Raw genomic sequence first — 70,950 nt, 5'->3', positions numbered from 1 at the left:
CTTATTCTACAATGGATCTGTTAATCTTCAAGGTGCTGCAAAGTTTTGTTTTGCTGCAACAGACTTAACATAGCTACAGATATACATATATGCTCATCCATTATACATCAGCTCCCTTTGGTAAGAAAGTAACTTGCTTTCCTCTGTAAGCAAGTGTAAGGCATGGTTAATGTTCACACTGATGGTTGCAATGGATGGAAACTCAAAACTCAGGTTTGAATTTGGATGGCTGCAAAACTATTTAGTGCATAATTCAGATTACCAACCCCCTGTTCCTTCAGATGGGACCATCAAGTTGCATTTAGTTGACCTGAACAATGGCATTGGTTGTATTCTCCAAATCAGTGTTTTTACATGTGAGCCAGGGGCAAATTGAAACGTTCAGGTCTGCTGCGTAGGATCTTTGCTGAAAAACCACAGCATTAAGTCCCTTTGTAACTTTTTTGTTCGAAATTCCTGCCTGCAGTTCTCCTGGAATTCTTAGAATTGTAAAGTTGGTTTTTCAACTTTTTTGCCTTATTGTCAAAGGATCTACCAACAAGTAGATCTGCTGGTGAGATTACACATTAACAGGCACACAATGTGGTGACAGGCCTTTTCTCGGTACCGTATCAAAAGGCAGGTTGAATTCCATCCTGGCACTTTTGCAGCAGAAAATAGTGTGGTTTGGCTTAGCTTTTTCAAGTATGCTTTTCACAAACAAAGTGTTTTATTTTTAACATGGCCAACATTAAAGTCAGTTTGTTCGATTTAGGATTAACCTAAGTTCACGATCAATGCTCATATAACTTGGGAACTGCTACCGTAGCTTCCCACTAATGTACTGAAAAAAGAATTACGAGCAAGTAAACAATGCAATAGGGACGCGGGTGGCACTGTGGGTTAAACCACAGAGCCTAGGACTTGCCGATCCAAAGGTCGGCGGTTCGAATCCCCGCGACGGGGTGAGCTCCCGTTGCTCGGTCCCTGCTCCTGCCAACCTAGCAGTTTGAAAGCACGTCAAAGTGCAAGTAGATAAATAGGTACCACTCCGGCGGGAAGGTAAACAGCGTTTCCGTGCGCTGCTCTGGTTCGCCAGAAGCAGTTTAGTAATGCCAGCCACATGACTCAGAAGCTGTACGCGGCTCCCTCGGCCAATAAAGCGAGATGAGCGCCGAAACCCCAGAGGTAACCTGAGGTAACATTTCTGCATTAGTGGAGTCTGTAACCTGAAGCGTCTGTAAACTGAAGCGTCTGTAAACTGAAGCGTATGTAACCCGAGGTACCACTGTATATGTAAGCGCGTCTGTTAATGATTAAATGTTACCTCCCTCAAGACTTTAGGGCAGAGGGTTTCCCAAACTTGGGTCTCCGGCGGTTTTTGGACTACAACTCCCATCATCCCTGACCACTGGTCCTACTAGCTAGGGGTGATGGCACTTGTAGTCCAAAAACAGCCGGAGACCCAAATTTGGGAAGCCCTGCTTTAGGGATCAGGGTGGTTTGAATCTGCTAGTAATGAACAGGCCCGATGATGCCTTTTTCCAGTATTATTGCTGTTGCTGTTAATACATTGCACCTGTATCCCTCCTAAATGGTTTTCCTTCCCGCCAACCCTGTGAGGTTGTTTCGGCTAAGAGGCCATAGATGGGGCTCTGTTGTAGGTACATTCCAGAGAAAAATAAATTTCATGTTTCCAGCTTTGATTATATTAATAATAATAATAATAACAACAACAACAACAGCAACAAATAAAAAATAATAATAGTAGTAATAATTTATTATTTATTCCCTGCCCATCTGGCTGGCTTTCCCCAGCCACTCTGGGCAGCTCCCAACAGAATATTAAAAATACGATAAAACATCAAACATTAAAAACTTTCCTACACAGGCCTGCCTTCAGATGTCTTCTAAAAGTCAGATCGTTGTTTATTTCCTTGCCATCTGATGGGAAGGCGTTCCAAAGGGCGGGCGCCACTACCAAGAAGGTCCTCTTCCTGGTTCCCTGTAACCTCACTTCTCGCAGGGAGGGAACCACCAGAAGGCCCTTGGAGCTGGACCTCAGTGTCCAGGCTGAATGATGGGGGTGGAGACGCTCCTTCAGGTACACTGGGCTGAGGCCATTTAGGGCTTTAAAGGTCAGCACCAAAACTTTGAACTGTGCTCAGAAACGTACTGGGAGCCAATGGGAGGTCCTACAGGACTGGTTTTATGTGGTCTCGGCGGCTGTTCCCAGTCACCAGTCTAGCTGCCACATTCTGGATTAGTTGTAGTTTCCGGGTCAACTTCAAAGGTAGCCCCACATAGAGCACCTTGCAGTAGTCCATGCAGGAGATAACCAGAGCATGCACCACTCTGGCCAGACAGTGCGCGGGCAGGTAGGGTCTCAGCCTGCATACCAGATGGAGCTGGTAGACAGCCGCCCTGGACACAGAATTGATGGCTGACTGCTTGGGATCGGAGGACTTTGATCTGAAGGATTTAAATTACGTTGTTCAGACCTTTGTTGGTTTTGGAAAGAGGATTAGATGAGTTTGTGGAAGATCAGGCTATCAGTGACTTGGAGACACAATGGTTGTATTCTACCTTCACTACTGGAGACAAGGCTGCCTTGGGGTAGCAGTTGCAGGGGAGCTCAAGTGCACCTGGGCTCTGCTTGGGGGCATCTGGCTGGCCTCTGGGAGAACTGGACCAGTTGGGCCCTTTGGTCTGATCCATCGGGAAAAGCAGTAGGCTGATGCCATGCTGGAGCTGAGCCACCTTCAGCTGAGCCACTGCTGCACATGGCCACAGGAGAAGGGATGGAGGCAACATGGGAGGGCTTTTGTTGTAAACAAAAATTGGCCTTCTCCCTTAAGGGGTACCCAAGAGCCCATATAGAGTCCTTACATAGGTTCCCTATTGGTAGGAGAGAATAATAGAGGCCAACCAGAGAATACTGAGAAGCAAAGCACCTAGTAAGCTTAGAATCATAGAATCATAGAGTTGGAAGAGACCACAAGGGCCATCGAGTCCAACCCCCTGCCAAGCAGGAAACACCATCAGAGCACTCCTGACATATGGTTGTCAAGCCTCTGCTTAAAGACCTCCAAAGAAGGAGACTCCACCACACTCCTTGGCAGCAAATTCCACTGTTGAACGGCTCTTACTGTCAGGAAGTTCTTCCTAATGTTTAGGTGGAATCTTTCTTCTTGTAGTTTGGAACCATTGCTCCGTGTCCGCTTCTCTGGAGCAGCAGAAAACAACCTTTCTCCCTCCTCTTGATCTTTATTGATCTGTTGCAACAGGGTGCTCCCCTCACCCGCAGAAGAGAGGAGGGACCCAGAAAAATGGCGTGCAAGGCCTTATAAAGACTTTTGAAATTGCCACCCTGTAGTGGTGGAGTCTCCTTCTTTGGAGGTCTTTAAGCAGAGGCTTGACAACCATATGTCAGGAGTGCTCTGATGGTGTTTCCTGCTTGGCAGGGGGTTGGACTCGATGGCCCTTGTGGTCTCTTCCAACTCTATGATTCTATGATTCTAGATCAAGACCACCCCCGGAAACATCATACATATGTACATCACAGAAGGGGTGTAACCAAAGACCACCCCTCAGATACATCATACCCACATCACAAAAAAGGCACAAAAACATAAATTTGAATGTTGTTTTTCTTCTGTCGTTGTTTATCTCCTGTCTGGCAGGTTACTTGGTTGGATTGCCTGGGGAGCCTGGCCAGTCTTTTGTAATGATAAATACTTAGTCCCTGGGCCAGGCCACAGGCTCACACCCTATTCATATCTTAAATGTGCCTTTAAGGCAGGATTTGTGAGGAAAGAGACAATGGGGAGGTTTCCCACTTTGACCTTGCAGAGAAATCATTTGCTCAGTTTGGGAATCAAAATGGTTCCAGGTCGGTCTTCCTGTGCTGATCTATGTACGTGCTTGGTTGGTACGCTTAGGAACATTACCATATATCTAAGACCATAAAATTCCTATCACAATATCAAAACCATTCCCCATGTCCCGCAATGCAGCCATGCAGGTGAGTGGCGCAACCTCAATGCACCATCTGCTGCTGCAGAAAAGAAACCCCTGCAAACTGTTCCATAGTATCTGAACCAAGAACCACGAAAGAAAAGGCAGGTGCATATTACAGGTGTACAAGAAAATGATCATTAGCAAGGAGAGAGAAAGAGAGAGAGGCTTAATTGTACTAGCCAAAGGCCATGACCAAACCATACAGACGCTATCAAAGGAATATATATATATATATATATATATATATATATATATATATATGTAGGTTTTGGTGTCCTCGGGTGTCTTCCCGTGTAAAAGTTGGGGTGTCTAGGCGACGTTTCGACGAGGTCTCACTCGTCATCTTCAGGCTGGTGCTTTCGGCTTCTTGTTACTGGAACAGAGCAGGATCTCAGTGTTTGAGTTCCTATAAATACTGTAGAGGGGGTGTGGTGTATAGCCTCCAATGTTCTGGGCAGAGAGGAAGTTCCCAGGCTAGTGTGCCTTTTCTTCTTTTGTTCCTTAATTACTTGAGAGATATCTTGAGTGATTTCTTGAGTGATATCCTGAGTACCACTTAGGTGGGTCATTAGGTGTGGATTAGTTGTTAAAGTCTTTGTGTCTTGACCTCTTGAACTTTGTGAAGAGTTTTCCTGAGAAGATGGCTGTACTGTACTTAGTTGTGCTCTGGCTTGGCTTCGTGTATAGGGGCGAGCTGTGGTTTTGTGGCTTGTGTCAGCCAGGTCTGTGTAGGGATTGCAGGGGGGTGCAGCATCCGGAGGTGCCACCATGGATTGGCTACTGGATGGTGTCTGTAATTCATCTGTGGAGAGGGTCTGGGTTTGGGTCTGGTGTGGTTGATTGGTGTTGGCGTTCTGTGTGCCTCTGGATCTGGTGTCAGATCCAGAGAAACGTCGCCTAGACACCCCAACTTTTACACGGGAAGACACCCGAGGACACCAAAACCTACATTCCTGTACCCGTGAAAATCTACGAAAGCAAATATATATATATATACACACACACACACACACACACACACACAGTGGTGCCTCGCAAGACGAATGCCTCGCAAGACGGAAAACCCGCTAGACGAAAGGGTTTTCCGTTTTGGAGGTGCTTCGCAAAACGAATTTCCTATGGGCTTGCTTCGCAAGACGAAAATGTCTTGCGAGTTCCTGCGGGGTTTTCCCCCCTCCCCCCTTTTTTCTAAGCTGCTAAGCCACTTATCTGCTTATCCGCTAAGCCGCTAAAAGCCGCTAAAAGCGCTAATCCGCTAAGCCGTCAATGGGCTTGCTTCGCAAGACGAAAAAACCGCTAGACGAAGAGACTCGCGGAACGGATTAATTTCGTCTTGCGAGGCACCACTGTATATATACATATATATATATATATATATATAATCTTTATTTGGCAGGGGAAATGGCGCTTCAGAAGGAAATCTGCAAACTCCGACATTTTAGCTATTTCTTTTTCTTTTTTTTCCTTCAATTTTTTTTATTAATTTTCACAAAATTATAAACAAACAAAACACACAAACAAACAAACAAACAAACAAACACAAATCGTAACCTTATTAAAATTACACTTATTAACATTGTTAAGTGACTTCCTCGCTTCCCCTTGGTTGAATTTCCATGCACATCCTTATAACGGCTTTCCAAATCCTAATTCTTATATACTTACCTTAGTCCATTAACATCCTTATATCTTTTCAATTCAAAATTGTACATGTTAAACATCACTTAGCTTACATAAATTCCTAAGCCAATCTGTTACCTGCAAGCTGTTTCCAATTAGTTTAACTTAACAAATTTAGCTAAATAATTGTTGAATTTTGTCCATTCTTCCTGATACTCCTCCTCCTTCTGGTCGTGGACTCTTCCAGTTAGATCGGCCAGCTCCAAAAAATCCATCATCTTCATCTGCCATTCTTCCACCGTTGGTAATTCTTGGGTTTTCCACTTTTTAGCTAATAAAATTCGAGCAGCAGTTGTGGCATACAAAAATAATTTAACATCTTTCTTGGGCAATTCCAAACCTGTTATTCCAAGAAGAAAGGCCTCTGGTTTCTTTATAAATGTATATTTCAACATTTTTTTCAGTTCATTATAAATCTTTTCCCAGAAATCTTTCACCTTGGGGCAGGTCCACCACATGTGAAAAAAAGTTCCTTCCTTTTCTTTACATCATTTTAGCTATTTCTTAACCAATTTTCCTGGCATATATGAGCCAGGGAATAAAGCTCACCAGAGACATTCCCTGTGCCAGATTTCGGACAGTTGGGACGAATCATTTCTGATTTTCAAAAGAACATAATGTTCAAGATTTATAATAGGGCTCTTTTTACATACTCCATCTTAACTATAGAGGCGTTCCCGTGCCTGTATAATTTTAATTTGAAGAACCTAAGCCCTTAAGGCACTTACACTTTAAAGAAATTCAATCCATGGAAATACATGCAAAACTTTGAAATTTTTGCGCCTTATTTCTGATGTATAGGGCTTAGCACAGCTCGGTACATTTTCTGGTAACTTGGGGAGAACGTCAACACTCAGCTACCTTTGCATAAGCCTCAAAACCAAAAGAGCTAGGTGAGGAGAAGAGATTATGAGTGTGGATTAATGCAATAAGCCATGTGAACACCCCAAGCATAAAAGATTGAGCCTTTCATGAATTACGTGAAGAACTGGCTAACAAAGTAAAAGACTTTTCTGGAGCCAGCACCCTAAGAGGCAGAACAGACGTGAGCTTATTTTTGCATTATACTACTAATGAAAAAACAGCATCCTACAGTAAACATTAAGTTCCTTTATATATGTTTTATACCTTTTTGCCCTGGTAGCTCACATTTTCTGTGTGCAAAAGAAGTCAGAAGAATCTCATTTCTGACCACAGTTCAAAGTGTTGGTGCTGACCTTTGAAGCCCTAATTGGCCTCGGCCCAGTATACCTGAAGGAGCATCTCCACCCCCATCGTTCAGCCTGGACACGGAGGTCCAGTTCCGAGGGCCTTCTGGCAGTTCCTTCACTGCGAGAAGTGAGGTTACAGGGAACCTGGCAGAGGGCCTTCTCGGTGGTGGCACCTGCCCTGTGGAATGCCCTCCCACCAGATGTCAAGGAAATAAACAACTCTCTGACTTTTAGAAGACATCTGAAAGCAGCGCTGTTTAGGGAAGTTTTTAATGTTTGATGTTTTCTCTTGTTTTTATATTCTTTTGGGAGCTGCCCAGAGTGGCTGGGGAAACCTAGCCAGGTGGGCAGGGTATAAATATATTATTATTATTATTATTATTATTATTATTATTATTATTATTATCATCATCATTATTATCATTATCATCAAAATAAATAATTTAGCATGTTGTAGTGGAGGGAGCAGTGACGGCCCTCCATCAGGCGACAGATGCCAAAGCAGGCTAGGGAGAATTCACACAAAGCTCTCCTGGTTCCAAGTACTCATGTTCAGCGGTGCTATTGGAACAGGTCTTCTGGGGCAGAAGGACCACCCAAAGAGCACCTCCACTGCAGTAATGTAAATTCTTAAGTCGTGAGTCTGTCAGATGAGTCTGAACAGATGTGATAATATCGTAGGATTTGGCTGCAGAGAACGAATGTTCACGGTGTGTTCTGAGTAGAGGCTGGAAGCGTGTAAAATCTGTGTAACAGCTGGTTTTCTGTATAAGGTGGTGCTTATATGACCATTATGGAGTTGCGCAGCAGTTTCCAGGAAGTCTTTAAACTGTAATACCCACTTTAAACTGTAATACCCACCCAGTGATGTGGGCAGAGAATATTGGTGGTATTGAGGTCTAAGCCAGAAGACACAAAGATATGAAAGAACCTGTTATTGCTTACTGTTCCTAGAAGAAACAGGGACACGAATGGCACTGTGGTCTAAACCACTAAGCCTCTTGGGCTTGTCAATTGGAAGTTCGGCGGTTCCAATCCACACAATGGTGTGAGCTCCCATTACCCTGTCCCAGCTCCTGCCAACCTAGCAGTTTGAAAGCACACCAGTGCAAGTAGATAAATAGGTACTGCTGCGGCGGGAAGATACGATACGATGCGGTACGATATCTTTATTGTCATTGTCCCTTGCGGAACAATGAAATTGAAAAACTACATAAAAACTACATAAAACTACATAAAACTACATAAAACATTCAAAAACCTCTAAAAAACTCTAAAACCCCATTTTAAAATACACTATAAACAGTGTTTCTGTGTGCTCTGGTTTCTGTCATGGTGTCCCATTGCACCAGAAGTGGTTTAGTCCTGCTGGCCACATGACCCGGAAACCTGTCTGTGGACAAACGCCAGCTCCCTCGGCCTGAAAGCGAAATGAGCTCCGCAACCCCACAGTTGCCTTTGACTGGACCTAACCATCCAGGGGTCCTTTACCTTTACCCTAGAGGAAACAGTTCAGATGTTTCATAAATGGATTTTACAACCCCTCTTAGGCAATGACACTCCTCTCTCAGAGATCTTAGGTAGTTGGCGTGCATTTGCTTGCAAACAGTCCCCCAACTAAAATAAGTTACTCACCAGCATCAACAGGCTATATAACCAGAGGTAATGGGCACTGGGACCGAGCCTTGGAGACCCAGATGCTAACTCTGTCCTCATGCCTACCCTAGCAGCACTATTACAAGCCCTAATACGATCCACAGCATCAGCGGTTTATTCAGCTGCTCACAACTTCCAACATGATCAATGCCTTCTGCCAGCAGTGCCCTCTCCTGCAGTCTACATAGGGTAAACAGGCCAGTCTCTTTACAAGAGAGTAAGTAAAGGTAAAGGGACCCCTGACCAATAGGTCCAGTCATGACCGACTCTGGGGTTGCGGCGCTCATCTCGCTTTATTGGCCGAGGGAGCCGGTGTACAGCTGTACATGTGGCCAGCATGACTAAGCCGCTTCTGGCGAACCAGAGCAGCGCACGGAAACGCCGTTTACCTTCCCGCCGTTTACCTTCCCTATTTATCTACTTGCACTGGCGTGCTTTCAGACTGCTAGGCTGGCAGGAGCAGGGACCGAGCAATGGGACCTCACCATGTCACGGGGATTCGAACCGCTGACCTTCTGATCGGCAAGTCCTAGACTCTGTGGTTTAACCCACAGCGCCACCCACGTCCTTAGAAAGTGGAAAAACACAGTCACCTTGGTTAGTAGCCATTGATAGCTGTCTCCCCTGTTCATTTGCCTAATCCTCTTTAAAGCCAGCTGAGTTGGATCAAATTCCCTAGACTCTGTGGTTTAACCTACAGCGCCACCCGTGTCCCTTTACAAGAGAGTAAATGGGCACAAATTGGACAGAAATTGTAATACAGTCATACCTTGGGTTAGCCGCTTCAGGTTGTGTTTTTTCGGCTTGCGGACCGCCGAAACCCAGAAGTACCAGAATGGGTTACTTCCAGGTTTTGGCGGTAGGGCATGCGCTAAATCACACATTGCACATGCGCAGACGCACCAAACTGCAATCCGCGCATGCGCAGATGCACCACTGCAGGTTGTGGACACTGCGGGTTGTGAACATGCATCCCGCAAGCATCACGTTTGCAACCCGAGCGTCCACTGTATTGGGAAGGCGGTGGACGAACATTTTAACCTTCAAGGACACTTTGTAAGTGATCTTAAGAGTGGCTGTCCCTGGAGCAAAGGATCTTCAGAGGGAGAGTGAAATATGAAACTGGTGAATGAACAATGCATCAAAAGGTTCAATGCTAGCACCTTTGGACTGAATTAAGACGAGGATCCTGGCCAAGATGCCAGGATCCGAACTTAAAAATGGAAAGTGTAATGCCGGTGGTCAACAAAAGAGGTTTAAAGACTCTCTGAAGGCAAATCTAAAAAAATGTAGTATAAACACCAACAACTGGGAAACACTGGCCTGCGAGCGCCCCAATTGGAGAACAGCCTTTGCCAAAGGTGTCAGGGATTTTGAAGACGCTCGAACTCAGGATGAAAGGGAGAAACGTGCTAAGAGGAAGGCATGTTTGGCAAACCCTCACCATGATCAACCCGTCCAGAGATCTATTTCCCCACTGTGGAAGGACGTGTGGATCCAGAACTGGCCTCCACAGTCACTTATGGGCTCACTGTTAAGACAGTGTTCATGGAAGACAATCTTACTCGGCTACGAGTGATCGCCAAAGGAGTTAATCAAAAACTGTTTTATGATCCGCCACTGTTAATTATGTAATTATCACAGTCTCCTTTCTGACCTCACTGTTTATAGCCACCACCATGCGTCACTCAGAATAATGCTTCATGCCTCTGTGATGAAGTGGGCAGTGGTCCACAAACTCTTACGCCATCCTAAATGGGCTAGTCTTTCAGGTGCCACACGACTCCTGGTTGTTACAATTGCCTGACTGCACCGCTTAACATAATTTACTGGGAAGAGGAGTGGCCAGCGGTCAAGGATGGAACAGGGGCACATGGGGCCATCTGGTGCGGATGACGGCCAGCCTCTGGAAGGAGATAGAAAGGGCACATTCACGGCAGGAGCAAGGCTTCAGGAAACCAACATTGGGAACAGGCTGGAAGCGGGCATGGAAATTCCCACACAGAGCTTCTCCTGGCTGGGCGTGTTTATGTTTTTCTTTCCTCAGCCAGGCCAGGCACAGAGAGAGGCGCAAACTGTTCGAAGCCTCTTCGCTGTGGCAGCTTCAAATTCCAGTTTAGGGGCACTTAGGGTTCCCTCTTTATTTCCTAGAAATGCCGGTAAAAGAAGTGGGATGCTCCACACATGGGGAAAATTCTACCAAACAAAAGCCACTCCGATTCCTGTGGCGGCCGCTCACCAGACATTACACTGTATTTTCTCTTATCTGATACGGATAGTCAGATAACAGAGAAGGTCGTGAGGTACATCGAGAGAGCTGTGAAATTGAGGGCCACCATCTGAGTGACAGACTTGTTCATCTGACGGACCTCCTTTTGCCTGCTCTTTTCTTCTTTTTATTCTTATTTTTATTTTTAATTCTTGTATAGCTGTGGCCTGTTGGCTTTGCTAATAAAGTTTTGATCTGATCCGATTCCTGTGGCTTTCATCCTGAGGAAAAGGATGAAGCCCTGTGAAATATACGTCAAGAGTGGATTTCATGCTCTTTATTCAGCTCATAGTGGTGAGGAGGAATGGAAGTTCCCCCAGAATGTCTGCTTTATATACATTATTAACACAATGGGCCCCCCGTGATTGGCTAATTCCGGGATTCACCTGTAGGCCAATCAGGTTGCGGATTCCCTTCCACCTGGAGTTGGATTGGGTGGCTCCTGTGGACCAATCAGACTGCTTCATTATGGACCCTATTGTTCTAGGACCAACCAGACCTGCTGCATTCTGAATCCTATTGTTCTAGGACCAATCAGACTGCTGCATTCTGAATCCTATTGTTCTAGGACCAATCAGACTGCTGCATTCTGAATCCTATTGTTCTAGGACCAATCAGACTGCTGCATTCTGAATCCTATTGTTCTAGGACCAATCAGACTGCTGCATTCTGAATCCTATTGTTCTAGGACCAATCAGACTGCTGCATTCTGAATCCTATTGTTCTAGGACCAATCAGACTGCTGCCTTTTGGATCCTATTCAACTCAGTACATAACACTATGGGAATGCAGGTGTGTGGCTATGTGTGCACACTTAGGCCTCAAGAAGGTCGAGAGAGGTCCCTCGCCATGATGATGCTTGCTGCTCACTCCTTTTGTAAAACAGGACATCCTTCCTCCTCATGATCTGATATTCCTTGTGAAATGCAGAGGAGGAGAGGGTCCTTGCATTCTTCACATGAGTGTCTGCTTGGCAGAAATGTACCCTTTTTTAAAAATGGATCAAGATGCATTGGGTTTTTTATTCAAGCCTGGTGCATATTATAGCATCTTGCAAGGAAAGGCCCGATCAAGGGCATGCTTTATTATTGTGTTAGTGTTTGTGACGGTGTTTCTGTTTTTAAACCTCAGTTTTATATTTGCATTAGCGGGGTTTTTAGGCTGCTGTCCTAAACCCACTCCCTTGGGGGAATAAGGCCTATTAAACGTTCTGGGACTCTTTCGTAAGCTTGTGCTCGGGTCATGCCGTTACCTGCCTTAGATCTCCTAAATAAGTGAGAAGCAGGATATCAGGGTTTTGATGAGCAAACACACTTGCACTTTGAGCATTAAGAGGCTACACTGGGGAGGAAGAGGGGGCCAGCTGCTTAGTGTACAAAACATGGCGAACCTGCAAGTATCTGATGACCCTGGCTTTGCAGACTCCCCAGGAAGCTGGCTGGACTCGACCAGCAGCCAGGAGTGAGTGGCGTGCGATTTGTCTAGTGAGTCACCATTTGCTGTAAATCCCTGGGATACCTCTGCCTCTGGATGAGCATCTCTGCAAGACAAGTTGAAACCCGGGGCCATCTGCCTCTTGCTGACCCTCTGCAAGCCCCTCCCTCTGTCTCTGCCTCACCTCTGTCTCCACGCTCTGTTAATCCAGCTGGTCAGAGTTCAAAGGAGCTGCTTGGAGCTGCAACCGCCACTGCCGGGCTCCATCAATGCTTTGCAGCTTCCACGGCTGCTGCAGAGATGAACGGCAAAGCTCTTCTCTTCATGCTCCTCCTGGCCTTGGTTGTGATTTTTGCCTTGGTTTGCGTCTTGTTGACCAGAGGCGAAAATGCCACCTGGTGCGGTTACCAGTCGCAGAGCTTCCCGGAGCATCTTCACAGCGACTGCAGCCAGGTGTTTGCAGATCTGTCACAGGAGGAAATGGCCCGTGTGGCGCGGTACCTGAAGTCCAACCTTGGGGCGAGCTTGGAAGATGCTTCGCAGGCAAGACCCTCCGACAACTGCATTTATTCCATTGACTTGCAGTTGCCAGCCAAAGCCGAGTCCCTCGCCTTCCTGGATCATGGAGGAAACCGACCTCCTAGACAGGCGCTGGCTGTGGTGTATTTTGGAAACCAGCCTGCTCCAAACATTACCGAGTATGTGGTGGGACCTCTCCCAGAGCCGACCTATCACCAGGATGTGACGGTGCAGAGATATGGAGGGCCGCTGCCTTATTATCGCAGGCCCCCGCTGGATGCCGAATACAAGCAGATGGCCCGCTTTCTGCATGGGGTGGCGTTCCCCACAGCTCCGAGTTTCATGCAGCAGGTCTTGGACTACGACGGGACCAACCTCGCCGCCATGACCACCTCTCCGCGGGGACTGAAGTCCGGAGATCGCTCAACTTGGCTCGTCCTGTTCCAGAACGTCACCGGCTATTTCCTACACCCAGTTGGGCTGGAGGTGCTTCTGGATCACAGCAGCCTGGACCTCTCCCTCTGGGCTGTGAAGAAAGTGTTTTACGGCGGCCGGTATTTCCGGGACTTGGCAGAGCTGGAGAGAGAATTTGCTGAGGGACGCCTGCAAGTGGAGAAGGTGCAGAAGGTCCCGGCTGAAGGAGGTTTTGCTTCGTTGAAGCCTAAGCTTTCCCCCGCCGGGCCGGGCCCTGTGAATTACGAGCCTCAGGGGCCACGTTACAGCGTGAGGGGCAACCAAGTCCTTTCCTCCTCCTGGAGTTTCGCCTTCAGGATGGATGTGAGCAAAGGACCACGTCTCTTTGACATCCGGTTCAAAGGCCAAAGGGTCGCCTACGAGCTCAGTGTGCAGGACACCATGTCGGTCTACGGGTCCAACAGCCCTGGGGGGATGTCGATCCGCTACATGGACGGGAGCTTTGGCATTGGGAGGCTCACCTTCCCCTTGGTTCGAGGTGTCGACTGTCCTTATTCCGCGACCTACCTTGACGTCCACTCCCTAGCTCAAGCGGAAAGGCCCCTGGTCACCCGCGACGCCCTGTGTGTGTTTGAGCAGGACCTGGGCGCTCCGCTCCGGCGCCATTACTCCCACCTCCGTTCCGTTTTCTATGGGGGGCTGCCTGCCACCGCGCTGGTCTTCCGCTCGGTTTCGAGCATAGGCAACTACGACTACATCTGGGATTTTGTCTTCCACACGAACGGGGCCATTGAAAGCAAAGTCCGAGCCTCCGGTTATATCAGCTCCTCTTTCCTCTACGGCGACGGGTTAGATTATGGGAACCGGGTTGGGGACCACACTCTGGGGAACATCCACACCCACTTCGTCGGCTACAAGGTGGACCTGGACGTTGGTGGTAAGTGTGTGCATTTTTTCACCTTCACACACCTGGAGCTGTCTCTGTGTCTTGCTGCAGTGTCCCGTTCTTGCTGTGGGATGGTTCTTGGTCTATGATGGAGGCTCGAATGGATCACCCTGGGATAGCTCAGCTGGTGGAGCATCAGACTCTTAATCTCAGAGTCGTGGGTTCGAGATCCACATTGGGCAAAAGATTCCTGCATTGAGGGGGTTGGACTAGATGTCCCTTGGGGTCCCTCTTCCAACTCCTACGGCCGTTTGCACCTAGTAGGAGAAGACCAAGAATGCTACTCAAAAAGAGAGCACTGACCAAGCAATTCAGCCTCCCTCTCTTAATTTTAGTGGTACCTCGGGTTACATACACTTCAGGCAACATACGCTTCAGGTTACAGACTCCGCTAACCTAGAAATAGTACCTCCGGTTAAGAACTTTGCTTCAGGATGAGAACAGAAATCGGGCTCTGGCGGCGCGGCGGCAGCGGGAGGCCCCATTAGCTAAAGTGGTGCTTCAGGTTAAGAACAGTTTCAGGTTAAGAACGGACCTCTGGAACGAATTAAGTACATAACCAGAGGTACCACTGTATTAGTTTTCCTTGTGCTTGCCTGTCAGCGGACTCTCTGTCCTTTCCGACAAATTCATCAGTGGGTCCTCTGAACCATGGAGAACTCAATAATGTCTCTGTCCCTTGCAGTGAATCTGCCAGGAGTAGGGATGCAGGGCGGAGGGGAGAGTCATTGGTATATTTTCCTGTTCTGCCAAGATACTGGCTCATGTATATGCTAGAAAGATTGTCCAAAGTCCTCGCCCCACCCCAACTCTCAACTTCCAGAGGTGGCCTCTTGGTGTTTATTTTGCGAGGCTAAGATAATAGACCCGGTGGCCTGTGCTGTTGAACTATCAGCTGTGCTGCAGATCAGTTGCCCAGGGGGCACAGCCCTCCCATCTTCTGAAGCAGGCTTCCTTATCATCTCTGAAGGACAGGAACACTGCAGCTTTCGTTGCTTTGTAGGCAGTGCCACCTAGTGGCTAGTGAGCAAGGCTTCCTGTTGCAGATTTACAAATGAATGGATTCCTTTTGAGGCAGGAGATACACTTCCGAGTGGCCTTGATGACTTGCTTCGGACTCCTCAGAAGTAAGCCCTAGTGAGGGCAAAGGGATTGGGTCCCATACAAATGTGCTCCTCCCTGCCTGTGCCCCTTGCTCACTTGCACTTGCCCCAAGGCCTGGTCCGTGCCTGGGGAGAGTCGGTGCTTAGAAAACCCTGGTAGTGATGGGGCAGGGAAAGGCCTCAGCTGAAAGCCAGAAGGCAGGAATAGGATGGCAGTGGTGTTCTTCCTGGGTGGCTGCTTGCTGCTGCCTGGAGTGCCCTCTTTTCAGTTGCCCAGTTCCTTGCCCTGCTGGGCCACTGTCCTCAGCACCTCTGGGAATGAAGAGCACTGGGCTCAGGCCCATAAGCGCCACCAATGAGTGAGCTGGGGCTGGAAGTGGGCAGCGTCAGAAAGAGGTTGAGGCGGAGAGGGATGGAGTTTGTGTTACGGGTACCACTGAGGAGGTGGTGAGTGAAGAGCAGAGAGGATCTGAGACAAATGAATAAATGTTTTATGCCAAACACACCTTACAGGGGAAATCATCGTGGTATTGTATCAGAAAACCGTTTCGCGTTACTCCCGGTTAGGAGAAAAGCGTTTTTTGCTCCAGGATATCTTATGTGATGGGATGCGGGTGGCGCTGTGGGTTAAACCACAGAGCCTAGGACTTGGAGATCAGAAGGTCGGCGGTTCGAATCCCCACGACGGAGTGAGCTCCCGTTGCTCGGTCCCTGCTCCTGCCAAACTAGCAGTTCGATAGCACGTCAAAGTGCAAGTAGATAAATAGGTACCGCTCTGGCGGGAAGGTAAACGGCATTTCCGTGCGCTGCTCTGGTTCGCCAGAAGCGGCTTAGTCATGCTGGCCACATGACCCAGAAGCTGTACGCCGGCTCCCTCGGCCAATAAAGCGAGATGAGTGCCGCAACCCCAGAGTCTGCCACGACTGAACATAATGGTCAGGGGTCCCTTTACCTATCTTATATGAACACTGCAGCAGATATGTCGATGTGGTTCGTACCTGGAAAAGGCAGGAAAAGGCAGGCCAAAAGCTGATTTTTGAGGCGGTGAGGATAGGTCCTAGGTTTCCCTGGCAGCGTGTCTGCAAAGCAAAAAGCATGGGGACTTCGTGAAAAGTCAAGCAGAGCTCAGCTGAAGGGTAAAGGATTGTGGGGAACATGCAGTGATCGTTCCAAATGAATTCAGAATGAGCTATAGACTTGAGATAAAGACAGATCAGTATGGAATCCAATGATGCTGTGAGCAGGACATCCTGTACTTAAAGGATAAACAGATTCCTTTCCAGCTTTTCCTGGGAAATTTCCAGCAATGGACATTCAGCCATCTCCACAATCAACTTGTTTTCAGTGCAGAAGTGTTCGTAAGAATGAAGGTAACCTCCCTCCCCAAGTGTTCAACTTAAGCCTAATTTCCAGTACTTCGTAACATTATATTTTAACTTGTCCATATAGTAGAAGGCAGTTCAGTGGATCTGGTCCCCCTCCTCGCCCCCATTTTTCCTGTGATATTTTTGCAGAATGTGTGTGAAGCAGCGAGGATTTGCACTACAGTGATACCTTGGGTTAAGTACTTAATTTGTTCTGGAGGTCCATACTTAACCTGAAACTGTTCTTAACCTGAAGCACCACTTTAGCTAATGGGGCCTCCCGCTGCTGCCGTGCCGCCAGAGCCCGATTTCTGTTCTCATCCTGAAGCAAAGTTCTTAACCCAAGGTAATATTTCTGGGTTAGTGGAGTCTGTAACCTGAAGCGTATGTAACCCGAGGTACCACTGTACTTGAAGCCTCTCTGCAAAGGTATCTAAGGATTTGGAATTTAGTCGTGCCAGTCAGATGTCGCCCAGCTCCATTTATCATTTCCATCCCAGTTAGGTGAGGCTCTGGAAGCGCAGAACCAGTATCTGGAATCAGTAATGGGCTGCTGGTCAAGAAACAAAGGCAATCCTGATAGGTGCTGTAGTTAATACAGGCTCAGAGATAATAGTTTTCAGCCTGTTCTAGATGTGGTTGCCATCTCACTCAAGCTGAGATCATACCCTCTGTCAGAGCCACCCGTGGTCCCAGCTCACAAGAGACCAAAGTCCAGTCCGGCTTATGTACAAAAGCTTTTATTGAAGAACATTCTTAGCTTTACATCCGAGCTCCATGGCTCTACGTCTGTTACGCTTAGACCGCCGAAGTCCCCTCTGAGTCAGTCCCGCCTCTACACCAGTTTAAGAGGCTTGTACTGGTCCACCTCTTTCTCTCCTTCCTTTTCCGCAGGGTCTTTCTGCCCCCCTGTGTTCTCTCCCTTCGGGACTCTCCAGAGGCTGAATCCTCTGGCGCCTCCTCCCCCCTCCTTCGCGCTTTGGGACCAGGCTCCTCTCCAGGACTCTCTTCACTTCCGCGCGCCTCCCATTTTGAACTTGGCGCGCGTACGTTGCTTCTGACCTTCCCTCCTACAGTTACACTGCTCTCGGTACTACTCTCCGCCCCTTCCGGCAGGACGTCTTGCCCCGATCTCCTTCCCCTCTCTGCTTCCTGTTCTGCTCCTTCTGACACACTGGTCACTCCACCCCCTTCACTCCGTTCCGGCGGAGAAGCCGGTCCCGATCTCCAACTCCCCCTGGGGGTTCCCCCTTCGTTTCCCTGCTCCTGACTGCTTCCCCCTCTAGCTCCCCTTGGCTTGACCAGAGGGGCTCCCTTTTGGGAGTCCTCCGATTCACTGGACGGACTCATGGACAATCTTGGGTCATTGTCGTCCTCTTCCTCGTCACCCTGGAATCCTTCCCCCTCGCTCTCTGTCTCCTCCCTCATCTGCGCCTCTCTCCTTGAACCCCTGACACCCTCCAACATTTCTCTGATGAAAACAGGGCATTCTGTTCTACGTCAGGAAGCATCTCCCGCCTTTGATCCTGGCGCACACATGTGCGTCATATGCACACCTACATTGGTCGCTCTGAGCCTGTTACAACTTCTCCACCGAGCCTACCTCACAGGGTTGTTGTAAAGGAAAAAAATGTGTGAGGGAAGGGAATGTGTGCAGCACCTTCCACAGATGATTGGAATGGGGGGAAAGTTAACTGTACGATGCCTTGAGTTCCTGTCAGGGAAAAGGGCAGGAATAATAATAATAATTAAAAAAAAACAACTGGGAATGATCAGGAACATACCAGAGAGTAAATCCTATTGAATTTAGTGGGACTTAAAAGGTAAAGGTACCCCTGAGCATTAAGTCCAGTCGCGGACAACTCTGGGGTTGCGCGTTCATCTCGCTCTATAGGCCAAGGGAGCCGGCGTTTGTCCGCAGACAGCTTCCGGGTCATGTGACCAGCATGACTAAGCCGCTTCTGGCAAACCAGAGCAGCGCACGGAAACGCCGTTTACCTTCCCGCCAGAGCGGTACCTATTTATCTACTTGCACTTTGACGTGCTTTCGAACTGCTAGGTGGGCACGAGCGGGGACCGAGCAACGGGAGCTCACCCTCTTGCGGGGATTCGAACCGCCAACCTTCTGATCGGCAAGTCCTAGGCTCTGTGGTTTAGACCACAGCGCCACCCGTGTCCCATTAGTGGGACTTAGTTCTGAGTAAAAATAATTAGGATTGCAGTGTAAGGCTGTAGTTTACACCTTACCTGGGAGTAAGCTCCACAGAATACAGTGAGGCTTACTCCTGAGCAGACAGTGTAAGGCTCCTTCTACAATAAAGGAATAACACTCCCTGTGTTTCCTAAGAAATGGCTGGCTGCTGAAACATTCCAGTTGAAGAATTCAAAGTGGCTTGTTGATCTTTTCCTTCAGAGTTATAGGAAGGACTTTGTATGTCACCGTTTCATACATTTGGGGCAGGGATTTTATTTTCAGTGTGAACAGGACTTGCATTTTGCACCACTTTAAATTGCTCTCTGAAGGAATAAAGGAAAACTAGGACATTCCGGGATCAAATAAAAAACCAGGGCGGCTTCTGTAATTCCGGGACTGTCCCTGAAAAATCGGGGCGCTTGGAGGGTCTGTATTGGTGACCCCACAGATCTGGCTCATGGATGAACATCGTTCAGCCGCTAATATCTTGTACCACCAATATTTTCCAACCCGCAATTGCCGGACATTGCAGATCAATGGGTAGGTCCACTCATAGACCTCAACCACGTTGGGCCAGGGGAGTGTTTTTACAATGTTTTGAGTTCAAAAAAGGCCTCGCATTGCAGCTGGGAGCATCATCAGGTTCTTTGACTGCAGTCTCCCAGCCAGCTGTCCCTCCTCAAAGGCGACATGTTGACATCTAGGCCCCACCAAGCTGGGGCTAGACTCTGGAGGATATATTGTTTTGTTCTTGTCCAGGGCAGGGGAGGTTGGGAGGAGGGGAACCTTGTACCATTGCTCTAGGAATGAGGTAAGGTTCCCAAATTGCAGCCTTCCTGCTGGTTGTTTCCTGGAAAGCTGCCCTGAGGACAAAAGGCCCCGAGAGGTGCTGAGGGCCCCTCGCTTAGGAAATAACAGGCTACGTCAATTCTAAGGAGAAGCCTTTGAGCTTTCATTGGCTGGTTACACCCACACCGAACGCACGCCTGACGCATCCGGGAAACCAGGGCCGGCTCAGTCATTAGGCGGTGTGAGGAAACCGCCTCAGGTGGCAGAAGTCCCTGAGGCGGCTTCCTTGCATGCGCTGGAATCGGTGCTGATTTAGGGCGAGATCTCCCAAAAATCGGCTCCCGTGACGGCACCCTTTATCCTTGTGCTGGCCTGGTGTTTTTCTAACTTTTCACCCTTTAAATAGTTGACCTCCGCTCAACCCACCAACGGCACGTTACAAACTCCTTTGAAATCTTCCTTTCCCAGCGTGAGGTGGGCCTGCTGGGCTTTGAGAAAAGGAAAGCCAAGAACCTTTTCAAAAAAACCAAAGAAAAAACTAGTCCTGCAGTCTGTTGGATCCTTGCCTTAATTGTATTTCCATGTTTTGCAGTTCATTCCGCTTTTTCATCTAGTGCTGGCTTTAACTATGATCACAGATCTCTGAATCGTTTCCAGTTTTGTTCGCCGGCTCCTTACATTGTGGTGCCTCAAATCTGAACACAATAACTATTGCTCAGCTGAAGTGTTCAGAAACCGTGGGTGCTTGTACCTCCCCATCCTCAAATTCCCAGTTTCTAACTGTCTTTTTTGTGTGTATGTATGTTTTTTTTTAAAAAAATATATTAAGTAATTTCCCCCCAGAGGTTCCTTTCTTGGACCCATTGTTATACTTTGATGTATTTTGCTGTCTTGAACTGAATGAGGCCTGTCTTCTGTCTCAGGGCTGACAGCCAAATGTGGTTCTCAGGACCTCTTTATTCAGCGCTTACATACCCTCCAACATTTAAGGAAGTACTCCTGCTTTTTCCATTCAAACTGTTTCCTGCATCAACCTTAATTTATGCCTTGACCCAAGCTGCAAATCTAGGCCCCTGAACATGTTTTTCACTAATGATATGTTTCAACACTGAAGACCAGCATGGCTGACTCACTTAAACCAACTGCCAGTAATTCAGGTTATCTCCTGGTCTGTGCACAGGTCCAGCTTTAACTCCTGCAGTTTTTCTTCCACTTGGTCCCCAGAGTGTGAACAAGCCAAAAACGAACACCTCTACCTCTGAGTCTGGACTTCCAAAATAGACTGTGCTTTCCCAAGCTCCAACTGCTGCTGTGAATTCGCCTCCTGCCCAGTGGCATAATGTGGGTTGCCAGGGCTGCGGGAGGGAAACAGACAGAGTACACATGCTCATTCAACTGCCTAACAGCATCCATGTTCACCCAGGAGAGATTGTAGCTGCAGAGATAAGAAAATAAGAGTCATTCCGTTGTCTGGAGAGATCACTTCCTTCTTTTTTCGTTGGGACTTCTTGTGATTTCCAATTCTTAGCTAACAAAATTCTTGCTGCAGTTGTGGCATACAAAAACAATTTAACATCTTTCTTGGGCAATTCCAAACCTATTATTCCAAGAAGAAAGGCCTCTGGTTTCTTAATAAATGTATATTTCAACATTTTTTTCAATTCATTATAAATCTTTTCCCAGAAGTCTTTCACCTTGGGGCATGTCCACCACATATGAAAGTACCCTCCTTTTCTTTACATTTCCAACATAAATTATCACTGTTATGGTAAATCTTTGCTAATTTTACAAGAGTCAAATACCATCTATACATCATCTTCATAATATTTTCTTTTAACACTGTACATGCAGTGAACTTGACCCTTTGGAGAGATCACTTCCTGGCTCGCATGGAGAAAGCATTTTCAACAAGGGCAGCACCAGGTGTTGTGCCAATTTTGCACCCCTAACAATTTTGCACCCGGGGCAACCACCCCTATGCCCCACCACACTACGTCACTGCCCCTGCCCCTTAACCCTTCCCATTTCTCCAGCTTTTTATGCTGCTGACCCACACACCTAGACACAGAAAGCATCACGACTCTGCAAGTAACTGCAAAATTCCTAGTGCTCCATTCAGGCCAGGGCTTTGGAGCAGAAGTCCAGATTCCCACTTGACAGAAGGAGTTTGGCTCACCAAATTCTGAAGCCGTATGTATTACCATCTCAAGAGAAGGGTTCCTGGAAGACCATTGCATCCAGAATCTAAAATTTCCTAACTGCAACACCAAAAACTCCCCAGTCCCAGCCTAAAAGCTGTTCATCCATCTTGTTGACCTCCCCAGGCACTCTGCAACTTGACTTCTGGGTTTAATTCTTCAACCCATAGCAGTTGCTGACAAGCACATCTGTCATCTACACCCCTCCAGGCTTATCTCAAGCTTTTCCACAAAGGGCAGCTGCAGTTCGGCTTCCTATCACCTGGTAATGTGTTCTTCTGATTTTGTTAGGAGGGCTACTGCCGTTTTCTGGGACTCTGTTCAATCACATCAGCACACCCATTTCACCCAAAGGGAAACAAAACTGGCAAGTGGTTCAAAGGAAGAAGAAGAAGAATTTGGATTTGATATCCCACTTTATCACTACCCGAAGGAGTCTCAAAGCAGCTAACATTCTCCTTTCCCTTCCTCCCCCACAACAAACACTCTGTGAGGTGAGTGGGGCTGAGAGACTTCAAAGAAGTGTGACTGGCCCAAGGTCACCCAGCAGCTGCATGTGGAGGAGCAGAGACGCGAACCCGGTTCCCCAGATTACGAGTCCACTGCTCTTAAGAAGAAGAAGAGGAGGAGGAGGAGTTTGGACTTGATATCCCGCTTTATCACCACTCTAAGGAGTCTCAAAGTGGCTCACAATCTCCTTTCCCTTCCTCACCCACAACAAACACTCTGTGAGGTGAGTGGGGCTGAGAGACTTCAGAAAAGTGTGACTAGCCCAAGGTCACCCAGCAGCTACATGTGGAGGAGTGGGGAATCAAACCCGGTTCACCAGATTACGAGTCCACCGCTCTTAACCACTACACCACACTGGCTGGACCAAACATTCCCTTGCATGTCCACTCTAGCAAAACAAGGAATGTTGTATTTGACTGCTCCCAGCGGATTACATCTCACAGTGTCTTGTTCAGTATTGTTGTCTGGCAGGCAGCTCTCTGGGGAACTCCAACAAAAGTCTTTCCCAGCCTGACTTAGAGGAGCCCAAAACAGAGCTCTGTGTACACAAAGCCCGTGATCTTCTACTGAGCTACACCCTGTCCCCACATTCCTTATTGGACCAGAGTTTGAGCAAATGAAGATGCCGAACAACAGCATCTCCACATTTCCACATGCAAAAAGGAATGGGGTGAGATTACAAGCAAGCGGTAAGCCGTTCCCAACCTTGTCAATAGCTAAGGAGAAGTGGGACATTCCATGATCTAATCAGAAACTGGGACGGCTTCTCTAAATCAGGGACATCCCTGGAAAATAGGGACATTTGGAAGGTCTGCTGTCTACACATAATCCACTTGTATTGGTTTGGATATGCTTCTCCAATGTTCACACATTATTGCATCCCTACATTAACATTAGGGACACGGATGGCGCTGTGGGTTAAACCACAGAGCCTAGGACTTGCCTATCAGAAGGTTGGCGGTTCGAATCCCCGCAATGCGGTGAGCTCCTGTTGCTTGGTCCCTGCTCCTGCCAACCTAGCAGTTCGAAAACACATCAAAGTGCAAGTAGATAAATAGGTACCGCTTTGGCAGGAAGGTAAATGGCGTTTCCATGCGCTGCTCTGGTTTGCCAGAAGCGGCTTAGTCATGCTGGCCACATGACCCAGAAGCTGTACACCGGCTCCTTGGCAATAAAGCGAGATGAGCACCGCAACCCCAGAGTCAGTCACGACTGGACCTAATGGTCAGGGGTACCTTTACCTTTACATTGACTTTACCCATTCCGTTGTCCATGTTCCTGCCATTCACATTTCCCCCCCTTTATAAGCTACTTATGCTGTGACGCCATGCCAACATATTTTCCTTTGTGTACTTTTGTTAACACTCAAGCTCATTTGCAGACACCCCCCTTCAGGAATAGCAGTATACAGCACCAACAGGAAATGTGGGGTCTGTAAAAAGGGACAAGCTTCTCCCCCTTCTTTTCCCCTAAGTGTAAGTTAGTTGTAAAGGTAAAGAGGTAAAGGACCCCTGGACAGTTAAGTCCAGTCAAAAGCGACTCGGGTTGCGGCGCTCATCTCGCTTTCAGGCCAAGGGAGCCGGCATTTGTCCACAGACAGCTTTCCGGGTCATTTGGCCAACATGACTAAACCGCTTCTGGCACAACGGGACACCATGATGGAAGCCAGAGCGCAAAGAAATGCCGTTTACCTTCCCGCTGCAATGGTACCTATTTATCTACTTGCACTGGCGTGCTTTCAGCCTGTTAGGTTGGCAGGAGCTGGGACAGAGCAATGGGAGCTCACTCTGTTGTGGGATTCAAACTGCCGACCTTCCAATCAGCAAGCCCAAGAGGCTTTGTGGTTTAGACCACAGTGCCACCCACACCCTAATTGTGTTGTGACACAATACCGCTATGCTTTCATTTTTACACATATGTAAGTTTTGATGTTCAGGCTGAGATTGCTGGGCTAATCTATCCCTTATGTCCACACAAAACCCCACAAGAATGGTAGGGTCTTGACACCAAGAGAAAGAATGTAGAGGACACATTTCAGCACATTGCCAAGGTGCTCTTGCACTAACCACCCCAAATTTTTAGCAGGCACAAATCATATTAAAAGTGCAATCATGTTTAACTGCCCCCAATAGCATCGTGCACGCAATTCATGACATCTGGAAGGAGCCTTGGGTTCAAATTCCAGGTGGAATTTCATTCTTTGCTGCTCTCCTCTCCTTTTTAATAACTGAACGAGACACACAAACACACATGCACACCCTCCCTGCTGCTGAAGTGAAGGCTGGTTTCCAAGAGTATGAGAATCAAGCCCATTAATATGTCTGGGCGGGAAGAAATAAGGACCTCTGAACTAGAATAACCAACATAACAGTCAGTTCTGGGAACTTCCCATAATGGGAGTGATGAGGTGATGTGCCATGCTCTCCATGAAGGCACCCTCAGGCCAGTGGCACAGTGGCAGACTGTGACTGCCACAGAGGGTCCCCAGATGTCTCACTCTCTGGTGTTCAGATCTATGACTGCGTAATAGATCTACTCTGTGATGAACCAGCTGTTCTGATAGGGTAGTCCTTGTTTTTTTGTTACTCACGTACTTCAGGCTTCTTCCTTTTGGCCTCTATCTAATCATCTAGCATTTCCTGGATTGAGTCATTTTTCCAGCTGCGTTGACCCAGCAGCCAAATGAGCGGTCACTGGGACGGACTTGGTGAGAGCAACTGGACAGGGCTTTGAAGCATTCCTTTGCCGCGATGAGCCCGAAAGCCCTGCTCGTTCTCCTGCTGCTCGCTCTGGTTACCATTTTTGCCTTGGTGTGCGTGTTGCTGACCAGGAGGGAGGCCCTTGTTCACTGTCCTGCTGGGTCTCAGGATTCCCTGAACGGAAAGCACAATGACCAGAGCCTGGTATTTGCTGACCTGTCCACAGAAGAGATGGTCGTGGTGCTGAAGTACTTGCAGTCTCACCTGGGGCTACCCTTGGTGGATGCTTATCACGCCAACTCTTCTGATAACTGTGTTTACTACTTGGAAGTTGAGGTGCCCCACAAGGAACAGGTGCTGAAATTCCTTGATCATGGAGGGCCAAAGCCTGTTCGACAGGCACTGGCTGTCGTGTACTTTGGAAACCAGGCAGAACCAAACATCACAGAGTATGTGGTGGGCCCGCTCCCGGTGCCAACGTATCATCGGGATGTGACGGCGGAGAAATATAGAGGCAAGTTATCTTACCACGGCCGAACTGTGATGGGGAACGAATACGAACAAATTGGGAAATTCCTACTGGGAGGGAAGCTGCTGGAGGCTGCCACATTCTTCAAACAGGTGTTTGGTCACAACGGGAGCGACTTTGCGGCCCTCACCTCAGCCCCTCGGGGGTTCCAGTCTGGAGATCGCGCCACCTGGTTTACCCTGTTCCAGAACATCAAGGGCTTCTTCCTGCATCCGGTGGGATTTGAGCTGTTGCTAAACCACAGCAGCCTCAACATCTCTCACTGGAGTGTGCCAAAAGTGTTTTATAACGGTCAGTATTATGATGGTTTGCAGGAGCTGGAAAAGGAATTCAAAGCGAATCGCGTGAAAGTGGCCAAAGTCGAGAGATTCTCCTCCGACGGGGGGTTTGCTTCGTTAAACCGAAGGGTCCCCTCTCTGGGATCTGGTCCTTTGCACTACGAGCCCTGCGGACCACGCTATAGCGTAAGGAACAACCAGGTCATTTCCCCATCCTGGAGTTTTGCCTTCAGGATGGACGTGAACAGAGGACCCAGTGTCTATGACGTCCGATTTAAGGGCCAAAGGATTGTCTACCAACTCAGTGTGCAGGACGCCATGTCTGTCTACGGTTCCAACTGCCCTGGTGGGATGTCCACCCGATATATGGATGTCAATTTTGCCATGGGGAGGTATTCTTATTCCCTCGTCCGCGGAGTTGATTGCCCTTACTCTGCCACTTACCTTGACGCCGCTTATTTAATTGAGGCCGTGACTCCAGAGGTGCAGAAGAACTCCATCTGCGTTTTTGAGCAGAATGTGGAGGCTCCCTTCCGGCGACATTACTCCAACCTCCAGTCTCTCTACTACGGGGGGTTGCCTGCCTCTGCGCTGGTCTTTCGTTCTGTATCTACTATGGGGAACTATGACTACGTCTGGGACTTTATTTTCCATCCAAATGGTGCTGTTGAAAGCAAAGTTAGAGCCAGTGGGTATATAACATCATCTTTCCTCTACGCTGATGGGCTGGACTATGGCAACAGAGTGGCAGAGCACACACTTGGAACGATCCACACTCATTTCATCAACTACAAAGTAGACTTGGATGTGGGAGGTAAGGTCTACTTTGACCACGGCACTTTTGCTCTGTCTTCTGCCCTTGTTGGCAGCTCTGCTTCTTGCCGCCGGGTGCTTTCTCACTCTTCCCACCCCACAACCTGGGGATGCCAGGGGGCCCCCGCAATTTCCACCCTATGTCGGGTTTGTTGCAACAAGTGCCGTTTCCATTCTGCTGCAGTTCAGCTTTCACTGAAACCTTGGCTCTTCGTCTTGCTATCTGCTATGGCCAAAACACATGCAGTTAATTAAGTAATTAATTAATTGCACAGTTAATTTCAATGCATTGAGGGAAATGTCAAAACCATGCAGGAAATAACCACTTGTGTTAAATTTTCAGGCTGGGGAAAAAAAAATGATAGTAAATGCCACTTGTATTTGCTTGCACAGTTTCCATTACTGACCTCGGACAAACATGCAAGTTGGGTGAATTTCTGTTCCCCTTTCTGATGCAATTTGCTGACGACAACAACAACAACAACAACCTTTTTATTCGACCGTCAGTCAGAAGAAAAAAATACAAATACATTTGTCAATACACAGTTAAAACATCCAGAAAGCTTTTAGAGCTTAGCCAACACTAAAAAGGGCTAAACAGATAGCCCCATATCAATACAGTCAGTTATGGTCTTGCGACGCTTAAAGGCTAAAAAAAGAAATTTGGCCACCAAGAAAGGTATAGCTCTAGTAACATTATTCAGCAAGTATAAAACCTGGTTTTCTCCGGGTAGGAAGCTAAGTTGACATAGGAGTGGGTCTATAAAATTTTGTCTAAGCTCTGCATAAGAAGGGCAAGTCAAGAGAATGTGTTCGGTGGACTCAACCACACCGATAGCACAATGACAGGTTCTCTGGGCATATGGTACTCCCCTGTACCTTCCCCACAATATCGCAGAGTCAAGGACATTTAATCTAGCCGCTGTAAGAAGTCTGCGGTATTCCACATAGTGGATTTCTGCAAGGTAGGGGGCTGGTATGGTCCGATAAATCTGGTCCCCTAGGAACATCCCTGGTTTTACCTGGGCTATGTCCTCTTGTCTGGCAATATCACTCAGTCTCATGCAATTTGCTGACATTCCTACTAGATCTCTGTGAACTGAGTGGCAAAGTTTCTGCCAGGAGAGGGCACCATTGGAGCAACTACATCTATATAAAACAAATTCCTTCCAGTAGCACCTTAAAGACCAACTAAGTCAGTTCTTGGTATGAGCTTTCGTGTGCATGCACACTTCTTCAGATACACCAGTGTGCATGCACACGAAAGCTCATACCAAGAACTGACTTAGTTGGTCTTTAAGGTGCTACTGGAAGGAATTTGTTTTGTTTTGACTATGGCAGACCAACACGGCTACCTATCTGTAACTACATCTATATACTGCTTCATTGCCCTTTGTGATAGGAACAACCTGTGTCTGGATTTCCCAAATCCATCTAAAATAATGTTTTTGAGTGTGTTTCCATGGGACTCTTGGGTTTGATTAGCACCTTGCAGGGGTTCGATGGCATTTTACAAGCTCCCACTCATGCCCTCTTGTTCCAGTCACTCACCCTCCCTCACTCACTGTAAAGCTTAGATTTTAAGTCTACAGTTATTCTAGTTATTTTATTTTTTTTGCTCTTGCTGAGCTTGTAATCCATACATGATGATAAATCCAGCACATTAGGCTTGTCTCTCCACTGTTTCTGCAAGCCTATCATCATAATAAACAATGATTTTATTATTTAAACCCTTCCCATCTGGCTGGGCAGCTTCCAGCACATATTTTTTTTAAAAAAGATGTCAAACATTAAAATCTTCCTGAGACAGGGCTGCCTTCAGATGTCTTCTAAAAGTTGTGTGGTTCTTTACCTCCTTAGCATCTGATGAGAGGGCATTCCACAGGGAGGGTGCCACTACCGAGAAGGCCCCCTCTGCATAGTTCCCCGTAGCTTCATGTCTCACAGTGAGGGAACCTCCAGAAGGCCCTCGGAGCTGGAGCTCAACTATGAGCGTGGAAATGCTCCTTCAGGTATACAGAGCCAAGCCTGTTTAGAGCTTTAAAGGTGAGCACCAACACTTTGAATTGTCCTTTGAAATGTACTGGGAGCCAGTGAAGATCCTTTAGGACCGGTGTTATATGGTCCTGGCAGCTGCTCTCAGTCGCCAGTCTAGCTGCTATATTCTGGATTAGTTGTAGTTTCCGAGTCACCTTCAAAGGTAGCCCCATGTAGAGCGCATTGCAGTAGTCCAAGCAGGAGATAACCAGAGCATGCACCACTCTGGTCAGACAGTCTGCGGGCAGGTAGGGTCTCTGCCAAATGGCTCCACCAGTATGGACATATACGAAGGATCTTGAGAATATGATTTTTCACTACCGTTCTACCCTCGCCATCCCTCTTTCTAGGTGTTCAGAATTCCTTGGTAACCAACGACATGACTTTTGAAAAAGTGAAGGTCCCTTGGAGCCCGGAACACGAGATCAACCGGATGAAACTGGTGAAGAAAGTCTTAGACACAGAGGACAAGGCTGCCTTTCGCTTACACGACGACATGCCAAGATACATCTATTTTGCATCAGAAAGCAAGAACAAATGGGACCATAATCGTGGCTATCGGATCCAGCCCATCAGCTTTTTTGGGGAACACCTTCCAGAGACGGATCCAATGGAGAGAGCTATCAGTTGGGGCAGGTAGTGATTGCGTCTTATGTGACATCACAGACCCATCATCTAGTAATTCTCTTCCTGTCTTTTCCCCATGGTTCCACCATCTCTTCCTCAGACCACAGAAAGTCCAACTTTTTCTGGAAGAGCATCACAATCTCCACATATGTAGATGCCTTTAGCACTATTCTTTTGTTGTTTTAGGGATGCGGGTGGCGCTGTGGGTTAAACCACAGAGCCTAGGACTTACTGATCAGAAGGTTGGTGGTTTGAATCCCTGCAGTGGGGTGAGCTCCCGTTGCTCGGTCCCATCTCCTGCCAACCTAGCAGTTTGACAGCACGTCAAAGTGCAAGTAGATAAATAGCTACCGCTCCGGAGGGAAGGTAAACGGTGTTTCCGTGCGCTGCTCTGGTTCGCCAGAAGCGGCTTAGTCATGCTGGCCACATGACCCGGAAGCTGTACGCCGGCTCCTTCGGCCAATAAAGCGAGATGAGCACCTCAACCCCAGAGTTGTCCGCGACTGGACCTAATGGTCAGGGCTCCCTTTACCTTTACTTTTGTTGTTTTAGAGCTTTGATATGGGCAGTGACATAACTGGGAAAAGAAACCTATTGTAGCTCAGCACACATTGTTTATTCCCTTTGCAACTTATGCCATTTTATGACTCACTTTTTTCTGGTCACTGTCGTCAACCATGTTGCTAAAAGGGTGCCGACCAGAAATATATTTTAGATAGGCAGACAGGCAGGCTTTATAACATCATTAAGGCATTGTAGAAGTATCTACAGTGGCACCTCAGTTTTCGACGGTAATCCGTTCCGGAAGACCGTTCGAGTTCCGAAACTTTCAAAAACCGAAAACTCAGTACGGAAGCCTCAAAACGGAAGTCTCAAAACAGAAAACTCAATGCGGAGTTTCATATTTGACTTCCAAGGCGCATTCAAAAACCAAAGCATTTACTTCCAGTTTTACGGCATTCGAAAACCAAAATGTTTGTCACTGGAGATGTTCGAAAACTGAGGTACCACTGTATATATTTCATTTTAAAACGTATTTGCTGGGGAAGTGTTTAGCACTAATTAAAATTCTGATTATTATTTTTTAAAAAAATTAGGGTCATAAATGGGCACCCAGCCACACTAAGGCTATAGTGGTTGCAAGTTTCAAATGGCCCACTCGCAGCACACAAAACCCCTGATAGTGTGGGAAATCAATTGCATTTCTGCTTTGGAAGAGCAGTAAGGAGCCACCTCACCTGTCGGCAAGCATCCCATGTCCCAATTTCAGGAGAGCATCCATTATCTTGTCAGCTGCGGTCGGCCACGAGCAAAGACAAAGCGCCATAGCATGATGCTGGGCCTCATCTGTAGGAAAATGGGGATACCGTTCAGCTTCAGCGATGCTTCATTTTGTTTTCTGTTGTTGTTGTTGCTGTTGCTGCTTTTTCGTTGCTACTCTGCTTTTCAGGTATAAGCTGGCTGTCACCAAGCGCAAGGAGGAAGAACCATATAGCACCAGCATCTATAACCAGAATGACCCCTGGTCACCTACAGTTGCCTTTGCTGACTTCATAGACAATGAGACGATTGTCAACGAGGTGAGTTAACACTCTGCTGCAGCTTCTGGTAATCTGTACAACCTCCATGGAATTGGGCAGGATGCGGACTCAAACCAGGAACTAAATGCTCGACAAATCTATTACACGCCTGTTTCTCTTATCATATGACTCTCGGTTGCTATTAGCTTGTCAAGCAGGATATAAAGGGGAATAGGTTTCAGTGCATCTTTCACACGTCTTCAAAGTGGAAACACACATTTGAAGCAAATTGGGGTGTTTTTTTACCTGTGTTTGCTAGTTCACATAGACGGAAGGATTGGAGACAGCATTTGCAGAAGAGAATCAACAGCTGGTATGCTTGAACCTACCCTACTGCAAACCACTGAGCCTCTTGGGCTTGCTGATCGGAAGGTCGGCGGTTCGAATCCCACGACAGGGTGAGCTCCCGTTGCTCTGTCCCAGATCCTGCCAACCTAGCAGGTTGAAAGCATGCCAGTGCAAGTAGATAAATAGGTACCACTGTAGCGGGAAGGTAAATGGCATTTCCGTGTGCTTTGGCTTCCCGTTGTGCCAGAAGCGGTTTAGCCGTGCTGGCCACAAGACCCGGAAAGCTGTCTGTGGCCAAATGCCGGCTCCCTTGGCCTGAAAGTGAGATGAGCACCGCAACCCCAGAGTCACTTTTGACTGGACTTAACTGTCCAGGGGTCCTTTACCTTTTTACCTTTACAACTAACTTACACTTAGGGGAAAAGAAGGGGGAGAAGCTTGTCCCTTTTTACAGACCCCACATTTCCTGTTGGTGCTGTATACTGCTATTCCTGAAGGGGGATGTCTGCAAATGAGCTTGAGTGTTAACAAAAGTACACAAAGGAAAATATGTTGGCATGGCGTCACAGCATACTGGTAAGTAGCTTATAAAGAGGGGGAAATGTGAATGGCAGGAATATGGACAACGGAATGGGTAAAGTTAATGTAAAGGTACCCCGACCATTAGGTCCAGTCGTGGCTGCCTCTGGGGTTGTGGCGCTCATCTCGCTTTATTGGCCGAGGGAGCCAGCGTACAGCTTCCGGGTCATGTGGCCAGCATGACTAAGTCGCTTCTGGCGAACCAGAGCAGCGCACGGAAACGCTGTTTACCTTCCCGTCGGAGTGGTACCTATTTATCTACTTGCACTTTGACATGCTTTCGAACTGCTAGGTGGGCAGGAGCAGGGACTGAGCAACGGGAGCTCACCCCGTTGCAGGGATTCGAACCGCCGACCTTCTGATCCCCATAGTCGCCTTTGACTGCACTTAACTGTCCAGGGGTCCTTTACCTTTTTACCTTTACCTTACTGCCAGTACCTCCCAATATATTAGCTGGATTTTCTCCCTTTTCTGATTCCAAGACTGGATAAAAAATTGACTGGGGGAGAACTAGTGTTCTCGGAAGAGTTAACGACTCCCCATGCTGCCTGCTAATGAATACCTCATTGCTTCCTCATTAAAACTCCATCAGCAAATGCAGGATTAGAAACCGCCATAAGGCTTTTTGTCTTGTGTGGAATGCACAAAATTGTGAGTCGGAGCAATGTTTTCCATGTGTCGCGCACATCCTCCTAAGCACAGTTGCCATCTCTTAGAAAAGAAATGATTAATGTGCGGCTAATAATAATGTTTTTGGTGTGTCGTCTTGATGTTAATGTTCATTGAACTCTCACATAAATGGAAGAACAGGCCGCTTGACCGTTCTTTGTGGGAGTTGAGGCATGAGCCCAGCCAAATCGACCCAACAGCTGAATGTCCTAGAATTCTTGGCCTGGAATTCTCGGATGCTTTTCTGTCAAAGGAAATGACTGTAAACAGCAAGCGCTTTCCCTCCTGTGGTTGTTCTTGCATTTTGAAAGCTGGCTGGAAAGGCGGGAGAACGGACTTTCTGGCTGTGTGGCCCAAATCCATTTAACTTGCCAAATTTCTTGGCGCTGGTAAGTGCATACCCTCCAACATTTTCCGATGAAAATAGAGACATCCTATTCAACAATAAGGGACATGGGTGGCGCTGTGGGTTAAACCACAGAGCCTAGGACTTGCCAATCAGAAGGCTGGCGGTTCGAATCCCCTTGACGGGGTGAGCTCCCGTTGCTCGGTCCCTGCTCCTGCCCACCTAGCAGTTCGAAAGCACGTCAAAGTGCAAGTAGATAAATAGGTACCACTCTGGCGGGAAGGTAAACGACGTTTCCGTGCGCTGGTCTGGTTTTCCAGAAGCGGCTTAGTCATGCTGGCCACATGACCCGGAAGCTGTACGCCGGCTCCCTCAGCCAATAAAGCAAGATGAACGCCGCAACCCCAGAGTCGGCCACGACTGGACCTAATGGTCAGGAGTCCCTTCACCTTTTTATTCAACAACAGCAACAACAAATTTATTATTTCTACCCCACCCACCTGACTGGGCTGCCCCAGCCACTCTGAGTGGCTTCCAACATTCATAAAAACATAATAAAACGTTAACCATTTAAAAACTTCCCTATATGTACAGGGCTGCCTCCAGATGTCTTCTAAAGGTTGCTTAGTTACTTATCTCCTGGGCTCGGGGGTCACATAACTCCAACATTTTTCCTATGAAAACAGGGGCGTCCTAAGGAAAAGCAGGACATTCTGTGGTCAAATCAGAAACCAAGATGGCTTCTGTAAATCTGGGACTATACCTGGAAAATAGAGACACTTGGAGGCTCTGTCATGTGTCCGTGGCCCTTCAATCCAACGGTGATGTGGGGCAGAGTCAGAGGCTGCAGGGGCTCTAGATAGGGAGACCACTGCATCTGAGGGTGATGGACAGGAATCTCCATAGGGGAAGCTCCTAGACAGAGAAGCCTGTTAGGAGCCACCAGTACCTATAGATTCTGTGTTTTCTAAATTGTGATTTTTTGTTGTGAACCACCCTGAGATCTATGTGTACAGGGCGGTATACCAGTTGTGTGGGTTGTAACATCACAGAAAGCAGTCAAATACAACATTTCCTGTTTGCCCAGAGTGGACGCACAGGGGGATGTTGCTCCAGCCAGGAGGACTTCCTGGAGCGTCCTCCCCCTACGTGTGACCAGGTTGGTGGGTGTGATCCTGGCAGACCCCATAAAAGGGCTGGTCATGCAGCCATCTTTCTCCGGACCCTTCTCTTGATGCTGCTCTCTTGATATTCTTTTGCTGTCTGCTGGCTCTCAGCCAGCAGCACATGGGCTCAATCCCAATATGGGATGAATCCCCACTCTCTTCTGTAACTACAAGCTAAAGCCTGCCTTCAGGATCATACAGTGGTGCCTCGCAAGACGAAAAGAATCCGTTCCGCGATTCTCTTCGTCTAGCGGTTTTTTCGTCTTGTGAAGCAAGCCCATTAGCGGCTTAGCGGATTAGCGCTATTAGCGGTTTAGCGGCTTAGAAAAAGGGGGGAGGGGGAAAAACCCGCAGGAACTCGCAAGACATTTTCGTCTTGCGAAGCAAGCCCATAGGGAAATTCGTTTTGCGGAGCGCCTCCAAAACGGAAAACCCTTTCGTCTAGCGGGTTTTCAGTCTTGAGAGGCGTTCGTCTTGCGGGGCACCACTGTACTGTGAACTGAATATAAGTACAGTGGTACCTCAAGTTAAGTACTTACAGTGGTACCTCTAGATAGGAATGAGGGGTAAACGCAACTAGTGATGGCATGTCTGCGCATGCACGCGTCACTTTTTGCCGCTTCTGCGCATGCGTGCGACGTCATTTTGAGCGTCTGCGCATGCACAAGCGGCAAAACCCGGAAGTAATACACTCCGCTACTTCCGGGTTGCTGAGGAGCGCAACTCGAACGCGCTCAACTCGAAGCATATTTAACCTGAGGTATGACTGTAATTCGTTCTGGAGGTCCGTTCTTAACCTGAAACTGTTCTTAACCTGAAGCACCGCTTTAGCTAATGGGGCCTCCTGCTGCCGCCGCGCCGCCAGAGCACAATTTCTGTTCTCATCCTGAAGCAAAGTTTTTAACCCAAGGTACTATTTCTGGGTTAGCGGAGTCTGTAACCTGAAGCATATGTAACCTGAAGCGTATGTAACCCGAGGTTCCACTGTAAACTTCTTATTACTGGATTGGCCCAAATATAAGCCACCCCACCCCCCAAATTCCAACCATGAAAAGTAGTGTGTGGCTTAAATTCACAACCTTACAAAAATTGGCATTTACAATATTGCTTCTTCTACATTTGCCATTTACGGGTGTGAGTGCCTGCAGAATTTTAAGGGAGCGGCTTATATTCGGGTATTGTCTTTTTTCCCTTGAATTTTAAAGGTGCAGCTTCTTTGCAGGTGCGGCTTATATTCCGGCCAATACGGTACTTTTAAAAGAAGACTGTCGTGCCTTGATTCTTTTTAAGAGGGAACAAAGGGGAATTTACCAGGAACAAATCCAATCTGGACAAGCCAGACTGGATTGCTTAACTCAAGAGATTCTACCAACTAGCTTCCTGAAATATACAGGGAATGTGCTCTGCTACCAGCTCACTAGCGTGAGTGAGGAAGGGTAATATTTACCGTATTTTTCGTGCCATAAGACGCACCTAGTTTTTAGAGGAGGAAAACAAGGAAAAAAATATTCTGAATGAAACAGTGGATGTATGATTTTTGTGGTTCATGCCATGGCCACAGACATGTGATCTGATGGTGAATTTGGGGTGACCCAATGCAAAAATCCTGAGGATCCATGTGGATCCGTGCTTTGTAACCACGTTTTTGGGCCATTGCGGCCCCACACAACAGTGGGTGCCTGATTTTTTTTGGTGCAGGCTATAGCCATGGACATGCTATGTGATCTGATGGTGAATTTGGGGTGACCCAAAGTAAAAATCCTGAGGATCCATGGGCTTTTACCTCCCCCCTCCCAGGCAGCCTCCGCTAGCCTCCCTTATTTCTCTTCCGATCCCACCGTTCAGCTGTTTCCTTTCAACACTCCCTTCCCTCTTGTTTGCCTTAGTGTCTTTTTCTTAGCTGGAGCAGTTTTTTGCTCCTCCTTTTCTTCTAATTTCTCTCCTCATTGCTTTAGTCTTCCTGTTTCCCCCCTTTGCAAGTTTGCTGCCTTTACCTCCCCTCTCCCAGGCAGCCTCCTTTATCTCTAGCGTCCCTTATCTCTCTCCCCGATTGGCAAACGATCAGCGGCTTGGTTTCAACACCCACTTCCCTCTTTCAAAAAAAAAAGCAAAAAAAAAAAGAAAAAAGCATGATCTGCTTTTTGCCCCTGGGCAATTCGGCTCCAGGGACCTTGCATTCGCTCCATAAGACGCACAGACATTTCTCCTTACTTTTTAGGAAGAAAAAGGTGCATCTTATGGAGTGAAAAATACGCTAATCAATATATCCTCTCCTATCATCCACAACAAATTTCAACAACAACAACAGAGGCAGAATCTGGACCCTCATGGGCACTGTCTCCTGAAGCCTCTGCCTGCCCATCAGGGCAGGAAGCACACCAGGAGGGAGGCTATGGGATAAAGGGCAACTGTGTGTCTTCAGGTCAGAGACCTTTAAGGCTCTGGGAATTTGTATGCGAGAGGTACGTCCTGAGAGAGCCTGGGGATCCAGCCTCAGACCTGAGCATGATGCTTCTCCTTTCACACGGTGGTTTCTGTGTTTTGAGATCTTCCCAATAGGCATCTTGTGACATTTCCTTCCAAATTTTGTCCTTCTTTCAGCAATCTCATCCCATCTTTGGCTTCCTGAGTTGAAAGTACAGTCATACCTCATGTTACGTTTGCTTCATGTTACGTTCCTTCAGGTTACATCCCATGGCGACCCAGAAATACCGGAAAGGGTTACTTCTGGGTTTCGCCGCTTGTGCATGCGCAGAAGCGCAAAATGATGTCATGCACAGAAGCACCGAATCGCAATCCGCGCATGCGCAGATGCGCAGATGCAGGTTGCATTGTTTGCATGTTGCGAACGGGCCTCCGGAACGGATCCCGTTCTCAACCAGAGGTACCACTGTATTTGATTCCGCAAGCTTAACTTGGTCAGTTTGGGTTGTGCCTTGAGCCTTCAATTAAATTATGGCATGAGCAGACCAACGCCTGCTTCTACAACGGGACTTTCATACCACACATGCCCCGAACCATCCCCGAATCTCCTCCAGACTGTTGGAAGAACAGATTTGGGGGGCAAGCAGAGGGGAGATAATGTTCTGTTGCCCATGGAAAAATGCTGGTGAAATGTTCATCTTAGGCTCTGCATCAAATTCCTCCCTTTTGTGTTTATTTACAAACCTACACGTTGAGCAGATTATTGTGGGAGTACAAGCAGGCAAGCAGCCACCACAAAATCCCAGTTCATCCCTCACGAAATAGAAGCCATTTGTCAAAAGCTGCTTTCACAAATTGGCTCCAGACATAGAGTCTACTCCACTCCCAGGTTATGGGTGCACGTCAGACAGTTGGAGCAAAGAATTTCCCGGCTTTTGCTTATTGCTCATTGATCCACACCAGCTATTTTCCACCCACCACCAGTCTGCCCCAAACTTCAGGGAACCCATGAACGGATGTTTTAAAATGGCTTCTTTTGAGTTTCAGTGTAGACTGAGTTCACATGTTTAAAACACTCTTACAGCATTTTAACAGCCAGAGTTCTCCCCACCAAAGAATCCTAAGAACTGTAATTTGCTAAGGATTCTGGGAACTGTAGTTCTGTGAGGGGTAAGCTACAGTTCCCAGCATTCTTTGGGGGAAGCCATTGCAGCGGAAGTGGCATAAATGTGCCCTCAGCTGTATCAACATTTTGGAGGTCCCAGGTCGCAAGGTGGTTAGATTGGTCTCAACTAGAGCCAGGGCCTTTTCAGCACTGGCCCCGACTTGGTGGAACGCTCTGTCACAAGAGACTAGGACGCTGTGGGATTTGATAGCTTTCCGCAGGGCCTGCAAGACAGAGCTGTTCTGCCTGGCCTTTGGTTTGGACTCAGTCTGACCCTTATGTTTCCCTCCCCTTATGGTTTTGATCTATGGGCTACTTTTAAAATGAGGCTGCATTTTAAATGGCATTTTAACCTGTATTTTAAATTGGTTTTTTTCCCTATTATGTTTTTACTGTATTATGTAATTTTACTGGTGTTAGCTGCCCTGAGCCTGGCTCTGGCCGGGGAAGGTGGGGTATAAATAAAATTTATTATTATTTATTACAGTGGTACCGCGGGATAAGTACTTAATTTGTTCCGGAGGTCCGTTCTTAACCTGAAACTGTTCTTAACCTGAAGCACCACTTTAGCTAATGGGGGCTCCTGCTGCTGCCGCACTGCCGGAGCACGATTACTGTTCTCATCCTGAAGCAAAGTTCTTAACCCGAGGTACTATCTCTGGGTTAGCGGAGTCTATAACCTGAAGCATATGTAACCTGAAGCGTATGTAACCTGTGGTAAAGGTTAAGGGACCCCTGACCATTAGGTCCAGTCGTGACCGACACTAGGGTTGCAGCGCTCATCTCGCTTTACTGGCTGAGGGAGCTGGCGTACAGCTTCCGGGTCATGTGGCCAGCATGACTAAGCTGCTTCTGGCGAACCAGAGCAGTGCACGGAAACACCGTTTACCTTCCCGCCAGAGCGGTACCTCTTCATCCACTTGCACTTCATGCTTTCGAACTGCTAGGTTGGCAGGAGCAGGGACCGAGCAACGGGAGCTCACCCCGTTGCGGGGATTCGAACCGCCGACCTTCCGATCGGCAAGCCCTAGGCTCTGTGGTTTAACTGAGGTACCACTGTATTATTATCATGTATGTGTGGCTGCCCTGCATCACTGCCGCACTCTTTCCTCTTACCAGATGTCATGAGCCAATGTTTTTTTCCCTCCCCAGGACCTGGTTGCCTGGATTACCACGGGCTTCTTGCACATACCACATGCAGAGGACGTCCCCAACACGGTGACACTTGGGAATGCAGTTGGCTTCCTCCTGAGGCCCTACAACTATTTTGATGAAGATCCCTCCATCTACTCCCCGGACGGCGTTTTCTTCACCAGCGAACAGGATCCGACTTCCTGTGACGTCAACCATCTTGCATGCCTGCCGAAAACAGCGGCATGCTTACCCAACCTCCCGCCTTTCACTTACGAGGGCTTCCAAAACCTGACGAGGCTCTGAGAAGCTCTTGACTTTGGGTGGGTGGTTGGCAGAGGGATCCGTGTGGACAGCTCAGCGTGAAATTAGTATGTAACCAGGGCTGTTACTCCTAAGCAATTATCTCCCTGTCTATTATCTTCCAACCCAAATCTTAAGCCTTGCTTGCGTGTATTGGACAAGTTTGGACAAATTATATTTGCACTCCCAGACACATTGCTCAACTGAAATTTACCCTTTTCACCAGTCACCTAAACGCTCGTATATCTTTTTCCTTCTGGAGATCTCAATAAGCGTAATTAGCTCCTGGACTGGCTGACTTTCAACAGCAATTCTCCCTCCGAAAGGAACTCCGTAGGCTGCAATTCTGGAAACTGGAGTGGTGATTTTTAACAAAGAAGTCTTAGCACCTTCACCAAACTGCAATTCCTGTAGTTACACTGATGTAAATCAGGGGTGGGTTTGCAGTGAAGATCTGCTTATTTGCTTTCTTACTACCAATCTGGGATTCCCGTGAATTGAAAGGTAGTCAAAGACCCAGTATTCCGGGAGAAATTGGCGTGTCTCCTTTAACCATGATATGAGCCTGATTACTTTACAGATTGCTTTACAGTATTTTTGCACAGTTGCACTGCCCATCCAGCCCAGTGGATTTAGGTGAGATGCCCATCTTTAATATAAAATAAAAGTTACAGATAGGTAGCCGTGTTGGTCTGCCATGGTCAAAACAAAATAAAAAAAATTCCTTCCAGTAGCACCTTAAAGACCAACTGAGTTAGTTCTAGGTATGAGCTTTCGTGTGCATGCACACTTCTTCAGATACACTGAAACAGAAGTCACCGGACCTTTCCGAAAGGTCCGGTGACTTCTGTTTCAGTGTATCTGAAGAAGTGTGCATGCACACGAAAGCTCATACCTAGAACTAACTCAGTTGGTCTTTAAGGTGCTACTGGAAGGAATTTTTTTTATTTTATAAAATAAAAGAATTAAGAGCACAAATCTTCTGTAATTTCAGTAATATTTTCCTTTGTTAAAAAACAATGAAATTGAGAGAGGGGGTGTGTGGAAGCGTTGTTGTTTTTTTAAAAAAACCATTGTTTCAGTGGGTTGGGTAATCAGCACTATCGACGGCCAGCTTTTGCTATAACTTGCAAAAACTTCTCTCTTTTAGCTGAACCCTAGAGGGAGAGAAAAACATGTCTTGTACCTGCAAGAGATGAGAGCACTTCGAAACTGGAACCACTGCCCTACAAATCACCAGGACACAAGTGGGGGAGGGAGAAGGCATAACCTCAAAATAATGTTGCCATGCGCAGGAAACTTTAATGCAAGGTGTAAAATATCCAGTGTGTTTCAGCCAGAGTCATGCTGCTGCTGCTGCGATACTCCAAAAAATGCCTCATTTTCCCCTGAAGGTGTAACCTGAAACACAACAAGCATTTTAAACCTTGCGTTAAAGTTTCCTATTCACCGTTTTGAGGTTCTACCTCCTTTTTTGATCACTTGCAGTCAGTGCTATTTTTTCTAGAAAAAGAGGTAGCAGAACTCACCACGAATGGCTCCCCCTCTTTCCCTTAGAACGACAATGGCACCCACCATAGAGTCCCAGCTGAAAAAAAGCCCTGCTTGCAGTTGCGAATTCCTTAAGTGGAACCATAGCTGTGCCCTCATGGTAAAATGGCTTCCTGAGGGTGAGGGATGTTTCTGTGTTCTTGTTTTTGCTTGATTTGATGAAGCCCAGCCACTGGTCTGTTTTGACACCTCAGCAGGGTAAGGTGAAGGTTCTTGGCAGACACTGTGAACTAGAAAAAAAAAACTAAACTGTACATCTCTCTGAGCAAATTAACAAATAAACAAACAACGAGCCGCACTCTTAAGCCTCCTTTGTCCAAAGTACTGTGTTGGGGGCAGGGGGTGAACATGGCTCCAAGTCTTGGGGAGCTCAAGGTTGCTATTTATTTAATCGTTTGTTCGTACGTTCAGATGATGCATACCGCTTAACATTTTTGGCAATAAAATGAAACCTCCAAGTGGTTTGCAGAAGTTATAAAAGCAAAACACAGATAGGTCAGAATACAATAAATACATTTCAAGTCCAGAATTTAAAACAAGCCCACAACTGAATTTCAGTAGCTAAAGTTTAGCTGGTTCTCAAGAGGGTCTGTAGAGGGGGATAGGCCTAAGAAAGTCTTGTTCCTTCAGGTTTGGCTTTTCCAAATTTCAGAATCGTGTGCCTTATTTTTGGTGCTGTTTGTTTTTTGCAAGTGACCAGAGATGTATCATGTTTTAGGCAGGCATGTTTCCAAGGCTGTGTGAATTAGACCCATAAGCGCCGACTCCATGGGGCCTGAGGGGGCCCGAGCCCCCTCAAAAATTCGTTTGGGGGGGGCTCTGCCCCCCCAATAATTTAAGAAAATTATTAGTTATATTATGCTTTGTAAAATCACAAAATTATGTTGGTATTTTTTATTTTCCTTGTTTGACGATAGTTACCTTTTAAAATACATTCAGTAATGAGTTAAAACAAAGCCACTCCCGATCTAGACAGGGGGTGGGGTTGCGGGCTCTCGACCCATCAACAATCTCGCGGGGCTGGCGCCAGCCCCGCAAGAAGCGGGGATTCCCCCTAGCTCATTAATATTCACCGCCCACGGCGGCAGCCAATCGGCTGCCGCAAAGGGCGGGCCCTCACAGGTTCACATAAGGTCGGGGCAGCCCGGGGCTCGCCCCTTTCGTTCCCCCAGCAGCAGCGGTTTGGAGGTCTTGGGCCCCCCCAATATTTTTTATAAGTCGGTATGGGCCCCCGCCCCCCCAATATTTTTTATAAGTCAGCGCCCCTGATTAGACCTATGGTGGCAGCTGGAAAAGTACACTGGGTGTGTTACAGATTCCAGGTTTGAAATGTCCCAAATCACCAGCACACATTTGGAACAGTTCCTAAGAAGCCGTTTCATTTCCCACTGAGTAACAGGAAAGTGCTTTCAGGTACATTATATTACCCTGTTTCCTTCATTGCAGCCCCGTTTTGAAGTGTCTTGCTCTGGCTCAGAAACCCAGTGGGGTTTTTTTAAATCAAGGAACTGAGAGTTACATAGACAACCCACCACAATGGCATAGCTGGCTCAACAGTAAACGGAACACATATTCTTATGGGGTGAGCTAAATCTGTGCTTCTGGGGCTGGACCAGGGCAGTGGGGGACGGGCAATGGGAACATGGTGGAAATGAGCTTTTGAGCGGTCTGAGAAAAGGGCAGAAAAGGGTTTCTGCCGTGAGCAGGCATCATTACTTTCTCGGCTTGGGAGGGATCGGGTTACAGCATTTGGACAAAAACCTCCTCCAACCTCATTCTCTCTGAGGGTCTCTCCTAAATCTGGGTGTTTTGCCTCTCTGGGGCCTTGCCTAGCGCCGGCGTTCTCTCCAAAGACCTCTTAGTCCATCATCCTGGGCCAAGAGCAGCTTGGGCTTATGGTGGATACATAGCTGGGCAGAGAGAGCGCAAGCCTGCCTTTTATAGTCGCTGATGAGCCTCCATGCATTCCTAACTCTGAACCCTCCTCTAATTCTGAACAGAGCAGCAGCTTTCCTCCCTCCCTCCCTCCTTCCCTCCCAAACCGTTTCCTGCAAGGAAATAGCAGCTGGGGTTGCTGAGCGTGTCGCGACCACTGCTGCCTTTCGCAGACACCGGCATGAACATGAAAGCCGTAGTTGTTCTCCTGGTATTGGCTCTGGCTACCATTTTTGCTTTAGTTTGTGTCTTGATGACCAGAAAGGAAAAAGTCGTTAGGTGTGGCGTCTCAGAGCTCCAGAATTCTCCCGAAGGCAACAACAGAGATCCAAACGAGATCTTTGCTGACCTGTCAGCTGCTGAGATGGCCCAAGTGGTGAAATACCTCAAGGAGAATCTTGGCGTCCGCCTGGAAGATGCATCTCGGGCAAAGCCCTCCGATAACTGCATTTACTACGTGGATACATACTTCCCCTCTAAAGAAGTGGCTCTGGGCTTCCTGGACCATGGAAGGGCTCGGCCCCACCGGGAGGCCTTGGCTGTGGTGTACTTTGGGAACCAGCCAGATCCAAATGTCACTGAATTCGTAGTAGGCCCTCTTCCGAACCCAACGGGCCACCGTGACATCACGCTGAAGAAATTTGGCAGGAAGGTGCCATATCACAGCAGGCCGGTGACGGTGAAGGAGTACAAAGATATTGACATCTTCATTTTCCAGGAGCTCGAGGTGGCCAACAACTTCCTCAGAGAATGTTGTGAGTATAATAGGAATAACCTGGCTACTCTGACCACAGCTCCCCGAGGGTTTGAATCTGGCGACCGAGCCACCTGGTTTGTCCTGTTCCACAATGTCAATGGCAGCGGGTACTACATCCACCCCATTGGCTTGGAGGTGTTGGTGGACCACCAGAGTCTGAACATCTCAGAGTGGAAGGTGAAGAAAGTGTTCTACAATGGCCAGTATTATGAGAATATGGCCCACCTGGAGAAGGAGTTTATAGATGGGCGTGTGAAGGAGGTCCGAGTGAAGGCAGCCCACCTGAAGAACGATTTTACCTCCAGGAAGCCTTCAGAATCTTCTCCTCATCCAGGCCCTTTGCAATTTGAGCCCCTCGGGATGCGCTACACCGTAGCCGGCAGCCATGTTGTCTACCGGTCTTGGAGTTTTGCCTTTGGGATGAACGTGAACACAGGGCCACGCCTCTTCAACATCAGATTTGGCGAGGAAAGGATTGTCTACGAGTTGAGTCTGCAAGAAGCTCTTGCTACGTATGGCTCCAACTGCCCCGGGGGAATGGTGACTAGGTACATGGACGGGACCCTTGGCATTGGGAAATTTTCTTACGAATTGGTTCGGGGAGTGGACTGCCCCTATACGGCCACCTACGTGGACCGCCACTACTTGATAGACTCTGACACCCCAAGACTGAACAAGAACTCTTTCTGCATCTTTGAGCATGACATGGGCGTGCCTCTCCGGCGACATTTTTCTGACATGGGCTCTTTCTATTACGGGGGGTTGAACAACTACGCTTTGGTCTTGAGGGCCATCTCCACTCTCATCAACTACGACTATGTCTGGGATTTTGTGTTCTACCAAAATGGTGCTATAGAAGTCAAGGTCCATGCCACGGGATACATCAGCACATCGTTCCTCATGGAAGGTGGCACTGCGTATGGAAACAGGGTCGGGGAGCACACACTTGGGACCATGCACAACCATCTCATGAACTACAAAGTCGACTTGGATGTTGGAGGTAGGTGCCCCATACTTCCCAAAACGTTATGTTCTGCCACCCTAACTGTGGAAACCATAGCTGAATACTGAGAGGGGTTGCAGTTGGGGGTCCCCTGCCACCGGGTGTCCCACAACGAATCTAGCTTCCCTCCAGGAATCTCACATTCTGCATTTCAAGTAATGTAAGGATTTGTGTGACTGTTTAAAAATTCCTTTTCCTATTCAGTCTATTTATAGGGTTTGACGTACCAGAGCTAGACTAGTGGGTTATAAAAGGGACACTGTGTGAACCTTCCCTTATTTAGCACTCAGAAAACTAAACATTTTAATTTTTTGCTAGAACTTGGAAAATGGCATGTTGTTTTTTCTAACAATTTCCTAACAATTAGGCATGTTTGCTTCTTCTTTTTTTGCCACAACAGATGGGTAAGAGTCTTGTGAGACATTTGTGATGTATTTGTATTTTGTTTATTCTGGCTTAAATTATGAGTCAGGGAGGCTCCTTTAGGACCCTTGGTGAGGTCTGATTGGGGCAGGGATTGGAAGAAGGAGAGTGGGTGGGATCAGGGGCGTAGGAAGGGGGGCAGTGGGGCGGACCGCCCTGGGTGCCCTCACTGAGGGGGTGACATTCGGTGCACCGTCTGCCTGCGACTCCCAAGCTTACCCCAAGCCGTCGGGGTAAGAGGGGAGCTGTGCCGCTTTGCCAGCAACATTCCTCCCTTCCCCTTTTGTTTTGACAGCTTGGCGTAGGCTTGGGAGTTGTGGGTGGGCGGCACGCCGAATGTCCACCCTGGCTGCAGGGTGCGTGCGCCGCTCTGGGCACCAGAGCAGCTATCCCGCGCCTGGGAGGGCATCCTCTGCACCACGCTCCCCCCTTGGTAGCGCACCCGCCCTGGGCAGTGTGGGCATATGCTCCACCGCTGGGTGGGACCAAGGGGAAGACTGGCAAAGGTTAAAATCTAAGCCAGAGAATAACTTTTGGGGCTGCGATGCCCACCTTGTACAGTAAGCAGTGCAAATCTCCAAGCTTTGCAATGGTAAGCCAAGGATTGTGAAACTTGGATCTATCACAAGGTGAGGGAGAGAGAATAAAGGATCAGCACCCTTGGGAAGGTCAGCCACAATTTCTGGCATAATGCTGTTCCCAAACTTGAATGTGCTGTTTAGGGTCCCCTTATTGGATACTTGGGAACTGTGATGTCTGACATAAGGAGATAATTCGGTTATTAAAAGAAGTGTGCAATCTGGGATGCAGGTGGCCCTGTGGGTTAAACCACAGAGCCTAGGACTTGCTGATCAGAAGGCCAGCGATTTGAATCCCTGTGACAGGGTGAGCTCCCGTTGCTCGGTCCTAGCTCCTGCCAACCTAGCAGTTTGAAAGCACGTCAAAGTGCAAGTAGATAAATAGGTACCACTCCAGCAGGAAGGTAAACGGCGTTTCCATGCGCTGCTCTGGTTCGCCAGAAGCGGCTTAGTCATGCTGGCCACATGACCCGAAAGCTGTACGCTGGCTCCCTCGGCCAATAAAGCGAGATGAGAGCCGCAACCCCAGAGTCGTCCGTGACTGGACCTAATGGTCAGGGGTCCCTTTACCTTTTACAATCTGAAACAACAAATAGTCTATAAAATGCAATCCATCATCTCGAGGTAGATTAAGAGAATTGATGGCATCTGTTTCTGGAACACTGGTAACATTCGGCTGACACACTGTTCTTTGTCTGGTTTTGTTCCCGTTTCCACCACTGCTCCCCCTGATTGCCTCTGTGTGCCATAAGCAGAGATCAAGAGCCAGAAAAATGCAGGTAGGGCAGAAGCTCAACACGGCTTGAGCGAGGGAGCACATGTTGCAAGGAAAGTAACGGGACTCAGAGAAATGAAATAACGGAACATCTGATAGTACTAGCAAAGAGCAGAAGCGAACCAGAATCTTGGGCCAAGGGGAAGTAGCAGCTTGTAAATTATATGAGCAGGAGATGCTTCTGTTTCATAAAACAGCGTTTAGGGCTTTGCAGATGCATCGCAGAAAATGAGATATCAATGAAGCAGAGTTCTTTAAATGGTTATGTTGGAAATGGGGAAACTTTTCAGCCTGAGGCTCACATTTCCATGTTAGGAGTGGGCGGTGCAATAAGCAAAAGTGGGTGGGACCATGAATGCGTATGGTCCCACCTACTGAAGTCCAACCACAAAGGAGTCAGAGGTTTCCACATCCCACATCCCACATCCCACTCACCCCCATCTCCTCCTCTTCTCCATCAGGATAAGCAAGGGGCACATTCCTGCCACAGAAAAGCGCTTGGGGGATAGTGTGAGAGCAGAGCCAGTGAGAGGAGTGGCCTAGAGAGGGGTGTGTGGCCTTGATGGTGCGTGTGGCCTGGGAAGAATATTGAGGGTCGAATAGAGAAGCCCTGCCCCTCTGGGTTGTATGAGGTGTGTGTGACGCAGCAGCTAAAAAAGCCAATGCAATTCTGGGCTGCATCAATAGGAGTATAGCATCTAGATCAAGGGAAGTAATAGTGCCACTGTATTCTGCTCTGGTCAGACCTCACCTGGAGTACTGTGTCCAGTTCTGGGCACCACAGTTCAAGAAGGACACTGACAAACTGGAACGTGTCCAGAGGAGGGCAACCAAAATGGTCAAAGGCCTGGAAACGATGCCTTATGAGGAACGGCTAAGGGAGCTGAGCCTGGAGAATAGGAGGTTAAGGGGTGATATGATAGTCATCTTCAAATATATAAAAGGATGTCACATAGAGGAGGGAGAAACGTTGTTTTCTGCTGCTCCAGAGAAGCACGGAGCAATGGCTCCAAACTACAAGAAAGAAGATTCCACCTAAACATTAGGAAGAACTTCCTGACAGTAAGAGCTGTTCAACAGTGGAATTTGCTGCCAAGGAGTGTGGTGGAGTCTCCTTCTTTGGAGGTCTTTAAGCAGAGGCTTGACAACCATATGTCAGGAGTGCTCTGATGGTGTTTCCTGCTTGGCAGGGGGTTGGACTCGATGGCCCTTGTGGTCTCTTCCAACTCTATGATTCTATGATCGGGATTAACTTCCACAGCAGCAGGAAACTATTGGCAAGGTTGGGAACATCTTACCGCTTGCTTGTAATCTCACCCCATTCCTCTTTGCATGTGGAAATGTGGAGATGCTGTTGTTCGGCATCTTCATTTGCTCAAACTCTGGTCCAATAAGGAATGTGGGGACAGGGTGTAGCTCAGTAGAAGATCACGGACTTTGTGTACACAGAGCTCTGTTTTGGGCTCCTCCAAGTCAGGCTGGGAAAGACTTTTGTTGGAGTTCCCCAGAGAGCTGCCTGCCAGACAACAATCCTGAACAAGACACTGTGGGATGTAATCCGCTGGGAGCAGTCAAATACAACATTCCTTGTTTTGCTAGAGTGGACATGCAAGGGAATGTTTGGTCCAGCCAGTGTGGTGTAGTGGTTAAGAGCGGTGGACTCGTAATCTGGTGAACCGGCTTCGCTTCCCTGCTCCTCCACATGCAGCTGCTGGGTGACCTTGGGCTAGTCACACTTCTCTGAAGTCTCTCAGCCCCACTCAACTCACAGAGTGTTTGTTGTGGGGGAAGAAGGGAAAGGAGAATGTTAGCCGCTTTGAGACTCCTTTGGGTAGGAATAAAGTGGGATATCAAATCCAAACTCTTCTTCTTCTTCTGTTTCTCCTGGCCTGGAGCATCCTTCCTTGCATGTGCCTAAAATGTGGGCTTGACCTTACCTGACCTAACAAAAGGTCCAGTCCTCTCTCTTTTCGACCTTCCTGCATCAACTGGAGTGGACTGCTGCCTGCCACAGAAGTCCCCATGTCATCTCCCATATGGGGTAATCCTGTCTTTACGTGCTTGTAACTTTAAGCCTAAAGCCGGCCTTCAGGGATCACACTGTGCTCTGCCTGACCATAAGTAAAACTACTTTTTGTTCCTTATGAATAAGCCTGTGGTGTCTTTATTCCTTTAGGAGGGATTCAAAGGGGACCTTACCAGGAACACACAATTCAATCTGAGCTCAGACAAGTCAGGAACTTGTTTTCCTGCTGCCTAAGAAGGGGAATCTGCTCTGCTAAGAGAAGAAACTTGCTGGCACAAGTTAGGAAGGATATTATTAAATGATACATCCTCTCCTGCCACCCTCAACATTCCCACAGATGGACCAGGCAGAGTCCTCTGTTACTCCACCTTTAGATAAAAGGCAAGGAGCCAGCCTTGTAATGCCACCTGAAAAGGCAGTGGTGCCACTGCAACATAGGCCCTGTAGTGTGTTTCTGTATATAAAGGGCAGAGTGATATAGTACATTGTTCACTTTCTCCTTACAAGAGAGAGAGAGCTATGGTGAACCACTGAAAAATGCTCAGATCTGGAAAATATGGTCTCTTGTTTTCAAGCCTCCTGTTGGCTCATTGTGCAATTTAGGCCAACTCAGGGCTTATCCACACTCACCCTTTGACCTGCTCTTTCCTGTTCTGATTAAGCTTTAAAGAGTGGGTTTTCATGGGGAAAGCTCTGGAGGAAAAAAAAGGGGGGGGCATTCAGATATGATACTGTAAAGCTCTGGCCATGCCTGGAAAGTGCGGAGGAAAGTGTGGATAAGTCCCCCATCTCCTCTTTTTCTGTCCCTCTGTCTCTCCCAAACCCTTAGTTATCCATCTGTGCACAAGGAATAAGACCTACTCTGCTGATAAAATATGCACTGATTCATCATTTTTTGCGGTGGCTGTAAGGAAACCAAATTAGGAAGTCCACAGAGAAATGCAAGCAAACGATAAGAACAGTTCCCACAATGGAAGTTAGGGAGGAGGGAGTTTCATAGCTGTTGATCAGCGAAGGGAAGCTCCCTGCCCGTTAGAATTTGCCAAGAAGAAGAAGAAGAGTTTGGATTTGATATCCCGCTTTATCACTACCCTAGGGAGTCTCAAAGCGGCTAACATTCTCCTTTCCCTTCCTCCCCCACAACAAACACTCTGTGAGGTGAGTGGGGCTGAGAGACTTCAGAGAAGTGTGACTGGCCCAAGGTCACCCAGCAGCTGCATGTGGAGGAGCAGGGAAGCGAACCCGGTTCACCAGATTACGAGTCCACCACTCTTAACCACTACACCACACTGGCTCTCAAGGTGCCAAGCTGTTCTTGGCTGCTCTTAAAAGCTTGCAGTGAAACATAAGATAGATTGCCTCTGAGACGTTAGTAGACCACCATTATCTCCATCGGACAGGCAAATAACTGGTGCTGAGAGAGATGGGGACTTGTGTAATCCTACACGATGGGAGATAATTTGAGGCCACACCTCTCAAATACAAGGTGGAAGTTTCCTCCACAGTCCCAAGCTGGTGTTCAGAGGCGCCATCTTGCGCCCAAGATTGTGAGGGGCTGGCATGCGTTTCACGTGTGTGAGATTGCATCGTCAGGAGGAGGCCAAGCGCCCAGCCCAGCATGGCTCCCTCTCTCATGCTCAGGAGGAGCCAGCCATTGAACTGCACCACATTCGCCCTTCTCCACCCCCTCAACATCGAGGGGGCCCAGCCCCCTGCCAGCAAATATTGAGGGGGCCAAAGACCCCTCCGCCCCTAGGAGTTGGTGCGCCTGTTATCCCAGTGGCTGCAAGAATCACAGAATTGTAGAGTCAGAAGGGATCGTGAGAGTAATCTAGTCCAACCCCCTGCAATACAGGAATCTTTTGCCCAAAGTGGTGCTTGACGTTATGATGCTGAAGTTAACACTCTCTCTCTTTCTCTCTGCTTTTCAAGTTTAAACATTTCACTAATTTTACAAAACATTTTGACTTGACTTCCTTCCCCCTCTTTCTGCAGTTCCTTAAATTTATCTTTAATATCTTCCGCCTATCCAAATTAACTTAATTTCCTCATTTGTTCATCTTCTTTCAATATAAACTCTTATGAAACTGCAGGTTATTATAAGAATCCTTCCAATGTTCTTATCTGTTTACAATTTGTCTGTAAATAATCAATTTCCATTCTTTTATAAAAAGTTCGCTATCTTGATTTCTTATTCTCCAGGTAAGTTTCGCCATTTCTGCATATTCCATAAGTTTTTATATCCATTCTTCCTTTGCTGGGAGTTCTTCTTCTTTACATTTTTGGGCAAGTAACATTCTTGCCGCTGCAGTCTTATACATGAATAAGTTTCTGTACAGTTCAGGTAGTTCTGTCCCTATAATTCCCAAATGAGATGAACAGTCTTGTGCTCTACTAACAGTCTTGCTTTGCTGTGGGTTTGTCTCTAGGGTCCGAAATGGGAAATTCTTCTTTCTTAGTCTTTGCTTTTTGTCAGGGATCAAGAACTCCCTGGTGGCTCTCGATATGGCGTTTGAGTCTGTGAAGGCCCCCTGGAGCCCAGAGCACCAGATCCAACGGCCCATTCTCACAAGCCGAACCCTGGACAAGGAAGAAGATGCTGCCTTTCCGCTGGACGGCAAAGTCCCCCGGTACCTGCACTTTGCCACCAGCCGGGAGAACCAGTGGAACCATCAGCGAAGCTACCGCATTCAGATCACCAGCTTTGCTGGAGAACACTTACCTGAAGCTAGCACCATGGAGAGGTCCATTAGCTGGGGCAGGTAGGCAACAAGAACCATGATCTTTCTCTTTTTTCCTTCATTTTATTTATACTTTTCAGATACAGTGGTACCTGGCAAGACGAATGCCTCGTAAGACGAAAAACTCGCAAAACGAAAGGGTTTTTCGTTTTTTGAGTTGCTTCACAAGACAAATTTCCCTATGGGCTTGCTTCGCGAGACGAAAACGTCTTGCAAGTTTGTTTCCTTTGTCTTGCGAGTTTGTTTCCTTTTTCTTAAAACCGTGCATTCCCTTCGAGGAGCAACTCGTAGCACGCGGTGTGGTAGCCTTTTTTGAGGTTTTTGAAGACTTTGGTGATTTTTGAAGCTTTTCCAAAGTCCGTGCTTCACAAGACGAAAAAATTGCAAGACGAAAAAACTCGCGGAACGAATTAATTTCGTCTTGCGAGGCACCACTGTACAGTGGTACCTCCGGTTGCAGATGGGATCTGTTCCGGAGACCTGGCTGGATCCTGAGGTTTTCCCAACCAGAGAGACCACTTCTGCACATGCGCGGGGTGGTACAGTGCTTCTGCGCATGCGCGTACAGCAAAAACCCGGAAATATACTTCCGGGTTTGCCGCTTATGTGTTCTGAAGTTTACGTAAACGGAGGGGTACGTAAGCGGAGCTACGGCTGTACAGTGGTACCTTGGGTTACATACGCTTCAGGTTACATATGCTTCAGGTTACATACGCTTCAGGTTACTGACTCCGCTAACCCAGAAATAGTGCTTCAGGTTAAGAATTTTGCTTCAGTGTGAGAACAGAAATCGTGCTCTGGTGGTGCGGCAGCAGCAGGAGGCCCCATTAGCTAAAGTGGTGCTTCAGGTTAAGAACAGTTTCAGGTTAAGTACGGACCTCCAGAACGAATTAAGTACTTAACCTGAGGTACCACTGTATATACATTTCACTGATTTTACAATCATTTTGACATTTTTAAACTTGACTTCCTTCTCCCTCTTTCTGCAATTTCTTAAATTTATTTTTAATATCTTCTGCCTATCCAACTTAACTTAACTTACTCATTTATTTATTTTCTTTCTATATCTATGTATATACTCTTATGTAGCTGCAGGTTATTACAATAATCTTGCCAATGTTTTTATCTGTTTACAATTTATCTATAAATATTCAGTAAACCGTTTCCATTCTTTCATAAAAAGTTTGTTATCTTGATTTCTTATTCTCCCGGGAAGTTACGCCATTTCTGCATATTCTATAAGTTTTTGTATCTGTTCTTCCTTTGCTGGGACTTCTTCATCTTTCCATTTTTTGCAGGTAACATTCTTGCTGCTGTGGTTGCATACATGAATAAGTCTCCATACAATTTAGGTAGTTCTATCCCTATAATTCCAAAGAGAAAGGCTTCTTTTTTGGGGTTTGTTTTTTTTACAAATGTTACTTTAAACATCCTTTTCATTTCATTGTATATCATTTCCCAGTAAGCCTTAACCCTACTACAAGACCACCACATATGATAAAAAGAACCTTCTTCCTCTTTACATTTCCAACACTTATTTGGTTTAGTTTTATACATTTTTGCCAGTTTACTCAGTGTTAGACACAGAGATCCAGCGCTGAGGGCCTTCTGGCGGTTCCCTCGTTGCGAGGAGTAAGGTTACAGGGAAGGAGACAGAGGGCCTTCTCGGTAGTGGTGCCCGTGCTGTGGAACGCCCTCCCAGCAGATGTCAAGGCAATAAACAACCATTTTACTTTTAAAAGACAACTCTTTAGGGAAGTTTTTAATGTCTGATGCTGTACTGTTTTTAATATTCAGTTGGAAACCGCCCAGAGTGGCTGGGGAAACCCAGCCAGATGGGCGGGGGTATAAATAATAAATTATTATTATTATTATTATTATTATTATTATTATTATTATTGATAAATCATTTTAATATAATTTTCTCTTAAACCGTAACATGCTGGAAATTTTATATCCCTATTCCACAATTGTTCCCCTGCTTCCATGTCTATATTATGACCAATATCTATTGCCCCAAACAACAAACCATGTCCTGTTTGTCTTTCAGATAAATGCCACCCTGTTTCATTTTTTAAAATATTGATTTTTATTAAATTTTCAAAGCTTTAAACAAATTTTTCATTCACTGATATTTTTCTTGTTGACTTCCCACCCTTCCTGCACTGATTTTTTAAATATATATTCTTATCCTTGGTTGCTGCATAATACTTGTTGCTAAATGGCCCCTAACTCCAGCCTATCATTCATTTTTTGCTCCCCCTTGCTCATAACTCAGAATCCTGCTCACAATTTCATATTACTAAAATACTTTGACAGATAGCCCAGAAAAAGAGGCCTCTACTTTTCCATAAGCAGTTCATCATTTTGATCTCTTGGTTTTACGGTCAATTCTGCCATTTCAGCATAGTCCGTTGATTTTTATAAGCCATTCTTCTTTGGTTGGAATCTCTTCCTCTTCCATTTCTGCGCGTATAAAAGCTCCGGCTGTCGTCGTTGGGTGCATAAAAAGATTAGTCAGCTTCTTTGGAACCTCTGTCCCAATTATCCCTAGCAAAAAAGGCTTCAGGATTTTTTTGGGGGGTGGTCACCAATTTAAACATCTTTTTGAATTCATTATCCACCCTGTTTCATTTTGAGGGTTGTTCCTGGGTCACTTCAGTGCTGCTAACACAGCAAAAGCCGTTCGGGAGGCAGCAGTTATGAGTCACCGGTCTCTGCAGCCACGGCAGGCACTATGATTCTCTAGCAATTTGACTTCAACCCTGGAAGTGCACCCCTGGAGGGCTGTAGCTCACTGGTGTGAAGGAATGGGTTTCCCAAATCTAAAATCAGTCTGAAATGGGCCCCCAAAATCCATTTTTCCTTCTCCAAGGGTGCATTAGCTAAAAACCATTAACTTGAGCTCTTGAGCAAATGCATAGCAAGAACACAGCTGTATAAACAAAGCTCTCTCCTTTATCGGTCCGTGACGCCTAATGAATGGCCTTGTCCATTCCAAAGTGGAGCAGGGATGGCACGTCTGGGTCTTATCTTACATCCTGACCATAAAGACGCACAGACCTTGTCAGGTCTGACAAGAGACCCGGGAACGGTGCCAGGAGTGTTCTTAGAGTTGGTGACCTCCTGCCCCCAAGATAAGAGTATAGGAACAGGAACAACCTTTTATGGTCAAGAGTACTGGAACAGGAATATCTGTTTATGGTCATGGATGTCAACGTCCGTGTATAAGCTGATGTGGTTGGATTCGTGGGGAAGGGAGAAGAGGGTGCCTGGAGGATATATATACTGCATGAAATTTCTCATTTCTTTGGACTTGCTGTGGACTGACCATGCAAGTGCCTTCTGCTATCCGGAGAGCAGAATAAACTCTTTCTCTGAATCAACCTCAGTGTCAGTTGACTTCCTTTCTCCCTCCCGGGAGCAACGCAGACCTCACCAGTCGGTAAAGTCTAATAAGGCTACAGGTGGAACATCTGCTTTGGGTGCAGAATGCTCCCCTTGGGCTGGGAATGTCCGCTGTCTGAAACCTCTGAGCGCTGCTGTCAGTCAGTGCAGACAATACTGATCTAGACAGGCCAGTGGTGTGACTCAGTATACGGCAGTTGGGATGGGTGGTAGCCATCTTGCCACGGACTATCATATTCTAAGTGGAAGACGGCACTGCTAGGAATAAAGACAAAGAACTTGCCTCTTGCCTCTGCTTTCATCCTCTCAACCATTTCCCCCGTTATCCGTATCCTTCAGGTACAAGGTGGCTGTTACCAAGCGGAAAGAGGAGGAGCTGATCAGCACGTGCATTTATAATCAGAATGATCCTTGGGATCCACTGGTGGTCTTTGCTGATTTCATAGACAACGAGACCATTGTCAACGAGGTGAGTGCTGCGATCCTAGAATTGCACAAGGGACCGTGAGAATCATCTAGTCCAGTGTTTCCTCAAACTTGGGCCCCCAACTGTTGTTGTACTACAACTCCCATCATCCCTAACTTGCAAGAGCGGTGGTCAGGGATGATGGGAATTGTAGTCCAACAACAGCTGGGGACCCAAGTTTGAGGAAACACTGATCTGGCCCAACTCCCTGCAGTGCAGGAATCTTTCACCCAACGTGACCCTAAAATCAAGAGTCTCATGGTCTACCGACTAAGCTTGTCAGCATCGCCCTTGAGCCAGTGCACCAACTGGACTCATGCGCTTCAACCCCGACTGGGCTAGGCGAGCTGGGTAGCACTGCCAGCGACCACCTTTCTCACAGGGACAGGTCACCGTGCTGTGGACTCACAGCTTAGAGCTGAGAGCACCGGATTCACTTGCACAATAATACAGTCGTTGCGCAGCAGAGTTTTGCAGAGTCTTGCAGAGTATAAACCACTCGGAGAGCAGCTCTGTAGAATATCTTCCTTTTATTCTATAGCTACAACTATGATACAAAACTATATACAGAGCTAAAAGATCTAAGCATAAATCAAGGCTACACTGAGAGTCTGCAGCTGCTCTTAGCAGCAACCTTATCTCTAGACAAGATCTCTAACACTCTCTCTCTCTCCGATACACTGACTGACTCACTCGCTGACTGATTCATTCACTCACTAAGTAGAAAGCAGAACATTGCTCCTCCTCTCTGCAGAATCAGCAGGCTCCTCAGTAGATTCTTGGATATGGGAGGGGTGAAATCTCCTCAAAGCTATCCTGAATTATTGCTTCCTGTGGAAGAGAGACAGAGGTCCGTTAAAGATGGAGAAAGCCTTAAAGGAGAAAGGGTAAAGGAGATGTACCAGTAATAATGATAATGGTCTAAATGTTGTGAGTCTGCCATACCCAAAGAACACTTTATTTCACATGGCCTTAGATCTAGGTGATGCTCTGCCTAGGATACTATTATGTTGCAGGGTTATTTACAAGGAGCAAAGCCTCTTTGGTGGAGACTTCATTCCTGTGGAACTTCTTGCCTAAGGGGGCTTCCAGACAGGACAGGAGAGGCATGAAGAGAGCAGAGCAAAAAGCAGCCACACCGGCCTAGTCTCAGATTGGTTGGGGAAAACTCTGGCGAGGAGGAGACTTAGGCAGCTATGGGAAGGCAGGGACCTTCAGACTCTGCAAGACCTTGTTGGAGAAGAGTAGCTGTGCTCATTAGGCCTGGTACTTCTAAGCCCATTCTGTTTCCTTTAAGAGCTAACTTCACCTACCCTGTGTGATTTATTGCTGGCTTGCTCCTGACCCCTGAGTTCAGTTGTGCATCTGATAGATAAAGGGCCCACAATCCATCTAAAATAGATAAAGGGTCACAGACCATCTAGGATGGTTGAGCACCATCTACATCAGGGATGGTGAACCCAGATATTGCATAATTCCAGCTCCTATCATTCCTGACCTCTGGCCATACTACCTGGGGCTGATAGGAACCCGGCAACCTCTGCAGGGCCACCGAGTCTCCATCTCTGATCTACATGCAGCCTGTTCTCGACTGGCCCATCAACTACAGGGGATACAAATCCTGTTTCAACACGCTGAGAACTGGGAAAATTGAAATTGAAAAAAATTGAAATACTTTATTGTCACTTGTACAATTTGTATACAGTGATACTACACGAGCACCCCCCACTCAGCTCTCTTAGTCTTAATTCCCCTCGTTTACTGACGCACACCCACCAAACCCGAAAGTCAGTTGCCCTGTTGTTATCTTTTCATTCAGCAGCCTAACAGCCCACGGATAGAAGCTGTTCTTTCCCCTGTTGGTGAGACTAATCATGCTTCTATATCTTCTGCCTGAGGGCAGGAGATCAAGAAAGTGCCGGCCAGGGTGTGAATCATCCCTGAGAATTTTCCTCACTCTCCTGAGGCAACGTTCTTCCGCTATTTCATCCAGCGGATTCACGGGACAGCCCATCATATCTTGTGCTGTATTCACCACTCTCTGTAGGCACTTCCTATCAGTTGATGTCAAACCAGTGTACCACACCGGATGAAAGGACACTTTCTATTGTTGACCGGTAGAAGGAGATCATCAAATACTGATTGATTCTTTCGCAATATTCTGAGGAGATGGAGTCTTTGTTGGGCTTTCTTAACCACCTGGGTTGTATTTATTTTCCAAGTAAGGTCTTCACAGAGATAAACTCCTAGGAATTTAAAGGAAGAGACTCTCCACACAGCCCTCCCCGATGTACAGCGGGGCTAGTTCTCCTCTCTTCCTCCAAAAGTCCAACACCATCTCCTTTGTCTTGTTGATATTAAGGTGCAAGTTGTTCCCTAGGCATGTAGATATTTTTTGGACCTCCCCTCTATACGCTGATTCCTCTCCACCTGTTATTAAACCCATTATGGTGGTGTCATCTGCAAACTTAATAATTGCCGTGGACCGGTCAGATGATACACAATTGTATGTATACAATGAATACAGGTAGGGACTTAGCACACATCCCTGTGGTGTGACAGTTCTGATTTTTAAGGAATTAGATGTTACATGAAAAGAATTGAAGTTCTCTTCCATGACCATATTAGTGAGGAAAACATCTTTCACTCGTGACAAACAGGCCTGTTGTTGTGTTTCCTGCCACTCTTCCCCCCAGGACCTTGTGGCTTGGATCTCCACTGGCTTCTTTCATGTGCCACATGCTGAGGACATCCCCAACACCGTGACGGTCGGCAATGGGGTGGGCTTCATCCTTCGGCCTTACAACTTCTTCAACGATGATCCCTCCAGCAGGTCCCCGGACGGTGTCTACTTCACATTGGACCAAGATGCTAGCCAGTGCGACATTAACCCGGTCGCTTGCTTGCCCGAGAGAGCTTCATGTTCCCCCAACCTACCTCCGTTCACCTTCAGTGGCTTCCAGAATTTTACAAGTCCTTGACAAGAAGACAAGAAGAAAGACTTTGCATTCCCCACCCCGCCCCATCTTAGTTTGTCCAAACATGCCTGTTTCAGCTGAATAACAACACTGGAGCCCCGGCAACGTCTGACCTGAATACTGCCTGCTCTCCATATTCCTTCCATCTACTCCTTCGCTTGTTGCTGCCTTGTCCGTGTTTGGTGTTGGGGAGGATTTTTCCTCTTAGGCCACGGGTGGAGAACCTGGTTTCCTCCAGATGCTGCTAGACTACAACTCCCATAATCCATGCTCACAGGGGCTGATGGGAGTCGGAGTCCAGCAACCTGGCAGCAGCCCCTAGATCAGCTGAGAGACTAGACAGGCTGCAGGATCACTCTGCTGGCGCAGGTGTGCTATTTCCTCTTTTTTGATCTTTTTTTTCACCCCTGCTGGTTGTTAGGCAAATGTGTCACTTGAGTTTGCTTATTTCCTCCTCCCTCCCAATCGGTTTTCCTCTTGTGTTGTGCCATTTTAGATTGTAAGCCTGAGGGCTGGCCCACGACATTTTGGCACCTGAGGCGGACCCCAAAAAGGCCCCTCTCCCTGCCAGGGAATAAGAGGGTCAGGAAAGAGCTACATCAGGGATAAGGGGAAAGGAGAAAGATTGACATCGGGATCTGCTGCTGCGGGTGGACCTTGGGGCAGGAATTGACTCCCTCTTTTTTGGAGTGATTTGCAATATGCTTTGGGAGGCATACAGTGGTGCCCTGCAAGACGAACGCCTCACAAGACGGAAAACCTGCTAGACGAAAGGGTTTTCCGTTTTGGAGGCGCTTCGCAAAACGAATTTCCCTATGGGATTGCTTCGCAAGACGAAATGGCTTGCGAGTTCCTGCGGGTTCCCCCCCCCTTTCCCCCCTTTCCCTAAGCCGCTAAGCCGCTTATCAGCTGATCCGCTGATAAGCTGCTAAACCGCTAATAGCGCTAATCCGCTAAGCTGTCAATGGGCTTGCTTCGCAAGACGAAAAAAACGCTATACGAAGAGCCTCACGGAACAGATTAATTTCGTCTTGCGAGGCACCACTGTATTTGGTTTAAGAACGGGATAAATCTTTAAATTTGGGATGGCTAACATTTTTTTGACCCAAGGGGTACATTCACCCTTGACCAGTCCTTTACATTGGGTGCATGCCAGTGGCAGGTGTGGTCAAAATTGGGGGTGGCTCCCCCATAGTCTCTCACGCTTACATGTAAACACAGAGGACACAAACATACAGCTACTATTGGCCTCATGCTTCTCACCTGACTCACTTTGGCGAATGGGAGTTATTCCCCTTTTCCATTCATCCAGTGATTGACCTAATGATTGAGGTGAAGGTGATCTGCATCTTCAACAGGCAGGGATGGAGAAAAAATTTGATAAGAGTCGGCACTGAAAACTAAATCGAGGAAAGGTGCACTTTCCAAAATAATATTCCAACTGAAACACAGTTATCTTTCAAAATTCAACTTTCCTGAATTTTGTGAAGCCATCTGCCAAGGAAACAATGTGGTTTTTAAATATATATATATATATATGCATGTATTAGAGGAAAGGGTGTGTAAAAATGAAGTTTGTGACAGTAACATACTGAAATGCATTCTATTAGGGGAAACGGCTTGCAAAAATGTGTGCATTACTCGAAACTGAGCTTATTAGGAGAAATTTGCACTAAAACGCTGGCGATGTTTTGCAAACTGCTTCAAAAGGTGGAGAGCTACGATACGATAGCGAAATAATAATCTTTATTGTCATTGCCCCATACAGAACAACGAAATTGAAAAAATCTACATAAGACATTCAAAAACCAACAAGCCTGCTATCCCAGCTATCCCAACCTGGTTAGCCCCCTAAAAACTCTGATACCCCATTTTCAAATACAATATACTCCCATAGAGACTCCTCACACTGCATTTAAAACCAGATACTTCTTCAGTATCTGAAGAAGTGTGCATGCACACGAAAGCTCATACCAAGAACTGACTTAGTTGGTCTTTAAGGTGCTACTGGAAGGAATTTGTTTTGTTTTAAAACCAAAATTGCATTTGGATAGAAACTGTATCTCAGGCGACTAGTCCTAGTCTTTATAACCCTGTACCTTCTTCCAGAAGGCAGAAGCTGAAAGAGAAAGTTAGTTAAAGAGGAAGCTGAAGTTAAAGTTAGAAAAAGTAGAAATGGAGGGAATCCCAGAATTGAATAATCCTTCCATCAGACCACACTGGACCCCACCCAACTCAACAATATGCATACTATGTCTACTTTCATTTTCCTTTGCTTTTTGCCACTGCTGCCAAAATTGATGACGTCCGGGGGAGCAGAAACATTGGTTTGTGGGCTATATCAGCCCCTGAATGGGGGGGCAGGGGTGACTTACCCCTGCTTCAAATAAATAAATGCCATCTGGTGGAACACAGGTTTCTCCAACTCTCTCTTAGGCTGACTGAGTGGAGAATTTATGGGTTTACCAGATGGTCAATGAGATGCTTCACACAACTGTTTTCCCTGTGATGGCTTATATAGGAAAGCAACTATGTGCTGGTTTTCTTAGGATGTAGAGCAGTCGTGTCACCTACCCTAGAGACAGAGGATGCAGACACCATCATACACGAGCTCAGAATGGAAACTGAGATAATAATCTGGCCACAGAATGCCTTGCTGTACTCCACTTGCGACAGGAATTTCTGCAGCATCCGCCACCCTGGTACAAGCTTGTAAATTTCCCTTTGCCGTGAGCAGATGGTTCGCGGCTTGTTTCAGCGTTAAGTGAAATAAATGGGTTTGTGTGTTTCCAGTAGGGCCATTGGGTGTGTACGTTTATTGTCCAATTGCTCGAGATGCGTGCCTGAGTTGCGCCGAATAATTTGTCCCCTGCGTGCCAAGTCTGGCAGATTGAGCGGGCGAGACCAATAGCAGTTAAGAAAGCGTTTCTGCAAGTGCTGTAGAGGGAAGTGAACGGCAGGTGAAGCTTGTCCACCTGGGAAAGTAGCCCATCTAGGAGAAGGAAAACTCGGATCCTAAACCTCGGTGGGTCATTTTGGACCTGGAAGAGGGCAGAAAGGGGCTGGGCTGGGCTTGGAGGGATCTGGAGACTGGAAGCACCCTGGGGTCCCCTGCAAAGAGACACTTCAAATGGAAGAATACTTTTCTACAGTGTACACACCGTACATTTAAAGTTGTTGTTGTTTAGTCATTTAGTCGTGTCCAACACTTCGTGACCCCATGGACCAGAGCACGCCAGGCACTCCTGTCTTCCACTGCCTCCCGCAGTTTGGTCAAACTCATGCTGGTAGCTTCAAGAACACTGTCCAACCATCTCGTCCTCTGTCGTCCCCTTCTCCTTGTGCCCTCCATCTTTCCCAACATCAGGGTTTTTCCAGGGAGTCTTCTCTTCTCATGAGGTGGCCAATGTATTGGAGTCTCAGCTTCAGGATCTGTCCTTCCAGTGAGCACTCAGGGCTGATTTCCTTCAGAATGGATAGGTTTGATCTTCTTGCAGTCCTTGGGACTCTCAAGAGTCTCCTCCAGCACCATAATTCAAAGCATCAATTCTTTGGCGATCAGCCTTCTTTATCGTCCAGCTCTCACTTCCATACATCACTACTGGGGAAACCATAGCTTTAACTATACAGACCTTTGTCGGCAAGGTGATGTCTCTGCTTTTTAAGATGCTGTCTAGGTTTGTCATTGCTTTTCTCCCAAGAAGCAGGTGTCTTTTAATTTCGTGGCTGCTGTCACCATCTGTAGTGATCATGGAGCCCAAGAAAGTACAATCTCTCACTGCCTCCATTTCTCCTCCTTCTATTTGCCAGGAGGTGATGGGACCAGTGGCCGTGATCTTCGTTTTTTTGATGTTGAGCTTCAGATCATATTTTGCGCTCTCCTCTTTCACCCTCATTAAAAGATTATTTAATTCCTCCTCACTTTCTGCCATCAAAGTTGTGTCATCTGCATATCTGAGGTTGTTGATATTTCTTCCGGCAATCTTAATTCCGGTTTGGGATTCATCCAGCCTAGCCTTTCTCATGATGAATTCCGCATATGAGTTAAATAAACAGGGAGACAATATACAGCCTTGTCGTACTCCTTTCCCAATTTTGTCGTACTCCTTTCCCAACATTTAAAGTACCTCCCACCAAGAATCATGAGAAGTTAGTTAAGAGTGCTGGGGATTTGAACTCTGTGGGTATGAACTACAGTTCCCAGGATTCTTTGAGGAGGGGAGATGTGACTTAAATGTATGGTGTGTATGCAGCCTGAATCAACCAATCACTCTTGGTTTAAATCATTTCTGACGGGCTATGCGTTCCTATGGTCATTTGGAAGCAAACATGCATTCCTGCTGTAATGCTAATAACCTCCACTCCTGTACCCACAGACTTGTGCCTGCCTTTTATGTTCTTTCTCTTTCGTTTGCTTTCAATGAGTTTGCACAAACTCTCTCACTCGACATGCCCCATGTTTTTTAGGAACTAGCTGTGGCTCACTGATAAATGACAGCTCTCTCCCCTGGGGTGCTTAATGATCCTGCAGTACAGAACAACTTAACTTTTGCTCTCCAGGGAAGATATCGCTGGGGCAGAGTGCCACTCTCAAGGCTGACGGACTCTGGGCATCCTCACATACACAATGCAGGAGAATCTGGGATAAACACTACTTCCCCCCCTTTTTATTTATTATTGTGAATGGAATCTGCTTCCTTACACAGTGTTGCATGCCTCCCCAATCTCAGAACAGTGCAAGGTTTCAGGGGTCCCTGGCACTTAGCTAGGATTTGTGGTTCCTTTGGAATGAGGGACAGTGGAAACTGCGGTCTTTATGTGGTTTATTTTCACAGTGGGTGGCGCTGTGGTCTAAACCATAGAGCCTAGGGCTTGCCAATCGGAAGGTCAGCGGTTTGAATCCCCGCGACGGGGTGAGCTCCCGTTGCTCGGTCACTGCTCCTGCCAACCTAGCAGTTCAAAAGCACACCAGTGCAAGTAGATAAATAGGTACCGCTCCGGCAGGAAGGTAAACGGCATTTCCGTGCACTGCTCTGGTTCGCCAGAAGTGGCTTAATCATGCTGGTCACATGACCCAGAAGCTGTCTGTGGACAAACGCCGGCTCCCTCGGCCTATAGAGCAAGATGAGCGCACAACCCCAGAGTCGTCCATGACTGGACCTTACGGTCAGGGGTCCCTTTACCTTTACCTTTACAACCTGAGCCTATGATGGAGAGGTTCACAGCATTAACACCCCAAAAGGGTTTTGCTTCTGCCACAGCTACAGCCTTGGATTCAAACAGAAATCAGGCATGGCTCTGTCTCCCAGCTGCCTAACCTGCCAGCTTCTCACTTCTAGCTCACATAACTCAGCTCCATCTCCCAACTCTGGCCTTTGTCTTTCTAACTACCAACGAGCTGAAAGAGGGGGGCCCCATCCAGTTGTGATCCAGCACAGAACCACTTCCCTTCTTCCCTTAATTGCCCATACTTAGAGTGCCATAACGGGACACAGGTGGCGCTGTGGGTTAAACCACAGAGCCTAGGACTTGCCAATCAAAAGGTCAACGGTTCGAATCCCCACGACGGGGTGAGCTCCCGTTGCTCGGTCCCTGCTCCTGCCAACCTAGCAGTTCGAAAGCACGTCAAAGTGCAAGTAGATAAATAGGTACCACTCCGGCGGGAAGGTAAATGGCGTTTCCGTGCGCTGCTCTGGTTTCACCAGAAGCGGCTCAGTCATGTTGGCCACATGACCTGGAAGCTGTACGCCGGCTCCCTCGGCCAGTAAAGCGAGATGAGCACCACAACCCCAGAGTCGGCCACAACTGGACCTAATGGTCAGGTGTCCCTTTACCTTTAGAGGGCCATAACCTCACCAGGAAGCTAGCCTGGCTATTCCAGAAATCGGATCTGTATTGGTTCCAGGAATTAGAAGGGAGTCAGGTATACAGCCCACCCAGTCCCCACCCCCCAATTTATAACAGCGCTGAATAAGTTAGGTATCTTATTGGATGTTGCCTTGGGCACATTTTTATGGAAAGATGGGGATTTAAACAAATGCTGCCATTTCGTAGGTTTTTTGTAAACCAAATTGACAGGGTTGGTTTTCGTTTGCCCTAAATCTGACAAACAAAAAACAACAAAAAGCACAAACGGTGCTATTTTAAAAAGTGTTATTTGCCAGTCTCCATCTTGCAATGTGGAGCACTCCATAGACAGGAGACTCCATTATTATTATTATTATTATTATTATTATTATTATTATTATTATTTAGGTCAAACAGTTATCTACAAGAGGAGGAGATTTAGAACGAGTCAGGTCAGTTGGTGATGAAAAGGGGACCTCCAGGAAAGAGGCGTTCGGATGAGGGGTGACCTTATATTGAATGGCATGTGAAGTGGGGTGCTGTGTGTTTTAAATGTTATATTGCTGTTCCTTTCAGCAAACAAAAAAAGCACCTTCCTCCCTGAACAGAAAGCAAGCAACAAATGGCCTTTGGGGTCAGTGGGCGCCTGAGGATGAGGGACGCCACGTGCAGTGGGATTTTCCCTGCAAATGTTCAGTGAACTCAGACCTCCGAAAGAAAGACATTGCCAAGTGAAAAGAGCAGAGTTAATGTGTAACAGCTGGTTTGAATTATGGGTTTTGAGGTGAGGGAGGGAGGCTGCATTGTCCTTGGCTTCAGGAACCCCTTGTCTCGTCCCTAGGCCTCCCTGGCACAGGTCTGGCTCATGATCAGTGGTCAACAATACTCCTTCTGTACATGAGCATCCGTGAGGCAGGCGTCAGCAAACTTTTTCAGCAAGGGGCCGGTCCACTGAGTGGTGTAGCGTGGGTTGTCAGCACCCGGGGCAAGGCAAGTAATTTGCGCCCCCTAACCCGTGGATTTGCGCCCTTAACCTGTGGATTTGCGCCCCTAACCCTAACCCCCAGATGTTGCGCCCGGTGCGGCCGGCCCCCCCTGCACCCCCCACGCTACGCCACTGGGTCCACTGTCCCTCAGACCTTGTGGGGGGCCAGACTATATTTTGAAAAATAAAGAAATGAATGAATTCCTATGCCCCACAAATAACCCAGAGACGCGTTTTAAATAAAAGCACACATTCTACTCATGTAAAAACACCAGGCAGGCCCCACAAATAACCCAGAGATGTATTTTAAATAAAACCTCACATTCTACTCATGTAAAAACATGCAGATTCCCGGAATCAGAAGGCGATTGGGCCAGATCCAGCCCCCGGGCCTTAATTTGCCTACCCATGTGTTAAGGTGGTGTTGTTGTTGGTTTTTAATTTATTTATTTGGTTTTTCAGATTAAAGTTTTACAATCATATACTGTATCCCACAACAAGATTCCAAAGAATCTCCTGGACTTCCCTCCTCCTCCTTGTGGGTTCCTGTTGTTAATCATTTCCTCTTGCATCTTTTATGATAAACCAAATCTTTTACATCTCCATTATGTCTGAGATTCACCATTAAGATACAAGTGGTATTCCAATCCTACTAACGATTTTAGCTGTTTACAATGGTTTTTAAGATAAATTATAAATTTTCCCCATGCCTTATTAAAATTTTGGTCTTCCTGATTTCTGACTCTTCTGGTCATTTTAGCCATTTCAGCATCGTCCATCAACTTGATCTGCCATTCTTCTCTGGTAGGGACTTCATCTTCTTTCCATCTCTGGGTCAATAACATCCACACAGCCACATAAATAGTCTTTTCTGCTCTCTTAGGATTTCAGCACCTAGAATTCCTGAAATAAAGGCTTTGCGGTGTTTTTTTTTAAAGAAAAAGTTATTTTAAACATTTTTTTATCTCATTATATATCAGGAGTGATGATAATAAAGCCTGTTAAGTTTCTAACAGAGATCTCATAAAACCACTCCAGGGTCTGGGGCCTCTGTGGGGCCCTGATCCTGCTTGAGCCTCTGTTCCCCAAAACCAGGGCATGAGAGCTCCTTGTTGCTTTCCCTCTAATTCCGATACAAGCCATACTGGACTCCAAGCACACTTCTATCAGGCTGTCGCCAGCCTTGCCTCTCTTCCCACTGCCAGCATTTTATTTTTATGCCGCCTTTCCATAGTTAAAGCCATGCTCAAGGTGGCTTGCAACATGAGAAGTCTTACAGAACTGCAAACGCAGCAAAAGCAGCTGTAAACAGCAAGTTGTTGTTGTTGTTGTTTAGTCATTTAGTCGTGTCCGACTCTTTGTGACCCCATGGACCAGAGCACGCCAGGCACTCCTGTCTTCCACTGCCTCCCGCAGTTTGGTCAAACTCACGTTAGTAGCTTTGAGAACACTGTCCAACCATCTTGTCCTCTGTCGTCCCCTTCTCCTTGGGCCCTCCATCTTTCCCAACATCAGGGTTTTTCCAGGGAGCCTTCTCTTCTCATGAGGTGGCCAAAGTATTGGAGCCTCAGCTTCAGGATCTGTCCTTCCAGTGAGCACTCAGGGCTGATTTCCTTCAGAATGGAGAGGTTTGATCTTCTTGCAGTCCATGGGACTCCTAAGAGTCTCCTCCATAATTCAAAAGCATCAATTCTTCGGCAATCAGCCTTCTTTATGGTCCAGCTCTCACTTCCATACATCACTACTGGGAAAACCATAGCTTTAACTATACGGACCTTTGTTGGCAAGTTGATGTCTCTGCTTTTTAACATGACCCGGAAGCTGTACGCTGGCTCCCTCGGCCAATAAAGCGAGATGAGCGCTGCAACGCCAGTCAGTCACGACTGGACCTAATGGTCAGGGGTCCCTTTACCTTTTTATTATTATTACACCCAACAATGGGTGGGAGAGGCATTGTTTGTGGTTCCCCTCCCAAAAGTGCATTTCCGGGCATGGCACAGCACCCAAAAAATGTTTGGGGTATCGTGTGAGAGTGCAGCCCCCCAAAAAGTGTTCCCCCCCCACAGGGAAATTGCACCACAAAGATGGGATCCCGGATTTGGGCTTCCAAGTGTTGGAGGGCATGCTCTTTGGTGAGAAATGAGTTTCTTGAAATTTCAGGGCCAAGCTATGTGTCACTTGGAAGCGTGTCAGGGATTGTGACATTTTAATAGGCTCATGAGTGGGGTGAGAAGGGTTAAGCCTCCCTGGCCTGTGGCACAATCCAAATCTCCCCCTTGCTCTCCCTGCGCTTACTATCAAGTAAAAACAAACAACCCCTGACGTGTTTTCGGAGATGCGTTCAGTCCATGTGCCATTTGACCCTCAGGGTCTCCTCTGCTCATGTGCAAAGCCATGTGCAGTGGCGTAGTGTGGGGGGTGCAGGGGGGGCCGGCCGCACCGGGCGCAACATCTGGGGGGGGCGCTCGCCGCCTCCGGAGTCGCCAAAGAGCCTCGGGCGCAGGCTGTAGCAGAGCCCCATGTCTCGCGGAACCGATGAGCTGTGCGCGCGTCCGGGCTGAAGGTGTCCGGCAGGCAGCGGCTCTCAGCGCCCGCCGCGGTCCCCGTGCATCAGGGCCGCGGAGGGCACGCCAGGCAGCCCCTCCTCACAGCCCCGCCGCCACTGCTGCTGCAGCTGCTGGGCCATGTTGCATTTTCCTCGCCTCTCTGCCCTCCTCCTCCTCCGGGCAAGCGGCGTCGTTTGGGCGGCAGCGCCAGTGGCAACTCGCCTCAGATCACCTGACACGGTCCCGCCGCCGCTGCTGTGGCTACCTTACCGTAAATACCCCAGCCCAGGCAGCAGCAAGAAGAAGCTGGCAGCGGCGGCAGGTTAGGGGTTAGGGGCGCAAATTACTTGCCTTGCCCCGGGTGCTGACAACCCACGCTACGCCGCTGGCCATGTGGGCTGAATGCTGAGCTGGGGAAGTAGGCCTTGTGGCTGCTGGGTCTCTCTCTTTCTCTCTCCTGTTCCTTCGTCCACCTCCCCACCCCCCACCCTGTCCGTCCGTCCGTCCGTCCGTCCCTTTCAGATTAATTATTTGAGTAACTGTGTGGGGATGAAGTCAGGATGTGGTGTCAGATGATAAGCAGAGAGGCCCTGGGAAAGAAACAGGGAACATGCTCTCCTGCGTTGCTGCAATCTGGCCGGGCGCGTTAGTGGGACAAAGGTTGGCCAAAGAGAAAGGGGGAGTGTGGTGGGGCCTGCAGTTTTTTCTTGCATGCCCGTTTCCTAGGAAAGGTGCTGTATAAATAGTCCGAGGCTGCCATTTTAGAAGCTCCTCTCAACAACACAGAGGATTCCTTCTTGACCCGTTTCTCTCCACGCAGCAGCCTGGTGCCACCCACCAAGTGCGGGGGGCAGCGGAAGGAATGGCACCGGGGAGGGAAAGAAGAGCTACCCATTTAGGTGCGGTTCTTGAAGCTGCAGCGCAGGGCACAGCAAAACAAAATGCCTCTTTTTGCATGCTGGCAAACCTGGCAAAGTGCTTCAATCCACAGAAAAAAACAAAACAGAAGGAAACCTGTCAAAGGCACTGGGAAAAATGGTGGTTTGTGAAATTTGTTTAGAAATTTAACCAGTGCAATTGGGGGTGAGGATCAGGAGCTATAAAACTGTAATGGCATGAAGATCCTATCCGTATATACAGTGGTACCTCAGGTTGCATACACTTCAGGTCACATACGCTTCAGGTTTCAGACTCCGCTAACCCAGAAATAGTACCTCGGGTTAAGGACTTTGCTTCAGGATGAGAACAGAAATTGTGCTCTGGCGGTGCGGCGGCAGCGGGAGGCCCCATTAGCTAAAGTGGTGCTTCAGGTTAAGAACAGTTTCCCTATACACGGCTGCCTTCAGATAACTCCATACTCTCCAGCATTTCTCTGATGAAAATAGGAACCTCCTACCATACCCTCCCACATTTCTCCAGAGAAAATAGGGACGTCCTAAGGAAAAGCGAGACATTCTGGGATCAAATCAGAAACCGGGGTGGCTTCTGTAAATATGGGATTGTCCCTGGGAAATTGGGATGTGTATTGCAAACTGATGCGGAAATGTGGAAAACTGAATTTAGGCTTGGAAAAGTAAAAAAACAGAGAGAAACTGAAATAGTCACACACACACATACAAACTGAAATATACTCTGAGTCGAGTGTGAATTTCATGCTCTTTATTCAGCTTGTAGTAGCAATGAATGAAACTTTCCTCAAAACGTCTCACTATACATACATTATTTACACAATGCGCCCTGCGTGATTGGCTAATTTTGGGATACTCCTGCAGGCCAATCAGGTTGCAGATTCACTTCCTCCAGAAGTCTGACTGGCTGCTCCTGCAGGCCAATCAGGTCACTGATTCACTTCTACCTGGGGCTGGATTGGGTGGCTCCTGCCAACCAATCAGACTGCTGCATTCTGGATCCTATTGTTCTAGGATTCAGCTCAGTACATAACACAAACGCTTCAGTCAATACTTTTTTTGGAGAGGGAGATTTGACACTGTACCTGTTTTAAAAAAATGAGAAGCTATAGGAATTATCTGCCCACTGTGACAGTTTTTTTCCCCCCTGTAGATATTAAATTGCTGACCACAATAATGCTGTACCCCAATGAACACCAAAGCATGCAATCATCTTTTATCCCAGCAGCCATTGTGAATTTCCAAAAATTCAAAAGACAACTCACAGCTTTCTAGGGAAAACAAAATGGCAGCTGCTCCAATTCTCTCCCTGCACCTAGGAATTTCATGCTATCCCTGAAACAAAACAGCTGGTTTTGATGCGGGTGACGCTGTTGGAAAATGACCTTTTATGCATGGCCTTGTCATTTTCCCAGGGTTTGAACAGATATTCCCAGTGGAGTATGCCAAAAATACACTAAATTAAAGAGGGATTAAGAGCCAGACTAGATGAGGCATGGGGCAGGCAGGGAATGCAAAGAAAAGTAACTTCCGCTGTGATTAGAGTCTCCCACAGTTTTTACTTTGTTAATTAACAGCTTAATGGGGCTGGTATGGAAAATTGAGGATGTGGTGATTTGGAAGACGGCGTTTAAAATTTTCTTTCCATGCCCTTTGCCTGAGGTAAAGCGCCCCCCCCCCCATACTCTCAAAGCTGCTATTTTCTTGTTTTTAAATACCGTATTTTCGCTCTATAACACGCACCCAACCATAACACGCACATAGTTTTTAGAGGAGGAAAATCCGTAGGCATGCCACCCGTAGGCATTCCCTCCATAACACGCACAGACATTTCCCCTTACTTTGTAGGAGGAGAAAAGTGAGTGTTATGGTGCAAAAAATACGCTACTTGTGTCCCCCCCACTTATGCTTCCAGAAATTCTTACTTTTATCTGTAAGCCCCTGTAAGTCAGGTTTACTCCATTGAGTAAACCACTTTAACCCTCATGTGCCATTGTGAGGTTTTTTTAATAATAATTTTCATTAAGTTTTCAATTTTGCATTTCAAAATAAACCTTTTACAAACTTTAAAATATCCAGTGACTTCCCTTCTTCCCCTTCCATGGTTCGTTTTACATATCATACATTCCCACATATTTTAACTGGCTTGAGATCAGTTTCCCACTTTTACGTTGATCAAATGTTATTGACACTGCTGAATTTATCTTAATGCTGTCAGTGTTTTCAGCTGTGCAGTTATTTTCCATACGTTCAATAAATGTTTTCCACTATCCTTTAAATGTATGTCCTTCTTGCTCTCTCGTTCTGTGTGTTAAATCTGCAAGTTCTGTGTATTCTGTCAACTTAAGTTGCCAATTCTTTTAGTTGTGTGCCATTGTAATGGATTCCTTTGAAGTCATTTCTGCACCAGGTGAAGTACCGCATTTTTCGCTCTACAAGACGCACCTAGTTTTTGGAGGAGGAAAACAAGAAAAAAAATATTCTGAATCTCAGAAGCCAGAACAGCAAGAGGGATCGCTGCACAGTGAAAGCAGCAATCCCTCTGGCTGTTCTGGCTTCTGGGATAGCTGCGCAGCCTGCATTCACTCCATAAGACGCACACACATTTCCCCTTACTTTTTGGGAGGGAAAAATTGAGTCTTATAGAGCAAAAAATACGGTAATTTTTAGCCCCCCCAATTCCCTCCCACCCCAACGTGTCCCATATTTTGCCTGACCACAGGTGACAACCCCAGCCCAACAAGAGAAAGACTTTTGCCAGACTTTTGTCTCCCTAACTGGAGGCAGGGGTCATTTCAGGGAAAGGGCATCAAACGATTAGGACATATTGCAACATGTTTGTTTGTGGCCCCAGTATCTTTATTTTTTTAATCTTTATTGCAAAACATACAACACAAACAGACAAAAAGAATACCACAATGACAACTAAACTTTAATTGACTATACATCATCTAACATCACATATATTTTTGACTTCCGAATCACCTCAGAATTTCTAAATATTCTAAATATTTGTGCTTTCTAAATATTCTTAACCTATATGCACTTCCTGTTACTGTATATCTATTGCATATCAAAAAAAAATTTACGTTTATAATTTCCT

General features: G+C 47.2%; 2 protein-coding genes across 3 annotated transcripts; both read left to right on the top strand.

Moving 5' to 3' along the window:
* The first annotated feature begins 11,960 nt into the window (after positions 1–11,960).
* Positions 11,961–40,769, top strand: LOC309327995 (amine oxidase [copper-containing] 2-like). Of its 2 annotated transcripts, XM_081837760.1 has the most exons (5): positions 11,961–14,119; positions 28,993–29,278; positions 30,720–30,849; positions 38,639–39,344; positions 40,071–40,769. In XM_081837760.1, exons 1-4 carry the CDS (start codon positions 12,346–12,348, stop codon positions 38,921–38,923), a joined length of 2,475 nt encoding a protein of 824 aa, XP_081693886.1. In that variant the 5' UTR covers positions 11,961–12,345; the 3' UTR covers positions 38,924–39,344; positions 40,071–40,769. The 2 variants fall into 2 exon arrangements, with proteins under 2 accessions (XP_081693886.1, XP_081693887.1); XM_081837761.1 differs by lacking the exons at positions 11,961–14,119; positions 40,071–40,769 and adding an exon at positions 24,388–26,606 and having other exon boundaries at positions 38,639–39,113.
* A 1,540-nt stretch (positions 40,770–42,309) lies between these two features.
* Positions 42,310–58,273, top strand: LOC309328015 (amine oxidase [copper-containing] 3-like). Its single transcript, XM_081837835.1, has 4 exons — positions 42,310–44,163; positions 50,445–50,730; positions 54,457–54,586; positions 57,280–58,273. The coding sequence occupies exons 1-4, from the start codon at positions 42,588–42,590 to the stop codon at positions 57,562–57,564; spliced, it is 2,277 nt and encodes a 758-aa protein (XP_081693961.1). The 5' UTR covers positions 42,310–42,587; the 3' UTR covers positions 57,565–58,273.
* Positions 58,274–70,950: the final 12,677 nt, after the last annotated feature.

This window comes from Podarcis erhardii (assembly GCF_964252035.2).
Source record: "Podarcis erhardii genome assembly, chromosome: 13".
NCBI classification, from domain to species: domain Eukaryota; kingdom Metazoa; phylum Chordata; class Lepidosauria; order Squamata; family Lacertidae; genus Podarcis; species Podarcis erhardii.
This window is presented reverse-complemented; position numbering and strand designations above follow the sequence as displayed.

What these genes read in the sequence shown, in the direction of transcription:
- LOC309327995 (XM_081837760.1), top strand. Translation starts at nt 12,346, where the DNA reads ATGAGCATCTCTGCAAGACAAGTTGAAACCCGGGGCCATCTGCCTCTT. An exon ending in GGTGGACCTGGACGTTGGTG is followed by an intron (nt 14,120 to 28,992) that starts GTAAGTGTGTGC and finishes CCCTCTTTCTAG; the next exon opens with GTGTTCAGAATTCCTTGGTA. An exon ending in ATGAGACGATTGTCAACGAG is followed by an intron (nt 30,850 to 38,638) that starts GTGAGTTAACAC and finishes TTCCCTCCCCAG; the next exon opens with GACCTGGTTGCCTGGATTAC.
- LOC309328015 (XM_081837835.1), top strand. Translation starts at nt 42,588, where the DNA reads ATGAACATGAAAGCCGTAGTTGTTCTCCTGGTATTGGCTCTGGCTACC. An exon ending in AGTCGACTTGGATGTTGGAG is followed by an intron (nt 44,164 to 50,444) that starts GTAGGTGCCCCA and finishes GCTTTTTGTCAG; the next exon opens with GGATCAAGAACTCCCTGGTG. An exon ending in AGGTCCATTAGCTGGGGCAG is followed by an intron (nt 50,731 to 54,456) that starts GTAGGCAACAAG and finishes CGTATCCTTCAG; the next exon opens with GTACAAGGTGGCTGTTACCA.